At 39.1% G+C, this 60,948-nt stretch overlaps 4 protein-coding genes across 5 annotated transcripts; 1 reads left to right on the top strand and 3 right to left on the bottom strand.

Annotated features, from left to right (window-relative positions):
* The first annotated feature begins 684 nt into the window (after positions 1-684).
* Positions 685-19,346, top strand: cabp2a (calcium binding protein 2a). Of its 2 annotated transcripts, XM_072383746.1 has the most exons (8): positions 685-819; positions 1,183-1,365; positions 13,561-13,773; positions 16,306-16,336; positions 18,119-18,253; positions 18,522-18,631; positions 18,722-18,869; positions 19,080-19,346. In XM_072383746.1, the coding sequence occupies exons 1-8, from the start codon at positions 760-762 to the stop codon at positions 19,103-19,105; spliced, it is 906 nt and encodes a 301-aa protein (XP_072239847.1). In that variant the 5' UTR covers positions 685-759; the 3' UTR covers positions 19,106-19,346. The 2 variants fall into 2 exon arrangements, with proteins under 2 accessions (XP_072239847.1, XP_072239846.1); XM_072383745.1 differs by lacking the exon at positions 13,561-13,773.
* A 1,406-nt stretch (positions 19,347-20,752) lies between these two features.
* LOC140304955 (up-regulator of cell proliferation-like) lies at positions 20,753-23,180 on the bottom strand. Its single transcript, XM_072383744.1, has one exon. It carries the CDS (start codon positions 23,130-23,132, stop codon positions 20,838-20,840), a length of 2,295 nt encoding a protein of 764 aa, XP_072239845.1. The 5' UTR covers positions 23,133-23,180; the 3' UTR covers positions 20,753-20,837.
* A 14,577-nt stretch (positions 23,181-37,757) lies between these two features.
* Positions 37,758-42,938, bottom strand: LOC140305375 (uncharacterized). Its single transcript, XM_072384233.1, has 6 exons — positions 42,821-42,938; positions 41,252-41,350; positions 40,365-41,159; positions 40,060-40,202; positions 38,675-38,784; positions 37,758-38,565 (listed from the first exon to the last, which is right to left on the bottom strand). Exons 1-6 carry the CDS (start codon positions 42,924-42,926, stop codon positions 38,427-38,429), a joined length of 1,392 nt encoding a protein of 463 aa, XP_072240334.1. The 5' UTR covers positions 42,927-42,938; the 3' UTR covers positions 37,758-38,426.
* Positions 42,939-47,464: 4,526 nt separating this feature from the next.
* LOC140304954 (N-acetylaspartate synthetase-like) lies at positions 47,465-49,104 on the bottom strand. Its single transcript, XM_072383743.1, has 3 exons — positions 48,897-49,104; positions 48,458-48,622; positions 47,465-47,850 (listed from the first exon to the last, which is right to left on the bottom strand). The coding sequence occupies exons 1-3, from the start codon at positions 49,102-49,104 to the stop codon at positions 47,465-47,467; spliced, it is 759 nt and encodes a 252-aa protein (XP_072239844.1).
* Between the last annotated feature and the right edge of the window lie 11,844 nt (positions 49,105-60,948).

Raw genomic sequence — 60,948 nt, 5'->3', positions numbered from 1 at the left:
AATAATCTCTAATCTCCATTCACTTACTGGTACAGTCTTTAATTCCTCTGCTAAAGCGGTTCCTGCCACACCTATGATCACATTTTAACGCAAGAGTTTGTTTAACCCCCATCATACTGTGCATGTAAAGTGTTTATCTGCGTGTGTATGTGTGTGTGTGTGTGTGCACGGTCCGATATGGGAAATATGATAAACAATGGGAAGCACTATAAAATGCAGAGGATTGAGGACAAGCCAACAATAGAATCCCAGCAGACCAGATCAGAGGACGAGCCGGGAAATAAATACAGGATTACTAGAGATGTCAAACACATGAACAGAAAAATTTAAATAGTGAGGCTGATAATAGACACTGTTCTGCAAAATGGCTATTATTTATTTTCTAGTTTCTCTAATATAAACACATTTATACATATGTTAATTTGTTAAGACTGGAGGTAAAAATCTTTCCTCCTTAATGAGCTTCAACATGTGGGGTGCATAAATAAACATGTATGGTAATGATAATAGGATAAAGAAAAAGCAACAAGAAAGATGGACAGGAGCAGACAGATGACACAGTGAGTGATGGATGCAGAGACAGGAGGAGAGCTGAAAGATGGAGAGCGCCAGGGAGAGAAGGAGGAGCCAAAGCGGTTGGAGATACGCCTCAGATTATGAGCTGGAGTCAGATGCTAGGGACAGATAAAGAGAGGGTGAATGAGACCGAGAGACTGAGAGAAAGAAGACGTCTCTGTATAAGCCAGCTGGACTACAAAGATGACTGAGATGAAAAGAGTACCGTCTGTGGACGTGCAAGAGGGGAAATTAGTAAAGAAGGTCAGTGGATGTAATGCTGAAATATGGCTGTAACATGCTCCGTGCTGCCAGTGGTAAACTGTGGAAGCAGAAGTTCTGATCCAGGTGTCAATACTCAAGTCATCTGTTTACAGCTTTGAATTATCATTTAAAGACTTTCCTTTTTGATAACTTTTGTTAGTGCAGGGTCTTTTTGAACCGGTACATCATGACATTACTCTCGTTGCTGCAGCTTCTTTATTTTGCATTGCGTTTAAGTTTGAAGAGTTCAGTGAGTCAGAGTCAGTCCAGTTATCCGACCCTTCACCTATTCATTAAACCTTGATTCCAGTCGAATGATAAACCTTCAAACTTTTCCATTTTCTTTTATGCTCCAATTTTCAGGGTTCCATCAAGAAGAAGATTGATTCAATAAGGCGATGGAGTTCAGCTAGTATAAAGAGACCACCAAAGTCTAAAGCCAAGACCTTGAGTCTTTCATCCCCAGTTGGAGACCCTGATGACATCTGGTTGCAAGAGGGAGACAAGCGGAAGCTGCGCCCCATTGTTGCCTCTGTCTTTGGACAGGTAGGACACTGAAGCAGAAATAACTCCTCAAGGTGGCATTGTTTACATGCTTGGCTGACATACCACAGCATGTTGAATACCTCCTCACACATATAGCACTGCATGTGCACAAGTTTAAGCTCTTCAGTTTCTGAAGCTTTTCTGCTCGATGGCATCGTCCCTCCCCCATTTTTCTGAAGTCAACATCATAGAGTCGAACAAAAAACCAGAAGGCACTGACAAATCCCACAGAGGAATGATTACGACCCTGCCATGTACCAGCAGAATATCTAATTAAATGCACTACTCTCACGTATTTTCACAGCTGGTGTTAAAAGAAAATGAAATTGAAGAATTGCAATCGAACCAAAAGGCTTTTTTCCTTTTCTTGAATTTTATTATTTATTATTTATTGCAATTAGATGGTGATCAACTGTACACTGCAAAGACAGATTTAGCAGGTGACTAAATTCTATAAATAGATCTGCACTGGATCTAATCTTGTCAGTTGTTTGAGAAACTCAGATGATGGGAAGTGGGATGAAGCAGGGGAATAACATTGTACTCATTCACTTTGTGACAACTTTTACTTCCTTTAAAAAATAGGGTATAGCAACACAGTTTATTGGAGTCCAATAAACTAGAGAATAATCCATAAATATTTATGGCTTTAAGGCCTAATGTGAAGGACCAACAAGCTTGAAATGGTGCTTTCAGCCAGCTAAATGCTCCTTTTTAAATCATTTAACAGAGACTGTGATGGCTACTAAAACTGCAGAAGGCCCACTCTTGAGTCAGTGGTTTTTCGCTTCTGGACAACTGTAGTGACAGACCAGTGCAACATGGCAGTGGTATCCTTGGATATAAACTGCTGTTTACAGTTATAAAAACATAACAATTTTTATTTTCAGCAGATTCTACATTAAGAAATGAGCTGTAGTCATACGCATCTGTTCGAGGTATATTTGGGGCCAACAGTTTTTATAGAATGATCAGAGATGTTAATTAGCTAAACCTCTGTGTGATAATAAGTACTTAATGTGACAAAAACTGTATCAAATCTATTTTTGGTGTACTTTTATGGTGTTGTTTGGTTTCTGTCCTATTCTCTAACATGCAGAGTGATGGGCTTTATGATCTATACTGAATCCAGTCACCCGGAGGCATTTAGAACAATGTATCCTCATCTCACTTATATTATCACAGATATCGATATCTTTATATATAGACAGATATGTGCATTTGCAAAATATTTTGACCACCCAGGTAGACTTTCCTTTCAAGAATGGCATTCTTTGTGTTGACATATTTAGCAAGAACATGATAACATCAGATCCTTTTTCTCATTTAAAGTCAAGATTATGTTGATAGTGTTGACCACAAGCTCATTTGTTGTTCTCCTTTTGTTACTTTCAGCTTATAGCCAAGTGCTCGTAATTATTATTATTTTATTTTTCAGATGGTGTCTTAAATGTCAAAATGAATGTGGAAATATACTTTCCTGTCCTGTTCACCATATAAGGAAGTCTAAAAAACACTGTGGTGAGATAACGTATGGTTTTCCTTTAGTTTTAGTTTCGCTTGTGACTAAGAACACGCAAACTAAAATTATATTTTCAGTTGTTATGGCTTTGGTTACCTTAGAAATGCACCGTAATTTTTGTGTCAGATACTTTCAGTTCCCATGCAAACTGTCTGCTTTTTTACGGGGAACAAAGATAAAACCCACAGTTTTGATCATTCTCACACTCATCCAGCAGTCAGTTAAACTGTAGATTTCTCATAACTTATCACAGCAAAGGACAGATTCACATGATCCACCACTGAACAATTTGGAGATACAGTCACCACATCTGGTACAGTTAATGCCGACAGCTATCAACTTGAAATGATCAAATTCAGGTGCTTCACCAAAAAAACCTCTTCATATTCCACAAATATATATTATCCCGGAAAAACAGTCTTGTCACAGTAGTAAAAGCCCAACCAGTCCAGTCCTGTAGATTGTTTAACCCAAATAAATTCTCACAGACTTCTGTTGGATTGATTCAAATTAATCAAATTAATTTTCTGCTATAACTTCTACATTTCAGTTATCCTCGTGTTATGCCTAAAGTGCAACACACATGGTTAGCATTTGGCCGACCCTTCACTTGAGCCAATAGGAGCTTTCATGTGTTGTTTACAGGCTACAGTAGTCAAGGAGTCAAGGGGTGCTGAAGGTGGAGGACCAAAGTGCAGCCACATGTGCAAGAGGCAGGTAGAAAACAAATACTAGAGAAACAACTTGAAATAAAAATGAATCCAGATGTAAAACAAGAACAGGAAGTAAACTTAGCAGAAAACTCAAAGGACCAAGTTCTACAAAAAAAGGAAGGAAGAACCTCTAAAGCAAGACAAAGTCATCAAAGACATTTATCAAAACAGTGTAAAAATCTGATATTTGTTCTTAATCAATAGGCGTGTGTGTGGCTACAAAAAGCCTCCAAATGATACAAAATCTAATGTAGAAGCTTCATCTTTTTTAGACATTGGTAACAAATATAAAAAAAGAACTTGTAAGGCATCAGGCCTCTGCAGTCACGGATCAGCAAATATCTTTTTGTGTGCACGTTGAATCCATGCCAGCCACTCTCACACTCACAAAATGGTCACCTGTTAACCTGTTAATGAGCTCATGAAGTAATCTCAATGATGGTTGTAGGCGGTTTAACCGCACGCTTGCGCTAGCTTGTACTTCTCCTGAATGCTTGCAGCTGTATCGGTTGTTGTCACAGTGAAAACTTCCCTGGAATATAAACGCAAAGGTTACTTTAGAATAAAGTAACAAACATTGATCGTGTAGAAATAGGAAACGTGTGGTAATAGAAAGTATGTGAAGCAAATCTGAGGAATTTATCATTAAACCTGGCAAATTTGCTGCACAAGGGCATAAAGTATTATAAGAGTGCTTTCCCAGTGGTCAGTTTAGGCCACATAAGTTTGTATTAAAAAATTCCAGAACATTATTCAATTGTCCACTGAGAAGAAAAGAACATTGTGTTTTGCCTTGTTTTTTTTCTGTTGCCATGATTGTTCACATTAGTCATCCATACAGTCAGCAACAGATGGACCGAATGATGGAGGAAAGGGTGGGCAGGGATGAGGGATGGAAGGCTGAATCTTATTAAGAATTAAAGAAGAGATTGTTTGCGATGCAAAGGAAGATTAAAGCTTAGATAAGTTTTACTCACGCTGCTAAAGAAACAGCTGAACTTCCAGGAACAAGATGAGGTTTAAAACTGGATCTACTCTGAAAAGCTGTCTGATTTTCTTTACAAACACAGCACATGAGATTAAATATTGTTTTTTTGTTTTTTTTCAGACCCATGCTGCACAGCAACCTCTGTACTAGGTCACAGATAACAAATTGTGCTATTCATTTGTGGTATTGACTTGTGTCTATAAAAGACAGAAACAACACTCAAATTGAAGATATGAAAGCTGAAGCCTCTAAAGAATAAACCTAAAAGGTTAAAAATGCACACAATGCAATGAGGGTATTGCTATATAAACAGATTTAAAAGTGGGTTAGTTGATAGACCATAATGTGCAGCAACAGTTGTGCTTTATACTCAAGGATCTAGCGATAATAAACATGCAGTTCTGACTTCTCTGTGACATTCTGTCGCTTCATCCTATTGCAGAGCAGAATCTCCGTCTCTAATCCATAGACTTCAAAAGGAAATTACATCTAACTTTAACATCACATGAAAAGCAAAGTCTGGACAGGTGCCAAAGGCATTCATCCTTTTGGTGGTAGGTTGGTGGGTCAGAATGAGAGCAGGGCATGTGGGACAATCCAGACAGCTGCAGTCTGAAAAATGATGTCAGGTTAGATGGGAATCATTCTCTGAATGTAACAGCACCCTGTCTTTATTTCACTTCTCATCAAGCCTGGTTGGTAAGAACTTCCTGTTCTTTCTAATCGAACATACTTGTGCATCTTATGGACGATATCTTTTGAAAAGTTGTAAATTAATAGTCCGCCTCTCAAAGAGAAAACAGGCTTGATTTTTTCCTGTTTCTGTATGAGAAGGGACAGCGGTGGGTTAATGAGGATGGTGTTTTGATTAGGCACAACGCATGTATGAAGCAGACTACGTTCTTACATAGGTTAGCACTGGGTAATGCAGTGGTAAGATTGCTGTCTTTTTATGTGGATGACTGGGGTTTGAATCCTGACCCACCTGTAAGAAAGGTGCTACCTCCAGTAGTCCATAGGGAAGACCCCCTTACGCTACCTGCCTACCTAGGATATGAGTGCAAGTTGCTTTGGCTTTGGTAAAACTGTCACAAAATGCATTTTCAACCCTAACCCCAAGGTTTTTTGGGGAACTAATGGCCTGTAATTGACAGTGGATAGACAGGAAAGGGGGCAGACATGCAGGAAAGGGCTCCACGGCGTGGCTCAAACCAGACATTTGAGGAACTACAGTATATCTCCATGTGTACATGGAACGTCTGCTCAACCAGCAACCTGTTGAGCTATAAGGTGCCCCAATCTTCTTCATTTTTGTACTGGGCCATGACTTTCTCTCCCTCTCTCTCTGTTGACATGTATGTGCACATGAACAGCTACACACTGTAAGAAATACTGTTTTTGTGAAAGTCCTGAAAAAATACTTCAGTTTTGGCCAAAAAAAACCCCAAGAAACCCAAAAACCAAGAAAAAGTCCATATTAGACTATTACAAGACAAGCTTGTTGTAATAACCCTAACCCTGACCGTAACCCATAAATAGTCACTTAAATAGCATTACTGTAACATAGTCAAACAGTACAAGGTTTGTGTTTGGAAAGTTATTTTATGTATTTGTGACATATGAATGCAGAAATTCAGAAGTAGCCATTCTGAGCAGTGCTTCCAGAAACACAGTTTGCCTCAATACATACCACATGGCAGAGTCTCTATGTCTCTGTCAAGCAGAGGTGGTCGTTAGTATTTGTAGTAAGAATCAAATTGGTCACTTTATGATTTTGATCAATGTGAAAACGGTGGTGAATTCCAGCCTTTCAGGACACAGAATCCAATTTTTTTCTGACCTAAGGAAGCGATCTTTCCTGCCTGAGTGTATTTTATGCAAGTGAAGAGACTGGATTCTAATGCAGGTAACGCAGAATTGTTTGTGGCATTTGTTTTTGAAAAGAGGGGAATCTTCCAAAGATCTGATGGAATTCCAGATAGAGTGTAGACGCTTGAGCCACCTGAGACTGATTCCAGATAGTGGTTCCCTCTGTCCACCTCCTGCCAAGATACCTCTGCATGAGACAGAGGGACCAATGGTGACAGGACAGGGAGAGATCCAATTGGACAGAGATGGGAACTGTTTGCTTCAGGTCTTCTTCATTTTTTTATTTGTCTTTCAGCTCTCTCTTGATTTACCCTCCCTCCATCTGGTTTGTCTCCGGCTCAGTAAAAAGTAGCCTTGCTTTAAGTCAGATAGCTTAATACGCAGGGCTCTCAAGTAACGTACAACTTCCACATGCTCATGCCACACATACATTTTCTCATGCCCCATTAAACAATTGAAACAGCAGATAGCATTAAATATTGTGACTTTTGGGACCAACATCCTAAGGTCTTCCTTGCACTCCTGAGCTGCTTGTGCACGTACAGTGTTCCCCTTGTGGTGCATTAAAATGCAGTGGACTGTGTGAGAAAACTTCAAGACATCTCCTTGTTTTTAATTTTCTTACATCATACATGTGAATATAGCTAAAATCTGCACATGTTGTCTTTAAATGATATGCACTGTTGGTAATTGCGGCGTTAGAGTATAACGGCATTATTTTTTAGTAATCTAATTAATTACTTTCCCATGGTTGCAACACCGTTGCCATTACTGAGAATGTGAAGTGGCGCATTTCTACAATTTGGTTGAATAAAGCGCATCAGTTGCCTGGAGAGAGCAGGGGTGGGGATGATGATGCCGTTGCAAATGCGATGATGATTGGCTGGGTGGGCGGATCAACAAGCGACAGCGACAATGGCGACGAGCCAGGGAAATTCAACGGTATACACCTCAAACTGGAATTTTAATTAAAGGCAATTATGTTTATGTAACATGCGCGCTATTCCCAGGTTAAAACACTTTATCCACGTCTGCCTCAAGCAACTCGACTCTTATGAAGCACCTCACATCAACACATGGTAACATGAGACTTGTTGCTGCTGACCCAACCCGAAGCCCGAATATATAAATATAGTTTACTGTTTATTGTGCAGTAGGCTGAAAATAGTTGCAGAGATTTGCACTGCTTAATGGCCAGATTTTCCTTTGTTTCGTTTAACCCAAGTTTACACGTGTTACTCAATTTTGCACTTTCTATATATTTTTATTTCTATGCATGTCATATGAATGTGGGAGGCTGCAATCTATTGAGTTCAAATAAATACCAAATGTTCTATAGTGTTTTTATTCCTCAATCAGTTAATATAAACATCTTTGACGTTAAAGACGTTGTTGAACGTAATAGCATATAGAACATGAAAAATAACGTCACAGTTACTTTGCTGAGTAACTAATTACTCTTACAGTGAGGTAACTGAGTTATTAACTCAATTACGTTTTGGGAGAAGTAATTTGTAACAGTAACTGATTACTTTTTTAAAGTAAGATGACCAACACTGATGATATGTATGGTGATTATTATGCATGATACTAAGGTTATGTTTATTCTCTCAAAATATAGCCTCACTATTGGACAAATGAGAAATAAAATATGTGAAAGAGAGTTGCTTTAGTTGGAATTTTGTTACATTTATGTTCAACATAGAAAGAAAAAGGCAAACATGTAAAAAGCAGCTGGCACAAATTCAAAGTAGTGACTATCCCACCAACTGATATGACATTTTTGATTGGTAATAAATTGCCGTTAATCTATTTATTCCAATAACCAACAACTGTTTTTGCAAACATTTGTCTGTTCAGCTGCTAAATGTTCTCTGCTTGAGTGCAGAACAAAAGGAGTGCAGTGGCTCTCGGTTAAAAAAATTGGCTTACAGCAACCAGAAATAACAATAAATTTGCAACAACTCATGTTATATAAAGCAGTTTGATCCACTGTAAATGTAAACATTTCGATGACAATAAAATCAAATTAATTTATTGTAGCTATATGCAGCGATAAGACCTGGATTTATTGCAATCATGCTGTGAATCTTAATGGAATAGAAAGAGCTTATACACTGAATGAAGCTCGTGTTCATCTCATTCGGTCACTGCGTGACCTGTCAGTGCTGTCGTGTTGTTTCTCTTAAATGTGTGGATCAAACATGTGACTTGGTTATGTGGGTTATGTTAATGTCACCATTCAACGTCGTCTTTACTCAGACAGATTCAAACCAGTACACCTCATTTAGAGCTACAGATCCAATAGCTTTTTACAGAGATTATCTCACGTTTAGGGTTAGGAATCATCCATCAATCATTGATAGATGGATGTGGGTAGTACTGACTATAGACAAAGACTGATTGAAGGGATAAGCTTTATGTTGCCATTAATGTTCTGACATTAAAAGGCTTGGTATTCTTCACTTAAGAGTGTCATTACCAGCCTTTAATACATGGGGATTATGGTTCCAACCTTATAGGAGATGCAGCTTCAGACAGTGATGCAATGCAGGCTGTATAAGTCACAGTATGATGAAGCTTCAGTTTTCTGTTGGTGTTGATAAGTTAGTATAAACATAGTTTGATTTGTAAATCACTCTGTTCGCCTGATTTGAATTCATTTACAGACTGTGCTCTCAATGTATCTAAAAACATGCCCAATCCCAGCCAAACCCTACAGCAATGCTATTAACACAGCATGGCATGAAAAATCACAACTTTTGGAAAGTCGTCATATTTTTGCCACCCCAGCTCAGGAATTTCTGTTGGCCTGCTTTTCAACTATGCTTTCTGGCATCTGTGCTTGCTGTTGTCGAGGGATGGAGCACAAATATAAATTCTCACCCAGCTGCTGTGTTTGGGTTGTAAGGCTGAGGGGCTTTATGTTCGCACCAAGCTGTTGAATGAAGTAGGATGTTTGTCTTTTTTTTTCCTCACCCATAGTTTCCTTTTTTCTCTTGCACAACATTGCATTGTACAATGATTTCACTTAAAACCAGCAACACTTTCGTTGCTCAAGTTATTCTGAAGAATTCTATGTACGTTTATAAAGCACAGGCCAGGAAAATCCCATTACAAGACTGAGTCTTTCATTTTCAATCAATCTGTCGGGTGTCAGGCTGGATCAGTGGTCAGGGCACATACTATTATATAACAAAGAGCCTATCCTTGGATGCACGTCATCTCATTATTATCTGTCCTTTCTTCACTGGAAAGACTCTGAATTTAAAAAAAGGTATATATATATTTTATTTTTCTTCTTTTTTTTATCCAGCTTGGGTTCATTGAAAGGTCAGACTGCCAGGTCGAGGCAGAATCCCATCTTTGGAGCTGGAAGGCACTTAGTGATTCATAATGGTTTAACTCAATTTTTTTGCTTAATATAATTTCATGTTTATGATTAATGTCATGGCGTGTAAAAAAAAACCCCAAAAACATTGCAAATGATTTAAGTTAAGAGTTAAGAGAAATTGTGTTTCATAGGAAGGCATGAGGCTGACATCTGTTGGTTGTGTTGGAGAGTTACCTTTGAGTTTAAGGTCATCTTTCTGCTGCAAACAGGCTGTGCTTTGCTACCCTCTGCTGGTCATAGTGGCTTTTACAGATCTCGCACAAGAATTAATGTGAATTCCTGCAAAAATGCCTGATGAATTAGAAAAATTTTGGCCATCTGTCATGTGAAAATAAACTCTGTATTTCTACTTGTAAAGCTAGAGGAAACAAGCAAGCACGTAGAGAGACACGTAGCACAGAAAAAGTGAGCAACAAGAGATATGTAAGTGGAGAAAAACACGGAGAGGTGATGCTCAAGAAACAGAAAGGTGGGGGTGGTCTGGATGGATGTTGAGTAAGGTAGACAATCACAAACAATATGCTAGTTGTCAACAGCTAAATGACCACAGAGTATTAGGGCTGCAGCCTCAGTCTTTCTCATGTGCTAATCTCTGGCATACATGCAGCATAGCATGAGTCACATCACGACGGACATCAGCTCAGGAAACACAGCCACACAAAACTAGATTAACTCTTACTGCTGATACTGACAAATACTGACAAATTAATATCTGGAGTTAAATTATTATACATTTTGCATCTGATTATGGATAAGGAAGACAAGTTTATGCACTGAAAAGGCTGGAGATATATGATTGAAACTGATGGACTATAGAGTTATATGGAAAAGAAAGTACACCCTCTCCCAGGTCTAAAGGTTGTATATGGGCTCATAATGGAAAAAAATAATCTTTTCTTTACCAGGACTGTAAATAAACTTCAGATGAACAATTACAAATGACGTACAAAATTACACAAAATTACACAAAATACACAAAATTAAGCCAAAACTACCAAACAGTGAGTGAGACACTGAGATTATTCCATGACTCAACAGGTAGAAACACCTAAAGCACTCTTCTTTCCAGCGTTGTTTCAGTTCATTGAGCTTCGCTGCATTGGTTTATGCACAGCTCTCTTATGGTCCCATCAAAACATTTCAGTCACCAACCAAAGGACATTGTTCCAGAAGTCTTGTGGTTTGTTCAGATGCAGCTTTGCAAACCGTGCTGTGGAGCCCTGCGCGGGACTGTTTTCTTCATCCGCTGAATTTCTGACCATTACCACCAGCAACGTGTTTGTTACACTCCCGCCCGCTCCCGCAATGTGTATGTGCATTCCCGCCCGCTCCTGCAAAACTTTGAGAATTTATGTCCGCACAATAATAGAAATGCATTGATTTTGTGTCTTCTCCCGTCCCGCAGGAGAAAACACGTCATTTTATAGGCTATTGATAAAGAGATTCACGGACAATTGAGAAACTTCTCCAAATGTCAGACTTGCCTTGCTTTGTCTTTGTGCTGTAAAGACCTTCTTTGAGCTTCCTTTCCACATCATTTATTGACATCCTGTCGCTAGGCTACATCCCGATCCCGCAGTGGGTTTCTTTAGCCGCCCGCTCCCGCCCGCAGAAAAGCTCACACCCCCCGAGATTTGAGTTGGGTCCCGCGGGTCCCCCGGCGTCTTTCCTCCTTGGCATTGTGTTAACACACACTGGGATGCTCCAGACCAGCAAACTGACAAATCCTCTGCTTCTATGGAGGTGCCCACACTTGATGATGGTCAGGTAAATTTGCTCAGCAGCACCTGGCTGCTACTTACATGGTACTACGTATATAGTTTTCCATGCACTGCTTCAGCATTTTCTTCAATAAATAATGACGCGTGTTACTGTTCATCTGTAAATGGCATATTATTCATTCTTATATTATTACAGCTACACCAGATGGTGTTGCTATATAGGGTGTAGCTACAACTAGAACAAGCATTTATATAAGCAGGTGAGAATAGAATTAGACATTTCAGCCATCCAGATGGCACTTTGTTGCAGTTGTTTGACACTTTAGAAACGCAACCCTCTCCCATTTCAGCATGAATTGTTTTAATCATGTTATTTATGTTTGAATATATTATGGTCTAATTGTTTGCGTCCTACAACCATTTATGTCAGAAAATATAAATATAAAATATATATTTTACTGCCTTGATCCATCCAGTTATTTACTTTTCTTGATGCATAACATCCTTTATAATAGGCTTTATAAGTTAGTGCCCGAGGCTGTTTCTTCATTTAATGTCAGGTTTTCAGTTCATGCTTTTCTGTAGCGGAAGAATTTTACATCCTTCACAAATAATTAATTGAAAATTCATTCAGTCAAAAGCCACCACAAACATACATTAGTTGCCTAAACCTTACCTTTACCAACCTAAGTCTAATCAAGCAGGTAGATTTACAGGTCTCCTTAATCTATCTGTTAAACATTTATTTGAGGCATGGAAATTTAAAGATGTAACTGCAATATTTCTTTAACTTTTTTTCCTTTGACAAATACTTCTATTTTTTTTCCAGAGTTTCATTCCCTTTTTTTTCAACCATTCTTCATTTCATAAGCCTTAAAAAGTGGCTGACTAATTAGATTTCTTCCACTTGCAGCCCCATTACTCCCATCGCCTGTCAACATAGCTCTTTTCACTCTAATCTGAAATTCCACGGATTAAACAGGCAGCCAACTCTCCATCTATAATTCTACCATCCCCTCCCCCTTTGCCTCTCTCTCAACATGCACACACACACACACACACTTTAACAGTCAGAGTTTTGCCAGACTAGTCATTTTGAGAATGTAAGTAAGATGTTTGAGAAGCAGAGTGGGAAAGGTGGGTGGGATGGATTAGATTAAGTTGCACCAAATTGAAGGAATCACTTGTGACATGAGGGGGTGACAGATAAACAGGAAAAAACTGCGTGTCTGTGATTGTGTGTGAGAGAGAAGGGGGGGGGGGAGTTAGAAAGGGAGAGAGAAAACGGTAGAGTCCTGCAATCAGAGCCACTGTCTGGCACCAGCAGGTTGTTTTAGCCCAGATATGACCAAACGCTCCCACCCCACCTCATCATTCTCCATCACCCTGCTGCACTTCCATGATGTCACACTAAACGTCTCAAAGCTCATCAAGACAGCGCAGGAGTTTAGGATTTAATGTGGCACCATGTACCTGCCTCACTTCTCAATGGACCAATAGGATCTGGGACTGAAGCACATGTTCTGACAGGAGTCGCTCTCAGTAGTAATAGTAGTAGTGGCACAAGTGGACACAATCGCTGTTGCCTCACCGGGTGTTGAAAGGCGCTGCCCTCTGTGATGCAATGGATCTAGCATGGACTTCGGTGCTTTTATGTGATATTTGAAGAGAGAGGAAGACAAAGAGAAAAGGAGAAAAACCTGGAAGAATTATTGGGCACACCAAGGAAGAAAGAGAGGGGGGGGGGGCAGGAAGGCAGGGTGATGGGAAACATCAACAAGGCTTCAAAAAAGAAAAGTAAAAGGGAGAAGGTAAGGAAACAATCTGGTGAGATCCTGATCATCCTGAGATTTAATTATTCGTTTTTTTTTTATTAGTTTTGTTCTTCGTCAGAATAATCTGTAGTTTAATTTTCAGCTTTGTCTGAGTCAGTGGAATAAAGGTAATAACTATCTGTTTTGTAATCCAATTGGTCCCTCTCCTGTAAGGGGACATCACCTGTAGAAGGAAGCAGCACCCAATTGGCTGCTGCAATGCTGGGTGGTGCTGGGGAGGTGGACACAGAAGAGGAGGAGGAAGGAGGGAGCGAGCGTGTGTTCGAGGAGCCCCTGTGCGCTCTGGTTGAGAACTGCAACACGCTGCACAACATAGTGGGGCCTGCTTGTATCTTCCTCAGACAGGGGTTTGCACAGAGCCAACTTGTATGTATGATATTTCAATTCTCGCACCGCACAAATGACACAATTTAGCCTGAAATTCATTGTTCGAGTCCCCGAGAAATCCCTCCATTTTCAGAGTGACCCATCTCTCCTTAGTCAGGTGGGGTCAAAGTCATCCACGGAATCAGTTCAGCCCCTCCCATCTCCATCAATGACATCTTTAACCTCTTCATGTCACCTCCCAGTCACTCCTGTATATGTCGGTATTTGAGCAATACTGTTGTGCATGCAAAGGAACAAAGAGAATTCATGCATTACATAGAGAGACGACAGAGATCAGTTTCATAAATTCGTGACTGTGTAGCTAACTGAACAAAGCCATCACACCCGAGGTTTTGTCACAAAATGGCGGTGCTACACAGAGCCATTCAGTCCAGAGATGATAATTGACCCTAAACCGAGAAGTCTGAAGAGGAAATATAATAATACAGAATCCATTGTGGATATATTCACTGTAATCATAGATGGTGCTTTGTTCTTTCACTGTATTTTGTGGCTGACTCTGGTGTGTTTTGGCTTCATGTATCAGTGTTTGTTGCCAGCCTCAGAGAATTATATCAATGTCTGCAGCACTGACTGATTATCTGTCAAACATTGTTAAAATGAACATGCGTTACATTCTTAAGGCTGGTCACCCTCGAAACAATGGGAAAGTGGCAGCAACCTTAGAGCTGCTACATTCAGCAACCTTTGTTGTGATAGAACTTTTACAGCACAAAACGCATACACGTGGCTTTTTTTTTTAACATTGGTATTCAGCAGTATTTCATTTTTTTTCCAGTCGCTCTGCATTGATTATCCTCATTTGCTGCCACAGCATGCAGCTGTCAGGAATATAGAACAGGAGCATTTGGCAGCTGAAATGCTGAATATTTTATTACAAAACACTGAAAACTACAGTCTACAAAAGTTTGTCTTACACATCAATTTGGAAACACCACTCCAAATGGATGCAGCGCTCTGTCAACTGAATATGTAATTGCTATACTTTTTACCAATTTATTTATTCAATTCTCAGATTTTGTTAGATTATGTTCAAATTCCTACAAAATGTAATTTCCATCCAGTTCCAGTGTTAATGGTCAGTGCTTTGCAACAAACATACTAAACTTAAATGTCGACTGTGGAAACTCTTTAGGTTTTGCTCGACAAACGAACACATACAATCTTTTAACTTAATCAAATCAGCATTCTGTTATTGGGAGTAATGTTGGCTTTAATTTCAAAGCACAGTTGTGCATGGTGAAGTTAAATTATGTGGAATATTTTCTGAGTTATCACAGGCATTAACTTCCTGATCTCACAGTCCTAGAAAGACAGAGGTTTTGAGATTCCTCGACAGAGTGCTCAGATTAGTTCATGAGATACACAGGTTAAGACTCATGGCCTTTCCTGGCTTTTAATCTCTCCTGATACCCTTTGGCTGATGAAAAGAAAAAAAAGCAACATAAAAAAAAGAGCTGTGGACTGAATGCTTCTTTCAGAGTGCGCTATAATTAGTTTCAGTGTGCACTGTTGTCTTTTAGTGTCTTTCCATTTGATTTCCCTACATGTTAGAATTTCTTTACCTTTATGGAAGCAAATTGTGACTCAACATGTTTTTACAGCAAAAAAACTGGTGAAGACTCATTATCCACTGAAGGAACCAGCTGCACTCGGTTTGGGAACAAAAGACAAAAACTGTAAGAGGAAGAAGAAGAAGACGAAGAAGAATAGTTTCCTCTGCGGCTGAACCTTGGGGTTTCAGCCTGTGCATGTGTGTTAATTTCAGTTAAAGCAAAAGCTGACCAAACTGCAGTGGAAATGCAGATGAAAATCAGCCACAGATAGGGAAATGATGAACCGATAAGCCTTCATGATTTGTAATACAATTTACTGCTGTAATCTCCTTGCCTCTGCAGTCTCCTCTGCATTCTCTAATCCAGGCCTGTGTTATTCCTGCTGCTGATGTCGCAGCTTCGCAGAACATGTAGTGAACAGACTTAACCTGGCGTCACCTTTTATCCACGCCAGCACTCCCTGAAGCCACTTCAATATCAGCTGAAAGCTGGGATTTCTATATTTTACTGTTCATTTAAAGAGGTGTTTAATTTCAAGTTGCAGAACAGTGTGAGCACACAAAGTGTCATCAGTTTTGCTGCAAGAGGTCAAAGAGAAGCTGATTGTTTTGTGCATCTGCCAGCTTTTAATACATTTTAAATGCTTGCTGTGGAGCATATTAACAGCAGACAGTATGAGTTTGGACACAGCAGCTCAACCAAAAGGTTGCAAGGGTCAGCTAGATCAAAACAACATAATCCCTTTATAGAATTTCTGCTCATGCAGATGAATATGAAATAAAAAAAAAATTCCAAGGAATGAAAGATGAAGGAGTAGTGCTACAATGTTTCCAGCATGTTTGCTATTTATACTGTATATATAGAGCAAGACTCAAGGAATGAGGCTAAAAGTACAAGATGACTGACGTTTTATTTGTCTTTATTTATGCCCTCTCTCCAACCCATGCCACAACAGGATAGAGATCTACGACCAGAGGAAATGGAAGGTACAGAGACATCAAAAGCTTAATCCAAATCCTCACTCTATCTCCCGCTCCATTCCTCCCCTTCTCCTGATTTGCTGTCGTTTCTAACCTTCTGTTCGACTGTGAAAATGTGCATCTCACTCTGCAGAATTTAAAGATATCAAAGAGTTCCTGACTTTGCACAAATGTTTATTTTTTTACTTAAGTTATATAAGGTCAAAGTGAAGGATTATTATTCAAAGATTATTTTTCACAGTGTATTTCCTATCCCTCCTGTTTCTCATGTCTGACTCATATTTTCACATTTCATATTCACAAAAATGGATAAACAGACACTATGACTTTTTAAAAACTCAGTCCATCTGGTAAAATTAGGGAAGTGGAACATTTTCATTTATCTTTTGGAGATGAATTGAGTACTACAATTCTGGGTACCACTTTCAAGCTTGGCAAATAATCAGAAGAGTTGTGGTATGGAAACATTTAAGGAGACACTCCAATAACTTTGTATTGCCCTTTTGCACTCAGGCTCACAGTAAGCAGTTTTAAACAGGATAGAAAACAGCAGAATCTGAATTAGCCTTTCTTTAAATGTTATAGTGTGATAAGCTAATCATTTAGCATGGAGTGTCAGTTACAGAAGTTTGTTTTAGGACCACTTCTTTTGAACTCTACAGGGCCAGATTTTTCTTAGTCCACTTCGACACAGGTGACAATACTCAGTAAAAAGGCTTTTACAACCACAACTGACTAAATGAAGGGATAAAACCTGCATAATGTCCCCTGGCAAGGTGTTAAGCAGGCCTGATACTTTGTGTTGAACCTTGAAATTGACTCTACAAGTCTGTGGCAGCCAGATGGAAGATTGAAATGTCAGTCTTCCAAAAGATATTATCAGAGTGCTGCCAAATATGTTGGGTCAAATCCTCCATCAGAGCTCCAACATCTGGTGACAGCAAAGGCTGCAGGATGCAGTAAGAGTCACTTCCTTTTCCTTCATACTTCATGGGTTAGGATGTTGGCATCCTGGAAGACACCAGTTCCATTAGAATAGAATGATAATCCTGATCACTCACAGCATTTTTTAACTGATTTGACCCAATTTAGAATAAGCACCCAGAGAGAACCCATTCATGCAAACATGCAAACTCCACATAGAAAGACCCCAGCTGGGACTCTAACCAAGAACCCTCATGCTGAGAGGCGACAGTGCTAACACTGCCACTCAGCAGCTTTTTATGATCTGAGCCAGCAAACATTCAGCTCACATAACTGACCGGCATCTTCCTAAATATGATATGATATCCAGAAATATCTGGATGAATAAAAGATATTTCCTGCTCTCTCATCTTACGTACTCAACAAAAACACTCATATATTCAGCTGGTGAATGGATAAAAGCCGAGACAAAAAGCATGCAACTTAAGTGTCAGCAAAGGTAAAAATTTAAAGATTTTGGTGCAACAACAGACATTTTGGTCTTCAAACTAATACATGAAACAAACATGTAGCAATATTTCCATAACTGACACAATAACAGTTTTAAACGATACCTTTATGGGTAAATATTGGGATCATTTAGGTGAAGCCACTGCGTGCAGAATTTGAACTCTTAACCTAGAGTTTTCACCTGAAAACAACACATTACCGTGACGAGTTACCATGATGAATGTCTTATTTTCTGATAAAAATTGGCTATAATAACAAAAAACTAATTCTCACCTTTTACTTTCATACAACAACAATACATGTCTCTCACAGCCTAGCTCCTCTCCTCATCACACATGTACGTCTAACTTACAGAGCTGCGTGAGGCCTTCAAGGAGTTCGACAAAGACAGAGATGGCTTCATCAGCTGTAAGGACCTGGGCGAGTGTATGAGGACGATGGGATACATGCCAACAGAGATGGAACTTATAGAACTCAGCCAGCAGATCTGTGAGTCCTTCATAATCACACATTTCTTGTCTCAAACAATCTTCCACTGATATAATTAGACAAGCTGTCACAGAGTAGCTCTCAGAAGGTACAACATCTCTGGTTGTTCCTTCCTCTTTGACATGACATGAGGTGTCACATATGACACAAACACAGGTTGTGCCTTTGAAAAAAAACATCTTGTGTTACTCCTATCCCTGAATGATTGATGAAGTTGTTCTTTTGCTTGCTAGTGAAAGACGTTAAAAGATCATTATTTTCTTTTTAGGTGGAGGCAGAGTGGATTTTGAGGACTTTGTGGAACTGATGGGCCCTAAAATGCTTGCTGAGACTGCAGACATGATTGGGGTCAAAGAGTTAAGGGATGCCTTTAGAGAGGTCTGTAATACAACACACACACCTTCTGTCCTCGTTTTGATGCTTTCCCTTCTAATTTTTTATGAATACCTAAATTGTTTAATCTCCTAGTTTGACTCTGATGGCGATGGCCAGATTAGCCTTGGGGAGCTGAGGGAAGCCATGAAGAAACTAATGGGAGAGCAGCTCAACCACCGCGAGATCGACGAGATCCTGCGAGACGTGGACCTCAACGGGGACGGACAGGTGGACTTTGAAGGTGAGCAACACCTGAGACAGCTTAGAAAGCTGAGTGAATAAAAGGTAATTGGTATTCACAGGAAAGGATTATTTGATGATAGAATCCTCTTTAAGTTGTGTCCAGCGCAAGGGGGGGGGGTGTTCAAGCTAATTGTTTGATGGTATATGATGGAGATCATGGAACACCTTCCCTTAAGCAGTGATAACAATCATTTCTCTCTTTCCGCAGAGTTTGTGCGAATGATGTCTCGCTGACTCTTGAGCAAACCTCCCACTTCTGCACTGAAGACAACACGGACCAGACTGTGCACTGTTCCTGCTTCTTCCTGCTGTACAAAATCTACTTAGTGTCTGTAATTTTTCAGTTACCTCTATCACCTTTCAAGTTTGTGAATCCCTTTCATGTCAAACTGTTGTATAAATGTAATATGTGTCTAATAACATTATAGATTCTAACTCCAAAGCGTTGGTCACCTTAAAAGATTTCAAATTTGAATACATGTAAATATGTGAAGAAATTAGATCTGAAAGCCTGATAAAATCAAATCAAATCTGGCTTCAAATCTTTAATTATAATCTATTTCTTGTTGTTGTTTTCAAATTTGCATGAACTAGTCATGTAGCCCTGCAGCTAATATGTGATGTTAATCTGAGGCTAGATGTAACATACATATAAATATTCATATTTTTGGATAACATAAATTAAACAACAACTTTAACAGTCAGCACCTGTTGACTAGAAAGTTCTGAAGCTTATAGAAACAATGCGAGCTTTGTTAACAGAACAAGTCCATAAAATAAAATGTATACACCTTTATTGTACAAATGATAGAAGTTACTTTAAACTTACCTTCAGCTTTGCACTTTAACTTGATGCAATTAAACCAATAACCATTAATATGTTTTTTAAAACATGTTTAATGATACTGACAATATGTTTTTGTGGTGTCTGCTACTATTGTATGTCCGTGCACTTATTTGTGCACTTATTTATTCATGCACTTTCCTCTTGGCGAAATTTTGTTTACAACCTGTCTTGAAATACAATTATGCAAAACCATAAACCTGTTTAATGTTGTACAGTGTTCAAGAGGCCAGAAAAGGAATGTAAATAACAAAAACAAGTGAATAAGAAATAAAAAAAGTTTTTATTCATTAGACAGTTTTCAGTGCATATTTTGTTGAAGTTTATTTCACGTTGAGCATAATAATAGAAAACTTCACAGCACTTCCACTGCTTAGCTAATCTGCCATTGGGCACAACTTCATGCCCAACCTGAACCCAGCAGGGAAGTGTTAAAGCTCAAATGATGACACTTTAACAGATTATTCTTAAACACAAATTAATTCTGACCTAATGTAATAGAATTCTTAGCATAAGAACGTAATAAAGATAATTCAACAGGTGCTCCTTCTTTGCAGCAGGCTGCTGGCATTAACATGGCTGTTTTACTGATCTAAAGTGCTGATATGAGTTTTAACGTCCTGATCAGTAACACTCTCTATGCTGGTCATTTGGTGCCACCCGTTGGTTGCAGATGCACCTTACTGGCACCTTACTGTTTGCTGGCATTTTCTTTTGCAATTTACAGTCAAAACAGGACACAACAAAATCACAAATCCATTATGATCAGTACTGTATGATCACAGCCTCACACACTGATACACTCAGAATTCAGTTATGATATGAAATGGACCCAAAGACCTGATCCTGACCAGAGTGACTGTAAAAAACAGAGACTGGGACATCTAGTTGAGTGTTTTGCCCAAGAGTTTAGTTGTTCAGTCAGAAACCTGCATGACCTGGGCCAAAGTGTCTTTTTTTTACGGTGGAATCAGTGGCAACACCTTTCTTATTATCTCTGAACAGTCTGAGTCAGAAACGTATTTTTTCTTCTCACATTTGAATGATTGTATGCTAACAGAAAGCATGTAAAGCTTACATTTGCTCGTCTGTGTATGAAATGTTTTTAAAAAATGGTTTGCCTCATAGGGCCTTCCAGAGGTTTTCTACCATTGTGGCAAAATGTGTCAGATCACCTCCTCCTGGACATTTTTTAAGGTCCCCCATCAGTTGCTTTTTCAGTGCACGTGCAGCCTCACTGTAATGAACACTGAATGAAGCCATTGGTGGAGTTCCCCTCCAAACTGGAGGAATGTCCCAGTTCCATGCGTTTGGATCAAACTCCATCACATCTGAGAGCTTTGTGATGTCGGCCTTCTTCATCCCATCATCCCTCTGGATTATCTCATTGAGCTGTTGCACCAACTCCTTATCTCCTTCCTTCTCAACAGAAGACAACCCGGACTTGTTAACATGTACAAAATGACACAGCGGCTTCTTGCCTCCCCCTTTCAGACTTGTGAAAACATGAAGCACCTCCGTCAAGATGTCTGTCTCTGTGGAGCTCTCTTTGGAAACACTGACAATTGTGATGTCACTGAGCGCCACAGCAAGGCTCGCTACTTCTTTGTCACGTTCGTGACTGTGATCATCTTCAACCATCTGATGTGGCTTCAGTCCCTCTGTGTCAATGACCATGACGCAGTCACAGCCCAGCTCACTCCTGACAGCTTTGCTGACACTGATTAGCTGTATGAATGCCCCTCTGGTGCATGTTCCTTTGCTGACGGCAAACCTGAGCCCAAACATGGTGTTGAGCAGAGTCGATTTCCCTGAGTTTTCAGCCCCGATGATGGTGATGACTTTGAGCTTACTGTTGTCTTGCATAATGAAATGAAGCTCAGTAAGCACATCCCTAATCCATTTCATGGGGATGTTTGCTGCATCCCCATCAACAAGCTCAAGAGGGAAACCATCCAGCAGCATCTGTGCACACAGTGCAGGGAACTGTTCTATGGTTTTCCTCTGTTTGAAGAACTCTGGCAGGACACTCGCACATGCATACAGCTGCCCGCACTCTCGAAAAAAGTGGTCCACTCGTAAAGAGCAAACAGAAATTAGCCTGTCAATCGTTGCAATTTTTTCTGTTTTTTTAGGAGACTTCTGGTTCAGCTCTTTGTATCGATCCTGCAAAGGTGACAGCCGATACCGGGACAGATCACTGAGTTCCATTTCCAGCCATTTGAGGAAATAGTAGCGCTGCGATGAGGTACCTACACCTTGATAGAATCTTAGCATCACAGCTGACACATCAAATCTTGCCTGCTTCTTTTTGAGCCCTATTTCTTTTTTTTTTAAGGATTTGCGGTAGTCCTCTGTACTTTGGTTGCCAACTTTGCGCAGTCTCCAGTACTCTGTCTCCACCCATGAAAGTGCTTTCCAGGTGTGTCCCTGCGAAGGCAGCTCTTGGTCTTTGAACTCTGGGGTTGTGGCAACATGTGTAGCGATGTTTTTAGCATTCTTCCTGGCACTCTGGCATTCATCACTGTCCTCATCAATCAGGATCTCACAACAGCGCGCTCTTTCAGCCAGATTTGCAAGCGACACTTTGTCTGGGCTGCTCTCAAGTATCTGAGTGACTGATTCCTGGAGAACCTTAAGCAGTTCTGTTTCGGTCCTATTATTCAGACTCAAATTTTTAGTTTCAAAGCTTGGTTCCAAGGTCGCCATTTTGAGTATAGAGCTTTTGCCTTGTCTGCAGCAAATCAAAATGACTTTTGCGTTTCCTTGTTTTCCTTGAAGAGTCTTGAAGTAATCAACCTCTGATTCGTCACAGAAGACGTAAACAGCTGTGGATGTCTGATAGAGGAATGAGAACTGCTGGTCACAGGCCCTGATGTCTCCTCTGAGGTTAGCAACAGCGAGTGGTTCCGAGAATCTGTCTGTGCTTCTGTTTCCACACGGGAGGTACCAGCTCATTTCAACAAGCCCGTCTGAAATTCTTCTGGGCACATCTCCACACGCCAAGTCAAAATGATAAAACCTGTCATGGTGCTGCTCAGCGTTGCTCAGAAGTTTGTTTAACGTCTGAGACTTGGACAAGAATGTCTTCCCCAGCCTGACAAACGATATTAGAGGAATATCAAAGAGCACAAGTCTCTCCTCACAGCTCGTCTTCATGAATGCTTGTCGCGAAGGTCTGAAGGTTCTAACAATTTCACGCATAGACCACAGCATCATCGTGAGTTTTCTTGTTTCACTGTTAGGCAGCAAGAGTGGCACAGCAAACTGGCAGAGTGCCATTTTCTGCACTAAAACCTGCTGTAAAAAGCTGTCTGAGCAGAGAAACAATGCAGTTATCAGGTCCAAGGGGTGGATAACATTCTCCTTCTCTGTGTCCACAACACTCGATACACTTCTAGCCTTTGTGTTTAACATCAAAACACTCTTTAAAAAAGCCTGAGTAAGGGATTTTGGTGTTTCCGATTTTCTCTCTGATGTGTCATTTTGAGTAATCTCCAGGAAATCACTAACTGAGAGGTTGTTGTCATACTGGTCTTCAAGTCCAATCTTTGACAGCACCTCCCTGAGACATGGCTCTGTCAAAAGAAAAGAAGAATGTAATTAATGCACAGGTTGTGTTTATCTGACATTCATTCATCCATTAAACATGAGCACAACTACTACTTCCATTAATTACTATTTTGGGTTTGTCTCTGACCTTGTAGCCATAGATCTCTGAAAATAGATATGCCCACATATATATATATTGGCCAAAACACGTAAATTATATAATATTTTGTTTGACCAATAAAGTGCTGGTAAGTGATTGAACAGGTAATAGTTTAAAAATGCTTTTGAAAATGTTCTTTTTCACACAGATGATTATTCTCATGTTAAAGGTTGTTTATTAATGTTTTGCTTTTGTCATTTTAGGCTCCGGTACTCTCAGATGAATTAAACAGCTGCACTTTATTGGAAGTGGAAAAAGAGGAGGGGGTAACACTCTGGGCTAGGGATGCAGCACTGCATATGTTACCATGCTGCAAACTATCATGGGAGATCCTGCTAAATATTGCAGTGATATCCACGCTGCTTGTCAGATTAGTCAAGCAGACTTGGATGCAGAATTAGCATAATCTGCAACTGCTGAAAGCTGAAACTTTACAATTCCAGCGAAGCACAGAGCCTGCAAAACATCTCTCCAAATATAAACTGTGCAAAATTCTTTTAATATGCAAGAAGAAACAAAAAGTAGCTTTAGAGAGGCTATAACGCACTACAATGTAGTTTTAGATTATTAGATTATTCAAACATCTCACCTGTGTGTACAGTTATAGAAACCACTTTACTGCACATATCCTTCAGCACTGTTGAAACAGAGACCTCGTACTCTGTGTCTGCCTTTAAACCAGAGAACACCTTGGAGCAGTCTTTGGTGTGGATTACTTGGGGCTCTTCTGCTGGACTTGTGACTTTGATAAGGAATTGATGTGGAATTCTCTCCATGTTTTCGCCTTTGGTCCATTGTAACGACAGAGATGTAGAGTCTGAATGTCTTTTTGTTAAATGCCGAGGGGGGGGCACCTCTACAAGAGAGAAGTCACTGGTAAATGTTTTAATTTGCCAAATGAAATATTATCTGTGAACAGGAATCTTGAATTTTACCTGTGCAAACACGTGCTGTGACCCACTCGCTTAGATTTCCAGCTTCATCTTCTGTTGCCACACTGAACAGATGCTGTTGTCCATGCTGAAGGTTGTTAATTTCAATTTTGCAAATATCTTCAATGACTAAGGAACTTTCCTCCTCAATGAAAGACGTCCATTTAATTCTGAAGCGTTTTGGTCCCTCTAGTTCCGGCGGGCATCCCCAGCTCAGGACCACAGAGTTTGGCTTCACTGAATGGAACGTGATTTTACCAGGAGGGGGCACTGCTGGCCAACATCAGACAGAGCAGGAAGTCATTCTCTTCCACCCCAACACTCTTACAAGAAAGCAAGCGAAATGTCTCGAGCCCAAGCTGTGAGACGAATTTCGTCATATCTAATTTTACCGACTGGATACTCTTGTCATGAAACCAGGATATCAATGAATGAATGTGACAAATCTTTTGGGATCAGATTTTAAGGTGGACTGCAGACGTTACATTTGTGAGTTACTTAACACTGGTTTGGCAGTTATGTATCTTACTAACAGGAAAATGCAGCCAACAACTCACCTGACTGCACACAAACTACAAAACATTTTTATATACATGGCACAGAGACATTATACAACTTCATTATCCTGACTCCTTGAAGGACGTCACATGCCTGTGAACAACAAAGAACTTCAAACTTCCTTCTTTCCTAGTTGGTCTGATGTGATTATGGCAGATGTCAAAGATCAACTGATAACTTATCTTATACTTTCTGCTTTCAAAATGTTTCAATGAAGCAGTTGTTTTCTATGTTTTTCAATTGATTTCATTCAATTTGCTTAAATCAAATGCAACACTTATCAGCTGAAGAACTTTGAACTCATAGATTGCAGTTACAGAAGTGCAATATAAAACAATTAAAATGTCTGTCACCTGCATGGGGCTGTCCAAGGTCCTCACCATCAGACATCTGTAATTAAACAGCAACATTGTACAAACTGCAGCACAGCACCATTATGAAATATTACACACACAGTTTTTACACATTTTATATTTTCACCTGAAGCTGTGCCCTCTGTGAAATGACATCATGTCCGCTGTGATTCCGCTGCACACAAATGCTGCAAATCTGCATCAGATCAGTCCTACAGAAGAAATCCGGGGACATCTGAAGGTGTTGGCAGCGTCTTCTCTCAAAATCAAGGCTCAGATCTGTGACAATGTGTCTCTGCAGTAGTTTCTGGTGTTGCCGTGCATCAAACTTGCAAAAGGAATCGTTACAGGTCAGGCAGGTCTTCACAGCAGCAGTCTCATTACAAGTGTCACACATCACCTCATCGTGTCTGTTAAGAGAACAAGAAGGTGGAGCAATTAGTCACCAAATAACTAAGCAAAATAAAAAATATATACATTTATATTATTGAGGCTGACTGATGAGTCAGTCAAAATAAACTCAAATTTAAATAAACTAACAAACTACAGTGTCTGGAATGCAACATTAATAACCTCAGAACCATGACATCAATAATCTAAAATATTAAAATATTAATCAGAAAATAAAATGGTGTTTCAATCATTTCTTAACCAGCTGTTATTTCATGTAGATGTTGCAGAATTAATTTAACTATTTATTTCACAACTATAAATGTATTTATTGCACACTGATGGGTTGATCAAACATTCTGAGCAGTCGCATCTTGTCACCAACTCGTGCGCCGTCAACAGTTTACAGCGTTATTGATTTATTCATTCTTAAAGGGGCTCACATGTCCTCGTGTGAAGCTGAGTCCTCGCTGTACAGGGAATCTTTTGAATGACCTGATGAATAACTGGAGGTTTCAGATGAGGCTATGGATTTCGCTCTCTTTGGATAGTCCCACCTGAGAACGAAAAGCAAGACAAGAAAGAAGAAGAAATTAAGCAAGAAGAGAGCCACACGAAGTATCTGACAAGGTTCAAAGCATTTTTCAGGTTAATGGTGTATTTCTAAAAGTGCGATAAGTTTTTCTGGATGTGGAAGTAAATTAAGCTAATTTGTCCTCATTTACAAACATTTAAACCACACTTTTTCCCTCTAAGATTACTTCAGCTTTGAATAAGAATGTGGCACACAGTCCTGCTTATTATTGTTTCACCCATCGGAAACGATTCGGCTCATCCTTTGAAACCTCGTCATAATGATTACGACATCAGAACAAGTACAATAAAGATGCACAAATGTGTCACTAATGTGCATTTTTCAGCAGAAATAAGTGTGCTGTTACAAAAGAGGAAGCTTTCTTTTTACAGTAATGTGACAAGTTGTTGACTGATGTTCTCACAGAAGCATTACAGGTCTCAGTTAGCCTATTCAAGTCCATGACAGTAGAATTAGCACATGATTGTGGTGTAAGCAACTTTTTTTTTACAGTGCTGTTTACTATGCTTGACTGGCGTAGTGCCAGCAAGATATTTCAGATCAATTACATTTTATTCTGGCTGAACTAATCAACTTGGCACAAGTAGAGTGAATTTCACCTGCTGTGGGTGACATCTTTAGGGGCTCTTCGATCAGTTATTAGCACTGGATTTGCAGCAGTTGGAGGACATTGAACTATGAACCTGTAACTCATTACACACAAAGCACAACATCCATATATAAGGATATATGAATTCTGAGATAGTGTCGTTGATTAGATAAGTACAGCATTATGTCTGACAAACTGTGTTTTTATGTTGGAACCATACCTGGAAGTGTCCAAAGGACAGGTCACATGACTACCCCAGTATTTGGGTATCCCGCATGATACTTCACTTTGGAGACAAAAGTTTAAAAATGCTAAGATGCATAAATTCTGAAAACACTGTTCAGCCAAGAATAGTTTTGGAAATAATCAGAGCTGCTAGGGATAAACATGAAGATGACTTGTGATGAATTTAACAGTCTGGCTCACTTTTTGTTGGCAAAATGAGGAGGGATGTCCTTTGAAGACAGGTCTGACTCAGTCTCGTAAAGAGAATAGTCATCTGGTCTCTCCAGTCTGAAAATATGACAACATCAAGTGATCATTCACTGAACACCTTTTTGAACAGCAACCATGACAGCTTTGCAACTACCACACACAGCAGGCGTGTCAAGATTACACACTGAAGCGCTGTTCGGAGGTGGCAGATTGGGTGGTACAGCACACAGAAGAGCTAACATTTACACCAGAATTTACGGCAATTGCCAAATGATACCATTACTGGCCATTTCCTGTCCTAAATGCAGTTTAATTAATGTCTTGGAGGTTGATCAAGTTTTACTTTAGGGGTTTTAGACCTTGGTTTAATCTGTTCAATTTGATTAAGCACTTATTATCAATATTGGTATATTTCAATGGAGAAATAAATCAAACAAATCTAAATGAAATACACTAAATTAAACAAGAGGTATGCCATTTGAATATCCTGCAAAACTGATTTTCAGACGGGCGTTCCTTGAAGGCCTTGGTGGCTTGGTGTGTTGAATCAGAAAGCTATTTTTCACTGGGAAAAAAGTCACTTCATAGCAAAAGAATATGATCTTACAAAAAGACAGCCGGGCTAACGGCTTACACCCTGTTTCACATTGACAAGCTTCTTCATTCTAAGTCTGAAAAGAAATGTTTTTGCCAGAATGTGAAAGCTCTGAATTATCTGAAAAGGTGAAGCTGGGACTTTGTGGTATCTCACCGTGTGCCTTTGAATGCCAAGGGATGTTCAATAGATGATTCAGACCTTGCACACAGCGATCCACTGGATTTTGACCACAATGGTTTTGATCTGAAATTCATGTAACCATCTTAATAAATATTTGAATAATCACACCTATCAAACTAAAACATCAGCTTTATAAGCCATTTGGCACATGTTTTGTTTTTATGACCTCTCTTTTATTTGTGACATAATTTGTGACATCATTCATTATTATTCAATCTCATTAGCCACCCGTAGACTCAGTCACTGATATACTCGTATATACAAGGTATCACTTGGTCTACTGCAGGGATGTCCACATCCGGTTCTCAAGGGCTGCTGTCCTGCAGGTTTTAGATGTTTCCCTGCTTCAACATTCCTGAATTCAAAGGTTTGTAGTTCTGCACAAGCCTGCTAATGATGCATTGATCTGAATCAGGTGTGCTGAAGCAGGGAAACCTCTGAAACCTGCAAGGCAGCGGCCCTTGAGGACCGGATGTGGACATCCCTGGTCTACTGCCTTCCTATAGTTGTCCCTTAATTGCACAGAGAGGTGCTGGTCCTTGCTCCTTCCGTTCTCAAGACTATGTGTTGCTTTCTGTTCCATATGCTCGTACAGGACTGGGTAAAAAGGCTTTTGGCTACTCTGCACCCTCAGCATGGAATATATTGCAGAATGACTGGAAACTAACAGGGTTAATCTCTTTAAGTGCCCTCAAATCCAAACTGAGAACACTTCAGGCCGACTCCACTACATGTACTTGTTTTTCATAATCTGCTTGTAAATTCAATACTTTTTCTTTCATTTGTTTGTGTTTTTATCTGTGTAATTTGTAACTGTGGTTTGTATTTGCTGCTGCCTATCCATGGCCAGGTCTTCCTTGAAAAATAGATTCTTAATCTCAGTGGGATCTTCTTAGTTAAATAAAGGTTATAATAATTAAACTTGGTTGATGGCTGAAAGATGTGACAAAGGTAAAAAAAAAAAAATCCCACTGCATTCAAGACTTCAAGAAATCTAAGCAAGTTTAATATAAAAGATGCAATCTGATGCATAGGCATAGTATGTGGACCACAGTTTTTCACTGAAAAAACTATAAGGATTAACATGGTTACTGAATACACCAGTAATATTCCACACAATGAACTTGCGTTAATCCACAAGGAGTTTAGAGCAGAATTTAGATGATTTTGATCAATCTATATAAGGGCTACCTTAAAATGTAATGCCTTACTGTGTTTTTATATCAAGTGGGATGTCCTTTGATGACGTCTCCGTCTGAGAACCAGAAAATATCAAACCTGCTGCCTTTACCCTGAAATAATACAAACTCTCTATTATCATAAATGTCAATATATACGTCAAAAGAATGTATAAAGATTAGCAATGAAATATTGCCTTGCGTTTCACCCTTCGATTTGAAACAGGTCAATACTCCAAACCATGTCTGTATGCAAAACAATGCATTCATGATCAAAACAGGTGGCCTTAAAGGGAAAGTTCCGTTTTTTAAAACCTGGACCTTGTTTCTAGCTGTATAAACTCGTTGATAACATTTTGGTGTCACGCGGAGTCGTTCGGACGAAAGGAATCAACAGTACTATTCCCCTGTGAGTTAGGACTAGGAAGGCGTTTCGTGCCTTATTTAGAGGCTGCATTGGCCTTGCTCGTTCACTCCAGTTATAATAAACATGGATATATACGCGGATCTCGAATGATCTAAATAGCGTCCGAACGACTCCAAGTGACACCAAAATGTTATCAATGAGTAAATGAACGTATCTACAGCTAGAAATAAGGTCCAGAGAACGGAATTTTCTCTTTAAATTGTGGGTTCTGTTTAGATGTTTAATGGATTAAAATAGCTGATATCCTTTTTTCATATCATCATGTAAAATAAAGCACGTGAACTGAAAATTGAGAGAATATTTGCATTTATGGTGTACAAACATGATGCCAGTGTGTTTCTTGGAAAGAAAAGTAAAAAAGAATAAAATGGCTGTGAGTTTCTGATGTCTCACCGTGTGCCTTTGAAAGCCAAAGGATGTTCAATAGACGATTCAGACCTCGCACTCAAAGATCCACCGGACGATAATGTCTTCAGTCTGAAATTAGTTTTATAATTTTAATGAAATATATATCTGTTTGACACACAGATTTAGTCATTTTCTTGTCCATGCAGTTTTTTAGTTTATTTTTAGTTTATTTGAAATTATGGAAACGTTTTTCGTCCTGGTCATTTGTTGGCACTTAAAAACAACTTTGTCTTGTTTAAGACAACTTAGAAACCAGACCAAATGTCATTAAACCACATTAAAATACAGTTTGTGTCTTCAGCTGGGCATTTACAATAAGATTAAGCACAGGTGGATGTCTCTGTAGAGTATGTGGACCACAGTTTTTTTACTGGGAAAACTAAAAACACATGATTTAAAGGGTTGACTGAAACTGACACAAAACTAAATACCATACTCCCTCTGTTTGATTATGATGATGTCATCTATAAAATGGCTTCCAAGTGTGCCCTTAACTGCCTGGATGCTCTGCACACCACTCTGCCATCCGTTTTGCCACTGGCGCACCTTTTTTCACCCATCATTGTGATCTGTATAAACTGATAGGCTGGTACTCCATCCACACCACGCGACTTCATCATTGGTTTCTATTTATCTACAAGACTCTTCTAGGGAAAACACCTCAATACCTTTCCAGCCTCTTGCACCTTTCCAATAATAACTACCACCTGAGGTCCAGGGATTTCATTACTCTATCTATTCTAAAAGGCCGCACTGTCTTCGGCCAGAATTCCTTTCGTTTTGCTGCAGCTAATGATTGGAACTCCCTTCAAAATTCAAACTTTGAGCTTTCCCAGCACTCCATATGTTTAAACAGAAACTGCAACATTCCCTAGTTGACTCCCATTCTGCTCTCGCTCCATTTATTCTAGTAGTTATTTATGCTGTTTTTAACTTCATTGTCTCTTCATCATTGGTTTTGTCTCTTGAATTCATGTGTACGGTTTCTTTTTTATCTGTTTTTGTTTTGTTTTGTTTTTGTCTGCGGCATCTCTTGCCAGGTCATCATTGGAAATGAGAAGCTGTTCTCAGTTGATTTTATTTGGTAAAATAAAGGTAAAATAAAAACAATTCAATAAAAAAGATGGCTAACTGGCGACCGTGTTTAGCGTAGAGACATGATGACAGTGTCAAACATCTTATCTTCCTATTGGAAAATGTGAAGCTATTCCTCTGAATTATTTGATAACTGTGTGTGTGAGAGTTTCTGATGTCTCACCGTGTGCCTTTAAAAGCCAAAGGATGTTCAATAGACGATTCAGACCTGGCACACAATGATCCACTGGACGATGATGTCTTCAGTCTGAAATTAGTTTCATAATTTTGATGAAATATATATCTGTTTGACACAGATTTAGTCATTTTCTTGTTCATGCAGTTTTTTAGCTCTGTTTATTGAAATGATGGGAACTCTTTTCATCCTGGTCATTTGTTGGCACTAAAAAACAACTTTCAGTCTTGTTTCAGACTATTTAGAAACCAGACCAAATGTCATTAAACCACAGTTTGTGTCTTCAGCTGGGCATTTACAATAAGATTAAGCACAGGTATGTGCTTAATTAAGGTATAAGCACAGGTATGTGCTTAATCTAGGCACCCGCTTACTCTAGGCAGAGTATGTAGACCACAGTTAATCCACATGGAGTTCAAGGGGAGACTTTAGATGATTTTAATCACTGTATATAAGGGTTACATTACATTAAATGTCAGAACATATTGAACCTGCTGCCTTCACCATAAAATAATATAAACTTTCTATTACATTTATGTTAATTTAATATATATATGACTAACTGGTGACCGTGTTTAGTGTACAGACATGTTGACAGTGTCAAACATCTTGTCTTCCTCTTGGAAAATGTGAAACTATTCCTCTGAATTATTTAAAGAATGTGTGTGTGAGTTTGTGCTATCTTACGGTGTGCCTTTAAAAGCCAAAGAACAGTCTATAGACGATTCAGACCTGGCACTCAAAGATCCACTGGACTTTGGTATTTTCAATCTGAAATTAATAAAAAAATTTAGAAAACATTTTGTGAATAAAACCTTGCCACGTACTTTAATTTATCGGCACCAAAATAATTAAAAAAACAGTAGAAACTCGTCCTACTTTGTGTCCTTCTCCTTTGAGCCAGCACACCGCCCCGGTGATTCATTGTGGAGGAATTTAGTAACGATATTCTTTACATTCACCCTGCAGAGTATGAAGAGCAAAATCATTATCTAATAGTGCACCAAATGTGAATATATGAACAAATGAATGTCTAAACAACCAGTTAAAAAGATTAACAAAAGAGTAGTTATAGTTATAGTAGTAAGTTATTGACTTACTTTTCAGTTTCGTCTTTCAAAAGATCCATAATTCCTTTTGACTGATGTCTCAGATAAACCTCACAACATCCACCTTTGGGTCATTCAGGTGCCGAGTCATTACAGATAATCACCACCCTGCAGATGTAATAACAATCCACTCATCTAGAATCAAATCCTAGAATTATACTGAGTGATGTAAAAACTCAGAAGTAATATCTAATCAACTTGAAGCAGGGCTGTGATAAAGCAATGAATTATATTCCCGCATATTACAGCATACGACGTTGAAATGTCTCTCAGGAGGCGTTGAAGTTCAGCTGTGCACCAGCTCATTCAAATTAAGTTTTTTTTCTGTGAACTCACTTTTCTTTTGACATCTGCAGGTTTTCTTTGGTATTCAGGTTGGGGGATTGTTTTATAGAAAGCTGTTCAGCTTAAGTGATGTGAATGGGGGGGGGATTGCAACCCCTTGTGGCCCAATTGTTGAAAAACGTGTGCTAAAGTGCCCTCTTGGGAGCCAAAACGTGTGCTAAAGTGCCATCAAGTGGCCTCTTGGGAGCCAAAACGTGTGCTAAACTGTCCTCTTGGGAGCGAAAACACGTGCTAAAATGTCCTCTTGGGAGCCAAAACGTGTGCTAAAGTGCCATCAAGTGGCCTCTTTGGAGCCAAAACGTGTGCTAAAATGTCCTCTTGGGAGCCAAAATGTGTGCTAAAGTGCCCTCTACAGTGGTGAGGAGGCTTTTTTTTTTCTATGTGCCCTTTTTTTTTCTTTCCGCCCTTGCCCTTCAAAAAGTCTGTGCACGCCACTATTCAGCTTGTGTTTTTTGATGGTCTATTTTTTATTTTTAAGTGAGTTTGGGATTGTTGTGCTGTTACAGAATCCATCTTTTTTTTCATTCTTAAGTTTTTGTGTAAGATGTGATGTTTACTTCCAGTTTTTGTTGGCGTTTAACTGATTCTATTCAACCCTCTATCAGAGAAATACCTCAGAGTAGTTTCCCTGAATGTTTCATGGTCTTTCAGCCTCCCTTCACCTTTTCAGTCATTTTTTGAGCACATTATTGAGAAAACAGATTCCTGAAAACATCTTTCACATATCTTTACTCTAACCTCGCTTGGAATAATGAAACAGCTGCTCCTCTTGTGATAAGATGAGTGTCTATGTTATCAGCTAAAACCTTCCTTTCGGAATATACATTTTTCTTCTACAATTTTACATCAATGTCACCGCTTTGTCAGACGTTATGGTAATCTAAAATATTGTCAGGAAAGGTCTTACATGTGGAGTAAAAACTTACCGACCAGAAACTCCCTCCTGGAGTCAGACAGCTCCTGCTGAGTGAGTTGAGTTGTAGATGGGAGAGTTAGATTGAAGGAGAAAGAAAGAGTGGACTTTGGATTGTAGAAGATCATTTAAAAATTCCATTGGCAAAGTTACAGGGTTCTCCCTCATATGTCAGTATATGAAACTAGATAGCGTGCCTGCAGGAGGCTGGGATTTCACATGGCAAGGTGCGTTACAGCATGCCATCAATACTATTACTGTCAGGATTTGTCTTTTAAATCTACTATACGTGTGCATGTGTCCAAATTGCACAGATGATAGAATGACAATAACTTGGAACTGTTCAAACCTTCTGATTCATGAGGTTTTGTGCACACTTTTTGTTACATAACTTTGAATGATTTCAATTAAGGTTTGTGGGAGAGCATAAGAATCAGAATAAGCCTTATTCCAGCATTACATCTTTATATTTAGCTTTGCATTGTTTCTAACTTAATGTTCAAGGTTAAAGTTCATCTATTCGTGTTCCGGAGAGCTTTTATTTTGTTTGAGTGTCTCTGTTCTCAAGTGCCTTCATAAATGTTCAGTGGGGTGAAGGTCAGACTGTGGAGCACAGTTCACAAGCTGTACTTTTATTATTATCCTAAATCTCTCTGATCTTTTCCAGTTGGTGATCTCAGGCATTTATGTCCCATTGCACAAAAGGTATATCATTCACATTGTGTGCGTCAGTATATACAAAAATATTACAAGTATGTGAGTTGGAGACTCTCAGACTTATATTCTACCTTTCTGAGAGTTGATGTGAGTGCACACGGAGCTGCTCCCACACAGCAATGTGGTAAAACCAAGAACTCACCTCCTACCTGTACGAGTGGGTGGAGTAGTGGAGATTCAGGAAAGTCAGACATTATAACAGAAACACACACAGAGACACAGTTTGCGTACTTCCACCCGTGTGGGATGACTATTACAGCCAAGGCTGACCACCAGAGTCATAGTCCATCCATACCATGTGTAGAAAGCAAATAATGGCAAAGCCTGTGAGTTTAAAAAAAGTGTTATGCAAGCAAGAAATGTAGCACGTGATATTCATTTTCTTAAAGGAAAAAAGTAAGGCAAACATTTGTAACATGTTTTTGTAACATACAGAAAGGTTATCTGCCCTGATGTGACAAATCAGACACAATTTAGAAGCAACTGTCAAATTTTAACACAATTTTCAACACTAGAAATGATCCTTTATTAGCACTTTTACTCACTGCTTCTGCATCCTGAAATGAAAGACCTTTAAGAGTGAAAAAGACAATATACTTTAGTTTTTCTAAGTGACATTATTTGTGCAAATCAAACAATTAACCATGTGTATCATTGCAAGTATCAATCTTCATTAACAAGGCCACCACCATTTTCAGAGAAATAGTTTTTTAAACTCCTTGCAGTAAATACTCTGTAATAATGTAAATCCTTCATAAGTCATTGTTGGATCAACAATCAACACTGGGGAGGTCCTCGTCGCATGTAGAGGAATCAGGAGACAAAAGAACAAACAATCTGTGCAAACTAAAACCATGTGTAACAGCGCCTTTCCTGCCCACAAAACAAGCCAGAATTTCTAAAGGAGGAATGTGCTCGCCTCAGACATTCTTCAAACCATGTGTCCCTATGTTTTCTATAGCAAAGTAACCCTGATATGAGGTGGAAGCAGAGGTCACATCATTTACCATAAAACAAAACACACAGTTTCACTGAAATGTCTCATTTCTACAGTGATCTTTTTTCAGATTTTGATTCTCATTGTTAGTTTTTACATACACTTGTCATGCATTTTTATGAATGAATAACTAATAATGCTGTGAATAACTGCAGCCTTTCATCACATGTAGGGTGTAAGTTTTAATTTTCTGACACAGAGGCTTCCTCAGGACAGTTTTAAGAAAACAGCAAACATACCATGATTCATCTGTACATCTGTGTCCTCCTGCTGATCATCTCCACTCACACTGTTTACTGTAGAGGCTGCATGTAGCATATAAATCAGGCATAGTTATCAGTCCTCCCTTGTAGCCCTCAGATGATGCATATTTTGGATCCAACCATTCCCTTTTTACTTCTGCAGGTTCCTTTGCTCTGAACTTACAGAACTGATTGCTCGTTACTTTTCCAATTTGCAGTTGTTGTTCTGTTCGTTATTACACAACCTAATTCATCTGCGTCATCAATGAAGGTCTTAGTTTTACAATCCAAAAAACTGTGCTTCTTCTTTACTGTTGCAATTATTAAGTCTGTTTAGTTGTGATGAGAATATTGTCATGATATGAAAATAACAAATTAGGGGTGTCTGCAGCCATTCATGTCTAAAAATGTGAGTGACAATCAGATTTGTGCTCATGCATGTAGCTTCTTGATGACTGAGATTTATAAGAAACTCCCATATGTACAATCTGGCATACACACTGTTTTAATAATGAATCAACACAGTTACATGTATCCAACCCCTGCTGTCACATGCTAATGTCTGTTATCTTATTTATATGGTAAACCTCTTAATCACAAATATGACATGTGAATGAAATAGTTCACATTAAATCTTTTTTGAATAGAAACAAAAAAAAACTACCCACAAGACCCTATTGAGTATATTTAATAGAAAAAAACACGAGGTGTGAAAACATGCTCCAACAAAAGCAAAGGCAGTCCTGGAGATAACTAAATAGCATATCTGCCAAGCCAAATGATAGAAGAGAAACAGCCAGTAACGTGACAGAATCAACCTTATGTAACACTCTTTTAATCTTTAATGTTGCAGATGAGTATCCTCTTAGTTCGAAGTGCAGTGCATGTAAAATGTTGATGTAATGAATAACTTCCTGTATCACCAAAACCACCCTTTCAAACAGTATGAATGGGACTCCATTACTGCTCTTAGAAAGCATTACTGTTAGAAACAGGGATAATAATGTGGTGTATGTGATGGGCAAAGGGGGCACCAGCTCATGCTAAGTGGTGTGTTTGTTTGTTTGTTTTATGGATGTTCATTATTAAGCTTTGGGAAAAGTGTGGGATGATCTCCCTCTAGTGGGCTCTCATGGTCAAACCCAGCAGAGGAATGATTTGGATGATCTTGGATGGCACATGATACTTCACAATCTTTCTATTTGCACTGTTCTGAACTTCATCTTACACATAAACTCTACTCTACTCTTTTCGTATATTTGGAAAACTTAGGTCCATCTGCAAAGACATCTGCAGTATGAACTGTATAGCGAGAACAAATAATGGATATTGCTACAGTAAAGTTGCAATAACTTAGTTTAGAAAAAATCCATCCCATGACGATCATCAGGACACAAAAAGATATTATGAAAGCTGTTCATGCGGGCCTACGAAGAAACACACCAACACAGAATCCCATTACGCGTGTTGACATGATACTGCCACGCTGACTCTGAAGACTTACTGCTTAATGTACACTATCCACTGGACAATCCAATGAAAAGTGCCACGTCATCTCTAAAGTTTGAAGTGACATAACAAGGAAAATGGCCTACTTTTTACTTCCATGAATGTCGGTGTCCTTCAAACTATTTAGATCCGCATATTTCCATATATAGAGGCATCTGCCGATGCCCCCGTTCACTCCTGTTATATATGGATATACGCGGATCTAAGTATCGTCTGAAGGACGCCAACTTTCACCAAATTGTTATCGGTGAGTCGATTAATGTATTTTATGTCAGAAATAAAGTCCAGCTTTATTTAAAAAAAAAAAAAAAAAAAAAGAACTTCTCCTTTAACATCCATGTAACCTACATGCAGGTTTACCCAGCAGAACTGGACCGTAACAAAATGAGCTGCATTACTTACTTCACCTGTTAATGTTTTGGTGTATGTTTGCATAGACTCAGTCATGTTGGATGAGCCGCAACTCCTTCACAGTAAAAATAGAAAGTTGATATGGGAATATATGTCTAAAAGGAAGGAAAACCCAGATGAGACCAAGGATATGCATGAGAGCTTACTCTCACAGAGGGACCCTGTGTCTGCCTAGAGGCTTTGAAGGCACTGGTTTGGGAGGAGGAGGCCTGGCAGCCTCAGCTGCTGCAGACATCTATCACAGAAAATCAATCTTTATATAATTTATTACACTTGTAGTGCAAGTTGTTTTATTCAAGCAAATGGGTTTAGTCATATGAATATTTACAATGTGTTCTGAAAACTAAAATCTATTCAACATTAACCAGATAGCAGTGACAAACAAATACAAAATAACCTGTTTAATCTAACAATAATGATTTGAAAAAATATCACGTAATCAAGATAACAAATTTGTTTGACATAATCCAACATATGAATACATTCTGTAAACTGCACAGCATTAAAATCATAAAATCAGACAGAATTTACATTTACAGATATTTATGAAAATCTCAGTCCCCTTTGAGATCTCATGTTAGTCACTGAGCTTAAAGCAACCTGTATCATCTGCGTGAGCTCCACCATCAGCTGTCTGCCAAATTTGATTTTCAAAATATTGCTCATCACAAAATTAGTGCAACTCCAGCTTTAGTTGCAAGCAATGTTTGAGTGTGTGCGTCTAAATTTGCTATTAATTCCAGTTCCAAAAAAGAAATCCCAAATATGTCTTTTTGTAATATCCTTACAGTAGATGGTTTCTATTGGAACCACAAAGCCAAAACTTCACTCCTCGCAGGAAAGCTATCTCTCACAGATCCAGTTTTGCTCAATGGTACAGCTCTCATCATTCCAGTCACCGTTCCCTGTGGAACGGTGCCAGAACTCCACGCAGTCCTGGTTCCTCCCTTGATGGCTGTTGGGCTGACCTTTAGCCCAGAATCTGAAGAGAAAAGCACAGAAATCATGATCAGAAAAAAATATTGTCCATTTCTTTGGTGTGACCAATATTGTACAGATTTTTGTCAAAAGAGAGACATTTAGCTTCCTACGTTAAGGTCAGTGGTGTCCCATCTACCCATTTCCATTGCCCTTCTAGTCCTCCATCAGACAGCCCAATCCAGACTTCTTTGTCACTGCTATACAAGCCGTTGATGAACGTCTATGAGGAAAGAGAGATATAAGTTATTGGACTGTTTTTTTCTACATAAGGTTTAGATTTAAATAAGTGATGCTCATAAAGCAGGATAACTATACATAGTGAAAATATCTTCAGGTAGCAGTTTGTCTCCTTAGTTTAGTTTAGTTTAGTTTAGTTTAGTTTAGTTTAGTTTAGTTTAGTTTAGTTTAGTTTAGTTTAGTTTAGTTTAGTTTAGTTTAGTTTGTAACGATGGAAGTTTCCTGAACAAAAATGCCAGATGTTTGACAGCTAACCCTCCAACTTCTTAATGTGATTATGGCTCTTAAGCTATTGTGGTAACATGACCTAGATTTAACATTAAGCTCTACAGACTGGCTCATTATTTGGACCTACTACATACCTACTTATTTTTTAGTAGGACCCTACTACATACCTACTATTTTTTTAGTAGGACTCTACAACCTACTTTCTTTTTTTTTTAGTAGGACCTACTGTATACCCTTTCGCCTCCAGAAAACAGTCCCCAACAGTTCTAATATGTGTTTTAAATGGACATCGTACATAGACATATTCACTCATGTGTTTTGGTCATGTGATCAAATGCGGAAGAAAGCAAGTTCGCGCTATGATTCAAGAGATTAGTCGAGAGCAGTTTGCTATGTCTCCTCCACTTTATTAATTGAACCACCCACTTAAATCAGCATCCCTTCCACCAGAGAAACTTTTTTTATTATTTGAGTAGACTTTGTTTCATGACCTGTTTATGGAAATGTTATAATATGTATATAATATGTGTATTGTGTGCACACAACATAAAGTTTTGTTTTGTATTTATCTTTTGTACTACAGCAGATGTGGTCGTTTCGTTATGTTCTCTCTTTGTTTGTTTAAAGTTTTAAAGATTCAGTTAATTTAATGGTTGAATATAAAAACAGGAAGGAAATATTTGTGCAAGTGGTCTCAAATTGTCCATTTCTTTCACCAAGAAAATGGGGAGGGACTCACTCTCTTAGTCAAAAAAATGATGGTTTCCAACCGTGACAAAGTGGTTTGTTATTCCTAAACCTAACCATGTGGTTTCAGTGACCGAAACTAAAAATAAGACCAGCAGGAAACCAACTCGGGTCTCCTAGCTCATGTACCCAACCAATCAAGCCCCTGCATAAGGACTTTGTTTGTCATAAAAGTGGTGAACACTGACAGCATGACAGCTTCAGAAAAAGCAGTGTGGTATCCGTGGACACAGATCAATAGTAAATGCTAAAAAACTTCTGAGAATGTGTTAGATGAACTCACCATTTCCTCTTTACTGTCTATGATAACAAGGTCTGCTGCTTTGCTTTGACAGAATTCTCGGCTCAAACTCCAGGATTTCTTTGTTGAGGAGGTTAAATAGCAGCTGTTTTCAAACTTCTTCCAGCCAGCAGGGCACTTCTTTTCTGTAATTGGAAGAGATACTTATTGGTCAGTGATCACACACTGAAACAAAATCCATTTCTTATTGGATTTGTTTTTTTGTAGATGCTACACATACATGTGCATACTTAAACGAACAGGAAACATTCTGCAGCATATGTTTCTGTTTGTTTTTCTCTGCCTACCTTGAATCGTTGCATTCAGTCTGTTAATTTTCTCCAGCAGCTGATCTCTCTCAGCAGTCAGGTTGTCGGTTTTGGTTTTCCACAGATCTCTCTCATCGGTTACATTCTTGATATTGCTTTCCAAGTCAGATTTTTCCTTAATGATTGCCTCATATGAAGCCTGCAACTCATTTTGGGCTTTTTTAAGTATGTTACAAGTGGCCTGCAGAGTGTCGATCTCAATGGTTAGGTTTTGATGGCTTCTATCTAACTTGTCTTTCTCACTGGTTGAGAAGTTGTACCTGTCCTGTAAATGTTCTACCTTCATAATCAAATCATTGTAACTCATCTGCAGCTGCTGTCTTGATCTGGTAACATTGTTGTATTTGTTCTGTAGATTGTCCCTGTCTTTGGTCACAGAGTCATAACTGGCCTGTAACTCTTGTCTGCGTTTCACAGTTGCGTCATATTGTGTCTTTAAGCTGTTTTGAGCTGTAGTCAAACTATCTTTATCTTTTTGTAGCTGGGCTTTCGTGACTTTCAGTTGTTCTAACTCTTTGCTTAAAGCTGCGCTACTGCTCTGTAACTGGCTTTGGCTAAGTTTAATATTGTTTATTTCTTGGGTCAGTAAATCGCTGTTGGTCTGTATTTGGTTATTCTTCCTCGTTAAGTAATCGGAGCGTTCCTGCAGCTGATAGTGGTTGACTTCAAGGCTTTTTTTTTCATTTTGCACAGTGTTCAGCTGTTGTTGAAGCTTCTCTTTGTCCATACTCAGGGTTTTTAGGTTTGTCTGATGATCATGTTCTACATTTTGGTCTGCCCAGGAGAGAAAATAGAAATTAGCAATTTTATCTCGATATCAGACAACGTGAACACTTGACAGAGAAAAAACAGAACGGCAGACTCACTGTGGACTCTCTGGCCTATGACCCCAACCAACAGGAGAACACACAGCAGCCCGAGGCAAATTGTAGCTATCTTGAAAGGGCTGTTTCTCAATACATACGCTGAATGGAAGCAAGCAAAGTGGAAGTAGAAACTCAGAATTGATGAAGTGATCAAAGGAACTTGTGGTTTTACTGCAAAGTGTTGCAAAATATGAATACAAAACGTTAATTTCAAGTTAATACTAAAATAGACATAAATCTGATTATACTGAAGAAAAACAGCCTAAAAACACAAGTTGCATATGTAAACACACAATCTATAAAGTCATTTGCAACATAAAACACATTGCAGTATTACAGTCTTATCTTTTTGGCTGATTTATTCATTTCTAAAGTTTTTTTCTTACAAATGTGATTTATTCAGTAAAAATGAGTCACTTGGGGCAGCACAGCAAGCTGTTACCATAATAAGTGGCTAATTTAAGAAAATACATTTTGAGTCACAAAAAAAGCAATATCAAGTCGTGTTTTTGGTGATGTGACTGATTTAAGGCCAAAGTCATCATGTTAATATGAGTTTTCATCCATTGTTGTGGTAAAATAACCAATGAGATAAAAAAATGGTTTGAAGAAATTCTGCGGCTGCAGGCCATCACTTATTAACAAAGACAGTGTCGGTATTAGAATCTCAGCAGTGCTCAATGTCTAAGTCAAATGCATCATGATGGCCACATGACTCATCCAAAAAGACTTTGCAGCATTTAGCATTTATTGCAATATTTTTACTGAATGACATTTGGCTGATTTTCTACTTCAAAAGTGGAAAATTGCAGGATGACAACATAAAAAAACTGAGTGTAACAACATTGTTTGCCGAGATGATTGCACAGATTGTCTGTGTTAAGTTTATAGCCAGTCGATCTGCTTCTAAGACCCATTTACTTAAAAACTTTATGTTTCTGTCAGATATTCCACATACTGTACCACCCAGTCTCAGAAAGGAGTGTAAGACCTACATGTGTCCACAGCACAAAACGTTGCAGTTTTACGATAAAAGGCTCAAAATTTGTACAATGGCTGTGTTTTCCTGACTGTTTTTCACATGCTTGTGTTTCTCACAACCACCACGGACTGAATATCTTTTAAAAGTAAATTATTTGAAAGAGCAGATGTGCCATGGAGTCATTTTTGGGAGGAGGACAGCATCCAGAGATCACAAGATCCACCCACAATCCTCATTTCTATACTTTGCTGTCACAGATGAACCGTTAAGGTTGTTAGTTAAAGACACAAAATACAGTTTTTGGACTTACAAGTTCTACTACTGATGGGTTTTGGCTTGTGTGTGCTCATGTGGAGACTAACCTTCACAGAAAACAACAGCCTAGAGATTTGTTGGTATTTCAGAATTTAATATGACTGAAGATGTGGACAAAAGCACCTATTACATGTTTCTTTTGAGAGTAGACCGTACAGCAAGGCGAATGGCATTGGAGACGATCAGTTCTTAACTCCAGAGAATGGAGGACAATAATTTACTATTTCTGTTGATGAGAGATGAGTTATTTGAAATAAAGCTTATTTCATTACCTGAATGGCGAAGTTGGCTGCCGTCTGAAAAAAAAAGGTTGTTGCCAATCTTACTTTCTTCAAGGTCCATGTTTGTCAGTGTGGAGGCACAGTACTCGACAGTCATCTTTGCATCTGCCTCGAGTCTAATCAGAAAAAAAAGTATGACAGCATTAGTGTCTGAAATAGCATCAGCAGTGTTACTACAACAAGCTAGAGGGATTAAAAGAGTGTGTCCTTGAGATCTTTTCATATGTAAATGTGATACATACATATATTATACGAGTATATAATGATTCTGCTGAAGTTTTCATCAAATTTTCATAAACATAAGCAAATAATTAAACAAGCCTTACCTCTCTTTGCAGAGACAATGACAAACACAGTGGAAGCAGTAGGCTTATGAAGAAGCTTGTTTTCAGCACCCAGGGGTGAAGCCAAATGTACCCCTTATAATTTTCACATATGCTTTATGAAATGAAGTTTGATACATCCTCTTTTGCTTGTGGCCCGTAGGGCAGAAACTGAGGTGGGAGGAGCGAAAGCCTTATTCCTTTTACCAGGTCAAGAGTAAATCAAGGAAATAATGTCAAAGGCTGAAGTTTAACTTAAAATTCTGACGTTTTGTGATGGGTCTCAGCACAGCCAGCATCTTGCTCTGTTATAAAACCCCAAGAATTTTAAATTGCTGTTGGACGTGAAGAAGTTAAAGATCACTATAAGTGATTAATTAGCAGTTCAGCAAAGTCATCAAAGACTGGAGTATGATGATTCAGCCTCCTGAGAAGTTAGAGTCATGAGGAGATATAGGCAGATTTAGCTGGAAATAAGTAGTGTACAAACTAAGTTTGATAATCTGGAGCTAAATAAATGTAAAACATAGCAGCAGATTTGCACTTGAGAATCAAATTGGGAAGAATATCTTTGACCAGTGACCGTGCGTTTACCAGAATTATGTTTGTGGATGAAATGCATGTTATGCCATCTTTTTTTTCCTTCAACAAATGAACTTCAGTCTGACTTTGTCACCATATGCTGATGTGAAAACGTCACTGTCAGCATTTTTTGATTTTGTGAAATCTGTTCTTCCTCATTTGTATTTAGTTTGGTTCATGTTGAGAAACTTCTTTAACTCTGGATACACAAACTAAAATGAATCCATTTTTTTTTTATTTTGTTGGTGTATAGTTATATCTCTAAGCATGAAAAAGTTCAAACAGAAGTTATCAGAACAGCAAGATCTCATTCTTGGACCTTTTGTTTTGTGTTTGTGCTTCAACAAGCATTACGGATTATTGGTGGAAGACAACAGATATGGTGTCAAGCAGGAGACACGGTCACTTTGTAGGGTTATTGGGAAGGCAGCAGTAGTGGAAAAGGTGCAGAAAAGCATGAATAGATGTTACTCCTACATGCAGAGCAATGTGGAGTTCAGTATATTTCCCAAAGAATCTTCTTGGCGATTGAACAGCAGCTTTCTTATTGAAGGATGACAGCTCTACCTACTGACTATCCCACTACCGGCTGGACAAAAGACATTAAACACTGGAGTGGAAAACAATTCATGGGCATAAATGAATCATATCAATTTCCATCCATCCATCATCTGCAGCTTATCCGAGGGTCGGGTCGCGGGGGCAGCAGCTTTAACAGAGAAACCCAGACGTCCCTGTCCCCGGCCACTTCCTCCAACTCTTCTGGGGGGACCCCGAGGCGTTCCCAGGCCAGCCGAGAGATATAGTCTCTCCAACGTGTCCTGGGTCTTCCCAGTCTTCCCGTCCCTCTGGTCTCCTCCCAGTGGGACGTGCCCTGAATCATATCAATTTGTTTGGGATAATTCAAAGTCATTTTATTACTTTATGTTCCGTTGTTACACTCTATAGAAATCCTTTCTCCTTTTCTCCTTCCCATTAACATTAACATTAACATTAACACCACATTTTTGGTTTCTTGTACTTCTACCTGTACTTGTGCTACTGAACACAAATCGTCCAGGACTATCATTGATCGCCATGTACATGTCATGTATACATGGTCTGCTGGGGAAGTTCTGGGTATCTGAGACCGTCTAAAGTAGAGCTTTTTTATTGATGTTTGCCTTTGGTCTTACTTAAGTCTGCTCATTTTGCCACACAAAATGAATTTGGTGCATCTGGAAGTTGTGAAATATGTTAGAGTGCAGTTTTGATATTACACAATGATGTCGTGGGACGGCATTATTTCTGTAAATGAAGCATTTCCAACCTTTACACTTCCCAAAGTAGTTAACTGTAAAAAGAACACTGAACAACCCCCTGTAAAAATCTGTCCACACTAACCAGCAGAACCATAAGTTAAGTACATTTAGACTGACCCACAGTCTTAGATCCACAGACTATATTTAAATGATGCGCATGAACACAGTGCAACCACCCATTTGTGCGGGGCAGGGATGTCCAAAGTCGGTCCTTGAGGGCTGCTGTCCTGCAGGTTTTAGATGTTTCCCTGCTTCAACACACCTGATTCAGATGAAATGGATCTCTTCAAAAGATTGTTAAATTCTGCACAAGCCTGCTAATGATGCATTGATCATGCATTGAGCACAGATAAAGGGGTGAGACATGTTTTACTGCTGACAAGGTCAAATGGATGGAGAATAAGATCGAGAGAAGACAGCAGACAGGGCTGCAAACAAACCGCTACACCCTTCTGTTATCTCACCCAAGCAGCTGTGTTGTCAAAAATCAGTTGAAATGTCACAACAGCGCGAATGAAAAAACTGAACCCACTGACATGACACTCTGTGGAAATAGATTGAGGTGATTCTGTTTAGGATGAATGCATCATGAAGAGGACTTTGAAACCCATGAAAATGGTTGCAATATCTAGAAAAGTGTAGAAATAAAGATACAGCCTGATCCTATGATAGAATGTGAACTAGCTACACTGGTCCACAGTGCACAAAAAAGGCTAAAACAGTTGTGAAAATAGGCTTCTACATTGTCCTTACTCTGTTATTGTTCAATTTTGATTTGTCAGCCTGTCGAAGTCATATGTCTGCCTACATGTTCTTACAGGAAGACATCCACTTCCCACATCTTGCTAGAGTTTACTTGGCTACAAACACAGAAAGGAAGTTAGAAGGGATGTTGAAAGATGATCATCAATGACCCTTTAGGACACCAAACACCCTCGATCAAGAAACATTTACTTTGAGACTCATCCTGCACACATTTTTCCACAGTTATTGCACATTTATACTTCCCTCTCACTTGCATTTCTTTATGTTTTTTACTGAACTCTCAGCCCTGAATTGTTAATGCCTAACCCCATATGGTTAGATCTACATAGTACAAAATATACAGTTAAACAGTTTTAGACAAATTTTATCATTCAAGCCTCACGATCCCCATCATATCACAACAGGAAATAAAAACAGCCAAGGAGATGTTTCCATCTCATAATTTACAACCTTTGAGAAATGTTTAGGAAAAGTGGGAAAATGTTGTGTATTACACTTGTATATAATATGTGTATACAAAATGCATATGTGACAAAGAGTGGTGTTTATGGGATTTGGGAGTAATTTAAAAGGACGACGACACCACCTGGAGACTTACACCCCAGGATATAGAAACCTAAAAAGGACAAATGCAAAAAAGAAAAGAGGAATTGAACAAGGACTCAGGTTCAGGACTGACGAGACAGAGACAGTAGGTTCAATGAGAAAATAAGTTTATTCACATAAATGAGCCGAAATAACCAACTACAACTCAAAAGACTAAAATCAGTGGACTGAGGCCTCAGTCGGAGGCAGACTACTGGGAAAGTGCCCCTCCTCACTAGCCTGGGTGCGACACAACAAAACAAACACACAACATGCAATAGAAAATGCCCCAGTGCCTACAATATCTCAAAACCCACACACAAATAAATACAACAGGAAAAGCAGGCCAAGGTAAAACAAAAGCACTCAAAAGATCAAACTGGTGCAAATAAGGCCAGAACAAAAGACCCCAAACCCAAACCCAACAAACCAACAGGGCAGCCACCCTCAGGGACCAGCAAGAGAGAGCCTGAAAAACTGGGCCAGGTGAGGCCTTATATGCTGCACCTGGGCAGGGGGAGGAGCCTAACTGAGCTTCACAACACCTCAATACACATACATATGTTAAACATACACTTTGGGATATATTATGACATTAAAAATGGATAGGCTAGCCAATGCTAACAAACAAAATCTGCATTTAATATGATTGAAATAGAAAATTAACAGATAAAAGGTTCACTCTCTCTCTCTCACACACACAGAGACAGACTTTCTTTCACATGATTTCAGAGCTAATTCTTACTCATATCATCATGTAACACCACAATGGACAGGGTGACATCAAAGAGGTATTTGATATATACTTCCTTTATTCTTCTTCTACAGGTTTACTTAACTTTAGCAGACAGAAAGTACTTGATGAAGGTAAAGTTGAAGGTAAACCACCAGGCAAAATTAGCCACACTCAACTTATTCTTTACAGGTTTAAATGGGCTTAGACTGCACACTGCTTCATTTTCAAGGAAGCACAGTCATTATAAGCATTATAATGAGCATTTGACCATTGATGTTACTTTTTCTGATAACAACATTTTCAAAAATTGTATTCAGATTAGTCATCTGCTCTGTCTCTGAAGTCAGTGTCCATTTGATGTGTTTTTGCAGTTTTGAACTGTGAGACTATAGTGATGATGCCTCACACGGTAGAAAATCTGTTCCAGTAGGGACTGTCTCGCACCAGGTGTGACGTAACCATTAGTGACCCCAATACAGTTGAAACCAAGGCGCTTGTAGAGCTGATGTACAGCTTGTGTGTAAGCTGTGGTTCCCAAGACAACAGAGGAGTATCTCTGAGCAGCAGCAAACTCCAAAACTTTCTTTCCCAGTGCAACACCAACTCCACAAAGCCGATATCGCTGGTCAACACACATCCGCTGCAGCTCAACAACATCCTCTGACTGGCCGGCAGCTGCTACAACACCTATCACTTTACCCTGCATCACTGCTACCCACAGACAGGAACCTTAGTTGGAGGAAAGCGCACAAGCAAACACAAAAAACACAAATCATGAAACAGCAGTTAAACAAGTCTCCTCTTAATATTCCAGCAGTAAGTGTCCAATAGAAGTCAAAATTACTGCAGAAAAGCACAGCTTTTTTGTATGACTCTAGAAAACAAAAATAGAACTTCCTTCTTTGTTGCATTGCAAAACTTCAGCAACATTAAAATCAACCACATAGTTTTGCATTAGGATATAATGCAACGGTTTGCAGCTTTCACAAACCAAGAATAGTATGTACAAATCTGAGGCAATACTCTCACTGCACATTACACTGGCTGTTGGTTTCAGAGGACCACTGTGGTGCTATGCATCAGAAAATAAGAGGAACCATGGTTTTATTACTTTGGTGCATCAGTTAGACCAGGGAAGTCCACATCCGGTCCTCGAGGGCTAATTCAGATGAAATGGATCTCTTCAAAATATTGTTAAGTTCTGCACAAGCCTGCTAATGATGCATTGGATCTGAATCAGATTTGTTGAAGCGGGGAAACATCTAAAGCCTGCAGGACAGCAGCCCTCGAGGACCGGATGTGGACATCCCTGAGTTAGACGGTTTACTTTGTATACCTGGAGATTTCATGTAATACCCCTCGATGTCTCCCATGTCTCTGCTCATAGCTTGCTTCAGATAACCACGGATCACAGTTCTGCTGTAGAAGTAGCGCATACACACCACAATTGCTGGGATGAGTCCAATCATCCACCAGCACATGGTGATGACAAAACACAAAACTGCCAAACAAAAGGTAAAATGGTAAGTTGGTCGAAAAAGTCGTAAAATCAACTTATTTTCAGTGGCAGCACAAGAGAAAGACACAGTGTGAAAGAACTGTAAGCAAAACATAAAAGAATAAAGCTAAAAAAATGCTTAAATAAAGAAAATGTCTGTGTTTGTTCTTATCTAGACTCAGGTCTGAACAGTCGCAGCAACGCTGTGCTTGCAGTTACCACTAAAACTTTTCCAACTCGCAAAAGTCACTGAGGTAACCATTTAAATGTATCTCACCTGTCATGGCGGCATAAAGCAGGAAACTCTCAGGGTGAAATTTCAAACCTTTGAGGGCAGTGTCTGGTACCATCTCCATCAGGCCTTCATAAAAAATCCGTTGCACTTCTGGTTCGTCTGCAGGCTCAAATTCACGTACCAATATACTCTGTCCATTTTGAGCTTTTACTCCTTTGTTACCATTCAATTTTGATGCTTTAAACCTCATATTAATCTTAAGAGATGCTGAATGCAGCTTGCTGAGGATGTTTGGCATCTGCTTTCAGCAGTAATGTTGTGCAAAATTTACATCACTTCTGTTTTAAGGGGGTATGGCGTGGCTCCGTCAGTGCTACTGTTAAAGTTGTTAGAGTGTTTATCAGTGAGGCTCCCGGCAGATAATAATCCTGCAGTTGTTTTAAGACAGCTGTACACCCTCTTATCTATAACAGGCACAGAGCCAAACTATTCAGTAAGAAGCTGCCTCTGCCCACAGGCCTCCATTAAGCAGCCACAGCGCCACCTACAGACCAGAGGACAGTGACCATTTTGAAACAGAAAAATGTGAACCAAACTCTTGTTAGATTGGCAAAAGCAACATGAAGCATAGGCAACATTTAAGATTCAAAATTCTGATAGTATAAGGTTTTGCCATTTTACCCTGAATTATCACATAATTTACACATCTGTCAAATAGTAATAAAAAAACAGACGCACATCATAGAAGATTTTAAAATACTCATAGTTACTACTAAAAAATATAAATGTATTTGAGGCAAAATAGAATTTAAAGCTAATTACATCCCCAAATAGTGTGAAGAAAACATTCAGTCTGAGTGGTGGTCGTGTATAGTAAATACTGGAGACACGTTTGCCAATCAATCAATCATCAGTTAAAGAAGAAGTAACACAGCAACTAAAAATAAAAACACAAAGTAAAAACTCTACAGTCGTAATACTAGACTGCGACACGGGGTATCCAATGGACAAAGGTTTCAAGCAACATGAATTTTTAGGATGTTATAATTGACAACACAGCAACTTTACAGTGAAGAATTTACATTCTGGGAGCATATGATTAGTTTTCTCCTCTGTGTGCATCATTCTTCATCTCGATAGAAATTGCAGAGCCAGATAATAGCAGCAGGGTGAGAGTGAGTGCATTAAAGAACACACACAAACACCAACTGTTGCTATGTTGGCTTCAGGCTTAAGAATGAGCTGCAGTGGAGACTGTGTATACATGAGCACTACAAAGGGATGTAGTTATCGTAATTCAGTTATTATTGGAATTTATATCGAATTAGAATAGACTCTAAGAGCAGAAGGCGACTGGCTGGGAGGAGGCAGGACAACTGTGGGGGTAATGAGTCACTTCAGGTCCGAAAATTCTCGAAAGGTCTGTTGAGATTATAAAGAATTACTGCACATAAGACCAGATCAAACATGCCAAAAATGACATGACTGGAGGATCAGTCGGATTCTATATTTAACAGTGATGACGCGTTTGGTTGTGATGCATGAAGTGATACACATGCTGGTGTGGAGGAGAGCAGGAATTAAAAGTTAAAAGAAAGTAGGCAAAATAATTGGAAAAACTGTGAAAAAATACTCTTCAAGGGTCATTACCAGAGACTTTGAGGGCTGGAGCACATTAATTCACAAAGACATTAGACGACACTTTTCTGTCTTTTACATGCAAATAAGTAACAACACTGACTTATGCGAGAAAACTTAATCAGCTCATTCCAAATTCTTTCCCTCACATCTCAAGCAGAAACGCATTTTGACGTGCACAACTAATGAACATGAGACTAGATTTCTCCGAAATCCTAAACTAGAAGTCACTAATGAGGCAGAAACCCTGCTTGATAATACAGAATCACAAATACACCCACACATCTCCATCTTTTATTTTCCCTTTTTTTTCAGAGATGCGTATACATACTACTGTAGGAACTCGCGTTGCCTCCCACTCACAAACATTTGCTTTTCCAGTCAGTGTATTTATTTATTTATTTTTGTCTATTACAGTTGTTTAGTTCAATCTGATGTTATACAATGTAGAACTTACACAAATATGGAAAAGTCCATTTGTGTGACACTGTCAGGAAATCTAGTGTAGACAATAACAACGGGCCGTAATTTTTGTTAGGGCAAGGCAACTTCTATATTGTTGAGATTCAGATGAGAACATTTAAGCCATATCTGCCCCCCTCCCCCCAGTCTAAAGGGCTGAATATTTTTGATGCATTGTTTTTTGCACAAGCAAATTGTGATGTCAGAACAGCATCATAATGGTTTATAATGGTACTCACTGCAGTCTTCATCCTACACAGTAGGTGATGCTACTGAGAAAATGCTACAAGCAGAAAAAGCACAAGGAGGTTGTTTTTGGATGACTGTAGAAATGATCCTGCTAAAACACAAACCCTTCAGCTCTTCCATTTTCACACAGGCCACTTATGCAGTGCACAAAAAAAAATACAAAAAATGGGAGGTGCACGACTAGCCAAAACGACAACGCACCTAGTATGCCAGTTATTGTGATATCCTTTCTTATGTGCAGCTCCTGTTGTGGTGACAAGTCCTCCAACTGAACCCGTCATATCTGCAATCAAATCCTAATATACAGGATTCAACATCAGAGCTGACGTCATAGTCAAGTCTACCGTTTAACAACGGGTGAGGGTGGTTGGACAGGGCATGTAACTGCTGCGTTTTCAACCATGGGCCTTTGTGAGACCTGAGCTTGAAACCAACATACGTTCCATACATTCCAGCAAAACTTTTTAAAACACTGTCTCTCATTCTGGCTGGGCTCAGACAAAAACATACAGTTAGTATCATCAGAAAGCAGTCAAGGTTTGAGCTAAAACACATTCTTTCTGCAACACAATGCCGTACAAAGAATGTTAACAGAACACGTTAGAGTGAAACTGTTTCATTTGCTGCTCAGCTTTAAGCTGTAACATCACTTGGTTGGGGTCAGAGACTCTTTACAGTGTGACAGATGAGATGCAAAACTTTCTTATCCTTCACATGCAGTTGCTCTCTTGACCACTAAAGGTTGCATGTTATTTAAACGTAATTCTAGTCCAGATCTTCGCACATGCACATAGACCAGATAGGGAAGTTTTGGGGAGGACAGTCTTGTTCTTGAGCTAGACTGTTGAACTCAGATAAAGAACTTCATTACTATACTCCCTTGGGACGGGCAGTCAGAGAGCTTCACCCTCAACTGACATGTGGTTCAACTCAGAGAGACTACACCACTGAAGGAGAGGTGTGAGGTTAAACTGTTTTAGGGGGAAATATTAACAACATTTTGCACAGATTCAGACTCAATGGTTGGCAAACAAAGCCTCAAAGTAGCTCGCCAGCTGCCCAGACTTGTGAGCAGCTGAAATCGTGGCATACATCAAGTAAGAACAGGAAACCATTTCACTTTCAAACTTCAGCAATATTCTAGGTGTCTGTAGTTCCTGAATGCTTACAGAGATTTGTAAAAAGAAGGGTTGATGCAACACTGTGCAAACGTGCTTCTGTCTCAACACTTTTGAAACATGTTCCAGGCATCAAATTCCTAATGAGCATATGTTGTCAAAGAACAATAAAAACGTCACTGTCTTTACTTATTAAACAATGTTTGAGTTTTAAAAGAAAACAGGCTGGGTAACTACCTCCACTTCAGTGACATATCCAAAGCTTTTACAGCCAGTAATATGTTCTATTGACAGATGAGGTCATTCAAGTCTCTTTCCTAATTGGGTCATTTTAGGGCGAAGCCTTAATTGAAATAAGTGCTATTACATCTGGAACTTCCTGTCAGTCACTTGTTGCATCATATTTGAGTGTGTTTGCCTAGAAAAATATCTGCTGCTTTCATCATCTGTGCCTGTTAATTTCAAGGTCAGACTGAGTTAATACTTGACAGAGCTCAGATTGCTTACTGTCAGCCTGTGATGTCACTTAAGCCTCTGACTGATTTGCTACACTTTCATCATCCAAATCTTGTGATCCCCTCACACAGATGTGGATATTCTTTCATATTTTTTCATCCCTGTGCAGTGGTAGCATGACTGATAGCTTGTTTTTAACCTAATTTAGCCGGTGACTCAGTAAACTCAAAAGACACCCACTGCTAAGGACATTATGGGAAACGCATTTTCTTCATGCGATAAAATACGAAGCATGCAAACAGTGTACTGCCATAAAACCCTCCCACAGGGGAAATCCTATATAATTTACTGGGACAAAATACAACTCGACAGCCCACACCAGAAAGAGAGAACATTAGTTTTAAAAGTTGGTCATGACTCAACAACATGTGCATTCTCAGATTTTCCAGGCTATTCTGGTGTGTAAATACCCTTAAATCATGTTTACAAACCATACAACCACTGATAGAAGTCGACAATGCAGACAAAAGGCTATTCAAATATATGTCTGTTCAACAAAGAGGATTTCCCTCAGTGGTTCACAGGGTTGTGAACTCTGCTGCTGTTTAAGGCTTCAGTCAATTTCTGACTGGAAAGAACAAGAGAGAACTGGATCAGAGCCAAGAATAATGTTTCTTCATTTGCAGCATTTTTCTCACTTATAGTGAATTAAACAACTGTTCTTGTTTGAGAGAGTGAGCGCTGCCCTGACCCAAATCCCAAATGTACAGCTTGTACTGAGTGGGCTACACTGTGGACGCCTCTGTCCTTGTCTCAGCTCCCTGTTCACCTGCAGTGCCTCTAGTCAAGTTGTGTTTACCGCTGCTTCTCTTGCTTCCTCATTAGTTACCCATAACCTGCCTACAGATTTAACTATTTAACTCTAACATGCTGGACTGCAAATGAAGGAATATCAGTGAGTTAAGAGAGGTTACTTTAAAGTTTTATCTTAGAATAAACACTTTGAGGGCCTTTAGGATCTTTAGGTAGCCACGAGAGGTGGGAAGGCTTTCAGCTGGTTGCAGTCTGCAACGTCATCAGCGGATATCAGTAAGTTCTGACATAATTCTTCTGTAGGGGCTGATATGCTTCCTTAGAACTGTTTTTTAACCAGAGGCTTTCTGAGAACCAAGCCATCACAAACATGAGCTAGATGCTGTGGAATTAAATTCTATAAATGCCCCAATGCAAGCTCTTCTTTGGTGATACAGAAAACATGAGGAAGGAGTGGGTTTCCGAAGCCATCTGACCAACCAACTACGATGCTGCAGAATAGACTATTTTAGACCTCTAAAAAGTTGATGGAGGTGACATCATTGCCAACTCAGTCACTATTTTGGCAAATTACAACCTGGCACTGGTAACGGGTGGGCCAGCAGTGGTGACTATTCATGTGACTTAAATGAAATTCATGATTTCTTTGTGCATGTAACTGATTGGGACAGCAGACATGCATGTGGTCCTATAAATACTACCTTTTGGGTCAGATGTGCTGATGCTTCCCGTAATTTGGTCTATGGTACATTGTCAATCTCTCAATAAAAACAAGCATCCATGTTGATCTTCTGCTCCTCGACTTCTTTTTCTGGTATGTTGTTTTTCTGCATCTGGACACGTGTTCTTGCTGAGCTCAGGTGGACCCTTGCCACCTGGTGAGGATCTTGAAAGTTATGTCTCATAGGCCGAGCAGAGGGGCCAACCGTTGGTGCCATGTTGGTTGCAGTTTTTGTGCCTTTCTGGATCAAGCTAAGCTGTTGCGAAGGATGCAATAAAAAATTTTTCAAAGTTTTACACCTCAATGCATTTTCCTTTGGCTTTGTAGTGGACAGTTCACGATACTTTTGTCATGATCCCTGGTTGATTTTCCTCCTCTTTTCTATGGTTTTATTATTTCTTGGTGCCTTGGTTTACCCTCTGTTCTGTATTATTGGAGGCATTTTGTTTAAACTTTGTCCTCAGTGTTTAAATTTGGTCGTTGCCCCTGGATGCCCTCAGTTGCCTCACTTGTCCCCTGGTCTCTTTCACACCTATCTCCACTCACTCGGTCACAGATGCAGTCATTTTCTTGTTGCTTCCTCTACATATATATATGCTCCTTTGTAAATCTCTGTTCTTGCGAGATCCTTGCTCACACCAGTTGGTCTTCCCCTTGTTTCTTCCTGGGTTACCTCCTTGTCTAGTTGTTTCCTTTTTTTTAGTCATCTGTTTGTTTCTTTAAATAAAAGACTCCACCGGCGTCGGGACAACTTTAGGTGGTTTTAAATCACTGTACCTGTGGATATGAAGCATGCTTGCTACAACAGCAAGCTCACATTTTCATTTGCAAGATTTTAATTAACTTTTCTGACCTGTTGTTCAGTCTTCACTTCATGTGACTGCTAACTAGCTGGATCACTGTCACCAGCTCCCTTTGCTCTGTAGTTTGTTTTATTTGTGTTCCTGCTCATCTGTTCAGTCTGTTTGGTAAAAGATACTGTAATTCCCAGTATCTTGGGAAAAGAGTGCTTCTTTTTTAATCCCTAGATTTGACAACTCTTTTTGTAACCCCCCAGAAAAGAGCCTTACATATTTATTGCAGCTGTATTTGTTGCAACTTGCATCCTTTGGTCAACTGAATAAAAACGTTGTTCTGCTTCGTTGGATGCTGAAAAATTTCTTCAACTCCTCTGATGATACAGTCGAACCGAAGTATAAAGAGACCAAATTAAGAAACAACATCGCAATAGAAGGATGACCACACACGCGACTGTTGACTGTTGACACCTTAGTGACACGGTCAGTCATCACCAGCAGAACAGAACAGAACAGAACGTACAAGAGGATGACGAGGAGAGGAAAAGAGGACAGAGTGAAGAGTGTGAAGGAGGAGTTAGTGAGAAAAAGAGACAAAGAAGTGGGAAGATGTTGAGATGAGCACAAAGCTTCATTTGGTGCTCCAGGATAAAATATAGAGGTGACTAGGAAAGAAAAAAAAATAAAACGAGTGGAGCTGCGCCATGTGAGTCCGGAAAACGTGTCCCAGTGAACAGAAAGAAGGAAGACTGCTTAAAGCAGGTAGTTTAGATTAAAAATAGTTCAAAGATGAGCAAACTGTAGGTGGCCCTCATGATTGCGTGAGACTGAGAGATCAGACATGTTCGCCCCTCTGATTTCCACAAATATTCTGAGCTTTTAAGCCTCTGGCAACAATTTAACTTTGACAAAGTCATTTTCTGTGGGACAAACCTCTGCTTCCTCTCCACCGTGAAATATCTGCAAATTTGTGCGAACTTCTAAATTCCTGTATACCCACACTGGGAGGGAATGTTGAATAATTAATCACTGCTAAAACGAATTTGTCTCACTCGGATCAGTTTTCAAAGCAGTTTGCACATCTTTTTCTTTCCCAGCACCTCCTACATTTTTTTTCAAATTGAAATTGAAATGTAACACGTCAGTGGTTTTAAGTGGAGCAAAACTTTCTAATAATTTGAAAGATTAATGTCCAAGAAACAGAAAGTTCTTGGAAAAACTTGACAGAACATTTTCCTGAATACTTAATAGATTTTTAAAAAGCCCACACACAAACATATCAGTATTCAAGCTGATGTTCAGTACACTGACTCAGGTCCTATGAAAGATCTCATCATTTAGAATTCGAAATAATTCTGAGCTAATTTATCTTTTTTTGTTTTCTTTTCTAATTATAATGCACACCCACAAAATCACCTGAATATTGGTTTAGGCAAACGTAGGTTGAATATGTTATGACTAACCAAGTCAAGGAACGATAACACAACTAGTATTGAGTAAAAATTTGATTTACACAAGTAAGTTGAAAGAAATGCTAAATTGAGGTCTATTTGTGGTGTGCCAACACTTCGTTTCTGTGTTTGTTTTCAGCTTAAATCATCCCAGTGGAGATACTATTGAATCAAAAATATTTTGCTAAATATTATCCTCTTGGCACCTTCCTGACCCTTGCATTTTATTGGAGAAGTTCAGAATTCTGATCTTAGTGTTGGTCAACTTATCATTTGGCATTTATGTCAAATGTAGAGGTTGTGACCTGCACAACTACCTGTGGTCCAGTCTGTTGGTTTCTTGCAGGTTGAAAAGGGCATTAGGAGCGCCCTGAGCTCAAAATTAGGTGATAATGAAACAGAAGGTTAGATTTCAGTCAGGTGCAACAAGAGATTTGTGGTGAAAAATTAATAGAAGGTGCAAAGTTGAACTCCTGTCGCCTCAGTATCAGTTTCAGTTACAGACACAGTGGACTTTTCTCCTCATTTATCTTCTTTTCTTGCAGCCACATTTGCATAAACTTTTCTACTTAACCTTTCAAGTATTGTGTGTTTACTCTTGCTATATGAAAGGGTATAATTCATTATAACAAAACATACTAGATACATTCTACATCTAAGAGGCCAACTCCTAACCTCCTCTATTTTACACCAATAAGGAGCCCCCTTTCTTTTTGGGGGGAATCAAAGATTAATGGTCATTTAGCCACCCAAATGGTCTCTAATGTGCCATTTGAAGGGCTAATTGGCCACTTCTCCATGTTTCTCCATGGGATTTGGACTCTTGTCTTCATCACTTGACTTGTCTTCATCACATCATCTTTTCCACTCCCCTACATCTAATTAGTTCCTATTGTTACTTTTTATTTCTCTTCTTTGCTCCCTTTAGTCCTGCTCTGTCATCTGATTTTAAATGACAGCCTTACAGATTATGTCTGAATTAATCTGAGACGTCTGTATGTGTCTGTTTGCTTCCTTGCAGCACAGTCAGTCCTCTATGTTAAAATTTTTACTTGTGCACATCAATATTTGGTGAAACGGGCTTTATCTCATATATATACATATATACAGTATGCATGTATATATGTGCAGATCACTGCCGGTAAGTTTTTCTAAAACATCCAGATATTTAATATTTTGGGGACACGTGCATACGTGTATGTGTGTTCTTGTGTGCGTGCGTGTGTGCATGTGGGCATTCATGTGCGTGGATCCCACTTGTGATGCACTGAGAAACGTCTGTCTCCCAGTCGGCCTCTCTTAAGGCGTACCAGCAACGTAGACTGCTGCCAATGAAGACGCATTCGCACGTGTGTGCTTGCACACTTAAGCCTTCCAAATGTTCTCGGCTGAAGAGAGATCCAAGTACGTGACTCAGACGTCACACCTCCTCCTTTGCTATCTTTTTGTCTCCTTCTTTTTCACACAAATTCTTATTTTCATCTCGTTCTTTCACCACTTAGCTCTGTTTTCCACAATGTACTGGCGTCAGTAACTTCACCTTTTTTTTTATTTCTGTGGTTGCACACGCACATGCTCACAAACTATTTGCACATATAGTGTTTTCTCTATGATCTGACATGGCTGGCAATGTTTGTCTACAATGAGAGGTACAAAAACAACAGAAACAGTCTCAAGTATTGCTGTACAGATAGAAAGTAGAAAGAGTCTTGAAAAGGTATTGCGGGATGTTCTGAATTCTTTTGTATTAATATTCCTTTTAAATATTTGGCCCTTGTATGTGTACACAGTCAATTTGCACATCTCTATTTATAAATTCCCTCCCTTGAATATCATGCCACAACAAAATATCTTTCATGGCTGCAGAGCTGATCAAAAGACGTTTCTCTCATGTCGCTTTGTTGCAGAGGTGGACTTTTTTTAATCTCTTTGATAAGAGAGAAATTTCAGTTCATATCTTCAAAGGTACAAAAAACAAATGGAAGACAAAATTCTACAGAGTACAATTTTTGAGGAAACTGCAGTAGAATATTGTGAAACTAAAGTCACAGACAAATAAGAGGATTAAAGTGGCACATTTGGAGTTAACTGTTCAAAGGAATGAAAGAAAATTCATGAATCAGAGTAGCTTGTCAACTCAGCGTAACTGAGAAAAGAATCAACAATAAGTGTAATGTTTGGCATGACGTCAAGAGTGCTTTAGAGAAAGAAATGTGTGAAAACGCAGAGAGCTTATGTCAGGAAGAGATGCCCAAGAGTCTAAGATGTGGTTTCAATTCAAGCTCTGAACGCAAAATGAGTTGAATGACATAAAAAATGCGTATGCACATGAGAAGGTGAGAATGTGTGAATGTCTGTGTGAGGAAGACAAATTGAGAGAGAAATAGGGGCTCAGCAGGTGGAGACGAGTGTGGCAAAGTAGTGACGCACTCAAACAAGTGCAGAGCTTCCTCCCTGTTTCTGTGCTGCTCTGCCTCTCCTCTCGATGATAAATTGGGAACCATTAACATTCATCTATTCAACATACTGTAGCTTCGACAGACACATTCATGTACCCCCCACCACCACCACCTCACTCGCAGTGATTGAGATTGTGCATGTTCTCATGGGTGAGTGACATGGATGATGTCCAATCAAACCCACACAGTTTATATGTACTCTGTGAAGAAGGTGCGTCATGGAATTTTTCTGAGAAACAAAAGCTGGGAGACCGATAAGAACGTGAAGGATGAGCTGTGTAATGTGCTGGTGTCATCCTTATATAGACATGACAAACTGCGATTCAAGTGTGTGAGCTCCGTGCCACAAAGTGTGAACTGTGTGTTTACAGAATAAGTCTGTTTTTCTCGGTAACAGCTTTCTCATAGCTAGAAATCCAGTCTGGCACTCACATACTGTCGAAGTGAAGAAAATTAAGTTATTGGTGAGATAATTGCACAAAACAATATAACAACTTACATTTAAGAGTTGTAAAAGGGGAAATAAAAGTGCAGTATGTTGGTGCTTTGTGAATGTGAATATAAAAGAAAATTAGTATTCCATTGGAAAACAATTTCTCAATCATTCTTTGTTCAACCTGCAGATTTCAATGCGGCAAATTTCCACAGAAATAATTTAATTATCTTTTGTAAGAAAAAGGTAGATTAATGGTTTATTTCTAAAGTTGGTGGTGGTGCTAACTGTGCAGCCCCGAAATGGAAACTTATCCGTGTTTTTTTTCACATGACATGATGAGAATCCTGACCTATTAATAGTAAAATGTGAAAGCTGTAACCATGTAGAATTTTGTACCTGTCTAAACCATTCATTTTTTTGTAACTTGTAGACCTAAACATGAATTTGTGGCTTAAATCCTAGTCATATTCAGGTTAAAAGACAGGATCACTGGTGGGAGGGAAGTATATGTTCAGTAGAAAACACTGAGCAACAAGTCTTGAACTGGCAATCTTTTGCATGAAGGTCTGTGCATAAGGGCTTTCCACCTTCCTCCTTGACCTCCAGGACATGGAAAGTGGGTGCCATCATGTAAGTGGAGGCGTAACAAGTTGAACATTTACTTACGAATTTGCAAAATGTATGTATGAACCTACTTCATTGTCCGTTCATGGTCCAAATTGGATGAATCCTAATGACTTTGAGGTTCCTTTGACTTTTCCTGTAATGCCAGTAGTTTGTTAAAAAAAGGAGGATCACTGATGGTTTTGGTGGTTTGTGCTACAGGCAAAGTTGTTGATCTTGAACCAACAAGAATACCCCTCCATCTTGCAGTGTCATACCAACTCTGTTGTGCAGCCCCAAGCACAACTTTAGGCTGTTAAAGAACCACTGGCACATATATATATATACTCTATAGATAGATAGATAGATAGATATATATATACTCTATAGATAGATAGATATATATATACTCGATAGATAGATAGATAGATATATATATACTCGATAGATAGATAGATAGATAGATAGATAGATAGATAGATAGATAGATAGATAGATAGATAGATAGATAGATAGATAGATAGATAGATAGATAGATAGATAGATAGATAGATAGATAGATAGATAGATAGATAGATAGATAGATAGATAGATAGATAGATAGATAGATAGATAGATAGATAGATAGATGCCTTTCTTTTTTAGATAGTTGCAAGATGGACAAATGCCTCTTAAACAATGCCAACAGTCTGTGTGTCCACGTATGTGTGTGGGAGTGGGTGTGCATGTGTATGTGCACTTGATTGCTTTGGGTGTTTGATTGGCCAGTTTCCAAGACATAGAATGAAACTCCCACACATAAGCGAGAAAAAAACACTTCTTTTTTTTTAAAACAAGTATGAATTTATTCTTTCAAGAACATCCTTTTTCTTATACAGTAAAAATGAATAA

Source organism: Leuresthes tenuis, unplaced genomic scaffold (genome assembly GCF_036924035.1).
Source record: "Leuresthes tenuis unplaced genomic scaffold, fLeuTen1.0.hap1 SCAF_4, whole genome shotgun sequence".
Lineage (NCBI taxonomy): Eukaryota > Metazoa > Chordata > Actinopteri > Atheriniformes > Atherinopsidae > Leuresthes > Leuresthes tenuis.
The sequence above is the reverse complement of the archived record's forward strand: the minus strand, read 5'-3'. Positions and strand labels throughout refer to the sequence as shown.

Excerpts from the sequence above, each read along its gene's own strand:
- cabp2a (XM_072383746.1), top strand. The coding sequence starts at position 760 with ATGACTGAGATGAAAAGAGTACCGTCTGTGGACGTGCAAGAGGGGAAA. Across the intron at positions 1,366-13,560 it reads TTGCCTCTGTCTTTGGACAG|GGGACATCACCTGTAGAAGG; the intron begins GTAGGACACTGA and ends CTCTCCTGTAAG. Across the intron at positions 13,774-16,305 it reads GGTTTGCACAGAGCCAACTT|GATAGAGATCTACGACCAGA; the intron begins GTATGTATGATA and ends ATGCCACAACAG.
- LOC140304955 (XM_072383744.1), bottom strand. The coding sequence starts at position 23,132 with ATGTTAAACACAAAGGCTAGAAGTGTATCGAGTGTTGTGGACACAGAG.
- LOC140305375 (XM_072384233.1), bottom strand. The coding sequence starts at position 42,926 with ATGACTGTCGAGTACTGTGCCTCCACACTGACAAACATGGACCTTGAA. Across the intron at positions 40,203-40,364 it reads ACTGAATGCAACGATTCAAG|AAAAGAAGTGCCCTGCTGGC; the intron begins GTAGGCAGAGAA and ends TTCCAATTACAG. Across the intron at positions 38,566-38,674 it reads GGGACACCACTGACCTTAAC|ATTCTGGGCTAAAGGTCAGC; the intron begins GTAGGAAGCTAA and ends TTTTCTCTTCAG.
- LOC140304954 (XM_072383743.1), bottom strand. The coding sequence starts at position 49,104 with ATGAGGTTTAAAGCATCAAAATTGAATGGTAACAAAGGAGTAAAAGCT. Across the intron at positions 48,623-48,896 it reads GCTTTATGCCGCCATGACAG|TTTTGTGTTTTGTCATCACC; the intron begins GTGAGATACATT and ends TTTGTTTGGCAG. Across the intron at positions 47,851-48,457 it reads GTATTACATGAAATCTCCAG|GTTCCTGTCTGTGGGTAGCA; the intron begins GTATACAAAGTA and ends CCTCCAACTAAG.